Consider the following 72,089-nt stretch of genomic DNA (forward strand, 5'->3'; position numbering starts at 1 on the left):
TGAAGCTTATCAATCTCGCTAATATTTGGACAAGCACAAGCATGTGCTTCCCCTGGCATGGTCCTCGAGATTCTTCAGTCCTGTTGCTTCGGCCGGGTCAAACCTAGTCCTGGCCCTTTTAGACTGAGGGGCTGGAGTCGGGTCCTGATCAGGCTGAAAGGGATTTAGGACCTTTTTTATTCTTTTTATTCTAATTAAAAGTAAATTTCAAATTTTGTAAAGCCTCATTCATATATCTTTTTCACTCTGTTTGAGTTTTTTTTACTAAATTATCTTGCACAACAGTTTTAGGTTTGTGAAGGCATCATAATTAAACAAGAGATGTGATGGTCGTAGAGGGTTCAAGCCCTCTTGGTTTGGGGTTCAAGGGATCACACTTTTGGTTGAAGTGTGAAGGTAAGTTAATTTTTGGACCATCACGACACTTACAAAACCGCTTTGGCACTTAGTCAGAGATCATGACACTTCACAAAACCACTTTGGCACTTAGTCAGCCATTACGACACTTCTTCAACCATGATTGGGCTATCTAATATGGTGGAACTGTGAAGGCACGTTAATATTTGGACCATCACAGTATAAAAATAAACTACAGATTTACATATTTATGAACCTGAAAAACATGTAAATCCTTTTGGATCGTAGTTCATAATTACCGAAAAACAAGAATAAAACAGTAGATGTAAACATACCTTCCATGATCCAACAATAAAAGAAAACAGCTTCTTGTTCTGATATCTGAAGGGGGTGGATCGACCTTCACCTCCTTTCTCCTCCAAGCTTGATGGGAAGCTTTATTATGGAGAGAGAGCAAGAGCTGGGACCGTTCTCTTATATCATTTCTTTATTATGTTTCTTTTTTTTATCCTAACCCATCATAGTTAGTTATTTTTAAGAGAGAGTGGGGGAGATGATTATCACTAATCTTTATTTTAATATTGGATAATCGACTCACTTAAATTGTGAATAATACAACCTTTATATATTTATCATTAGATCACGAATTGGGGATATTTTCTAACATTCTCCCACTTGGGCCAACAATAATTATAATTAAAAATACATCCACAATTTAAGCAAATGTAAAATACTCTCTAAAAAATAAGACTTTGACAAGTGAAACTACTAATACCAAATCATGAAGGATAATTGTATTCTATAAATGACACATTGCCTTTCCATGATTATAGTATTAGCGCCAACACTCTATAATCTCCAACATTTAACCTTTATGGTCGACAAAAAACTTTGTGATATGGTAAAATCCATATCCCACCTAAAAACGGTCTAGAACTTTATATCATGTTATCCTTATGTATACATATAAAATAGGAACTTTGATGCATCCGATATGCATTAATCAAACTGAATGAGTGTCATATTGTATGCTTGCACTATAAGTCCCACTGACCAAGTGCATCCTACATGTTAGTTAAATCCATATGAGCAACATGCTTTACAAACCATATGGGATTCAAACCCTTGGTCAAGGTAACAACGATCACCAGTTTTGTACTAATGTGCTCAATGGACGCTACAAGTTCCCTTACCTTCTCCCTTATAACAAGATAGTTAATTTCTATATGTTTGGATAAGTCCAAGCACTAAATGTTTTGAGAGAAGAAAACTGCAACATAATCATCATAGAAAGTTCTCAGTGACTTGTAAATAAAATCTACAGCTTGAAGCACCGAGATAAAATTTTGCAACACAAAGTTTGCTTGGTAGCCTTATAGCAAGCTACAAATTTTGCTACCCTAATCGATGAGTTTATCATGAAATGGCTCCACCGGCCATCCTAAAGATACAACCTGATGTGGACTTCTTATCATCTGAATAGGCAGCAAAATCTACAACCTAATATTCAATAACATCAAGATGATTAGATTTACTTTATGTGAACATAATGTACTTTATCCCTTACATATACGTCATTATTTTTTTAGCCTCTTTCCAATGTACTAGCCCTTGGTTACTCTGATAGTTAGCCAATATACTGACAACAAAAGCTATATTTGGACAGGTGCAGTCCTGAGCATACAATAAACTTCCCACAACTAATATATAAGGAATATTTTCATATTATTCCTCTATAAGTTATTTTTGGGATATTGTAATTTTTGACTTTATCACCCTTAATAATAGGTGCTATACTTGAAGAACAACTATGCCTATTATACTTTTTGAGCCCCTCTCAATATATGACTTTTGTGATAGTCCCAGAATCCCTTGAGATCTGTCTCGATGAATTTCTATGCTAATCACACATGAAGCTACACCTAAGTCCTTCATATCAAAGATAAAAATATTTATTTCTTGCAATGTATGAATGTCATCTACATATAGAACCAAAATAGTGAATCTGCTCCAACTGAACTTGATATAAATCCCTTTGTTCACAAAATTCTCCATAAATCCAGAAGACTTAAAAGTAACAACTTATAGACCTTAAATCTAATTTCTTTAAAATTTTTTTTATAAAATCTGGCTTTTGCAGATCATCCCCATATATGCAAATGTCTTAAACTAGACTTCTTGCTAGTCCATAACACCAAATCAAGTTTTTAGTTCAGCTTTTTACTAAGAACATGATTCACTATATAAATGATATTCTTCAAGGCTCCACGTAGAGAAATAGATAAATTTGACTTACAAACTATGCTCCTTACTTGACTAATCTCTGCAGCCTTTCTTTTGGGATGTGCCCTAGCCTTCCATGCCACAACATAAAAATTCTCATTCATATTTTCATGTTTCACATTACACATATGAAGGGATATAAGATGTTCAACAAAAACAGAATCCAAATTCAATTTATATAGACCATCACATAATATTCCAAAACTCACAATACATTTATTATAAAATATGAAATAATTTTCATTGCCAAAATTAAATTAAAACTATAAATATGTAATTGTCATACTTGCCCAACAGTTGGCACATTAAGAGTATCTCTTAGGTTTACAACAAAACTACCATGTAGAATAACCTAACTACTCATATCGCCTTTATTTATTCTTCAATTCCATTGGCCATCACAAGCCTTCATTCTCCATCAATGAGTCTCTGATTGTTAATGGATACTTTTATTTTCCAACCACGTCTTATATTTGAAGCAATCTTTCTTCAAATGCCTCTTCTTTATGCAAAAGAAGTATTTTCTATTCTTTCAGTCATTTTGTTTCTGAATTTGAGGAGTATTCCCTTTTGATTGATAATTTGCATGTGTCCAATAATCTTTAGTTTCTGATGCTCTAAAGGTTCATTTTCTACCTAAGATAGTCTCTCCTAAATGGGTAACTTTTAGCTTATTTTGATTTAATATTTCTTCTTCTTGAACACACATAATTTGAACCTCATTCAAATTCCACGTTTCTTTCTGAGCATTATAAGCAAGCTTGAATTGATCATACTAGGCAGGCAAAGAGTGGATAATGAATTGCACCAAAAAACCCTTTGAGATATCTATGTCTATAGACTTCAATTGATTTGTAATATTAATCATTTGCATAATATGGTCCTGGATAGAGTTGTGACCATCATACCTAGTGGTCAGTAACTTTGTCATAAGGGCATTCGCTAGGGATTTAGTGGGAAATACAAATTGTTCTTGTAGCTTGCTCACGAAACTCTCAGCATTATCTTCATCAGGAATAGCACCTCGTATAGTCTTACTGATAGACCCCTTCATAATCATGAGGCTCATCCTGTTAGACCTTTTCCATTTTGCATATTTGGTTTTCTGTTCATTAATGCTCTCGTTGTTGGGCTCAGGGCTTGAGAGGTTCATCTTCACGCAAGGCTAAATCAAGATCCAAAATGCCTAGAGTGATCTCAATCTTTTGCTTCCAATTAGAGAAATTAAATCCATTGAGAGTTTCAATTCCGACTAAGTATCCAGTAAGTGAAGAGGGATTTAGAGTTGCCATGATTTTAAAACAATTATGCTCACAAAGTTATATTTACCCATAAAATTGAGTAATTACGTTTTATTATTTTAAAATGAAGTACCTTTAATAAACCGATACATCATCACAACCCCTTTTTTGGACTGAGATTATGACACATTAATGGTCTCTTGTTAGTGAACAATTAATCCTTATGTCCACTATAGGGCTGGATGATCACAAACATTATAGATAACAAAGACGTTACTCCTTTGGGTTTAACGCCGTCTAAGTCTGTAGTGTTCATACCAACCACCCTATTCTGCCAAGTCATACAAATAAAAAAACACCTTTGGGTTTGATTTTTATCTGTGATGGCTCAACACCAATTTGTGGGCTCTTTGATGATTCACACAATTATTTTTTTAATTCAAAATATATATGATTCACCCCCAACTCCTATTGCCTGAGAACAAAATCCACCATTGTCCATTGGGGTCATCACCATGCTGTGAAATGGTAGAAAGACAGGGACCCATCCGGACAAGGCATGACCCCTATGAAAGATCTCACTTTATGAAAGATCTCACTTTCTCTCCATCATGCCATGGAATGGTGATGACCTAAATGGAATACGGTTTTCCATGATCTGTTGGATTATACTTTTCATTTCCTATGATTATTAAACCTCACACCAATCCAAGCAATCAATGCCTTTGCAGTTGTTATCCCTCTCCGTGGTTACCATTCACCCGCAAGTACTAGCGTGGTTATGGTTCAAATCCCCCCTAGGTGACAATTTTATTTTTATTTAATAAAAAGCCAAAATAGGGAAAGCGTCGAAACTTTAGAGAGAGAAAAAAGAGGGGAAATCCGTTTCAAGAAAGGAGAGACAAAACTTTAGATTTGGAAATCTAAAACGTAGGGGGTCGTGCACGGTATTAGAAAGTAAGGAATGGGTTTTGACCAGGGCCGGCAATAGACGGTCAGGATCTCTTATGCCATTAAAAATTGTATGAGAAAATTTGTTTTTGGTCTTCTTGAACAAGCTGACCAGAGCTCTGATACCACATTAAAAAATAACGTATAGATTTACTGATTTAGGGACCTAAAAACATGTAAATCTTTTGGATTGTTGTTCATGTTTACTGAAAAACAAAAATAAAACAGTAGATGTAAACATACATTTCATGATACAACAATAAAAGAAAACAACTTCTTGTTCTGATGTATAAAAGGGGTGGATTGGCCTTCACGTATTTTCTCCTCCAAGCTTGATGGGAAGCTTCATTATGGAGAGAGAGCAAGAGCTGGGACCGTCCCTTTATATCATTCACTTATTATGTTTCTTTCCTTTATCTTATATTATTTCTTTATTATGTTTCTTTCCTTTATCTTTTATCAATTTCTTATTATGTTTATTTCATTTATCTTATATCATTTTTTTATCATATTTCTTTTCTGTATCCTAACCCGTGGTTATCTTTAACAGATAGTGGGGGAGATGATTATCACTGATCCTTATCTTAATATTGAAGAATTGACTCACTTAAATTATGGATAATATTACCGTTATATTATAATTATCGTTAGATCACAAATTCGGGATATTTTCTAACACACGATACTTACAAAACCGTTATAGCACTTCGTTGGCCATTACGGTAGTTCAACCGTGATTGGGCTATCTAACCATCACGGTTCTACTAGAACTGCGATATAAGCATCACAGTGCTAACAAATGCTAGAGATATATGACTGAGAGAAAGATATGGAGTCCTTGCAGTGTTAGAGAGAGAGAGAGAGGGAGAGTGCACAAGAGGTGGAAACAGTTAGTTCTGTCAATGAGAGAGGGAGAGAAAACGCAATGACAGAGTGCGAGAGAGGAAGAAGGGATTGGGGCATTGAAATGGGGGTTTTATGGGATATGTGTTTGAGGTCTGTGAAAGGGGTATCACGGTGGTGCGACTGCCATGGTTTGCATCATGGTTCTTTATTAACCGTTATAATGTAGCCTACCATCACAGTTATATATGTACTATGATGATTCAAATGCTAACTTCACATCATGACTTAAATCCACTATGATCGAGGCTTGAACCCTCTATAAACCATCTCCGATTTGAGTGGATTGTGAGAGCAATAGTGAAAATGGGTGTGAATGATGTTGAAAAATTTAAAGTTTATTTTTAATAACCTAAAAATAAAGAGATCTTTTATATGGGTCCAGTTGTGGAGTTGGGCCCCTAACGAGCCGTGGTGGCCTGGACTTTGCTCATATTTTGTCCCAACCCTGTGGCTCAATTATTGAAGGGGGTATTTAGGCGGGTTGTTTTCGTTTCGTCAAACAAGATAAAGAACATAAGAGAGCAAGCGATAGTATAGCAAAAACCGAGAGTAAACAATAGTTTAGCAAAGACAGGAAAGAAGAGCAAATAATGGAAAATACTATAAAAAAGGAAAAGTATAGAAGGAGACTATATTCTTCTGGTACAAGGTGGTCACAATTAATTTTGACCATTGGATAGAAAATTGGGTGGTTGCATTTATTCCCTTGACCACGCTCAAACTCTAAAAGAATTTTTTTCAAACTTTGTGACACACTCAAACTATCAGATTTCATATCAGGTAGTTGTAAGTAATTATGACTACCTTATATCAAAGGTAAATAATCTCGTTGTATACAATCTCGATAGAAAAAGTCAAAATCACGAGGAGCTAGATATATATATATATATATATATATATATATATATATATATATATATATATGTGGGAAAAGATGGGATTAGCCAACTATGAGCCTAACGGCCTATATTGAATCTAAGCTGATCTGACGATCACGGATGTCAGGTAATGTTTGAATTTTAGTTTTTTTTTCTACACATCCAAATCACTTGAAATTTTAGGTGTGTGTTCTTCTCATCAAGGCGCACCTAATAAAAATATAAAAAAATTATTTATAAAAAACAAAATAACTAAAATACCCCCTGAAACTTTTTGGGGGTATTTTGATCAATTTATTTCATGCAAAATATTTTTTTGATATTTTTTGAAGATTCATCTATTTTTTATGAATATACGCCTAAAATTTCAAGTGATTTAGATTTATAAAAAAAAAAAAAAAAATTAAAAAACTACCGTACATCCATGATCGTCAGATTAGCCCAGATTCAATCTGAGCCGTTGGGCTTATATGTTCATATGAGCTAGTGGTCTAATCCCATCTTTTCCTTGCGTATATATATATATATATATATATATATATATATATATATATATATATATATATATATATATAGCGAGAGAGAGAGAGAGAGAGAGAGAGAGAGAGAGAGAGAGAGAGAGAGAGAAATGATCCTATAGGACCCTTCCCCACCCATGTGTGTAGGACCCTGTAGGATCACCATTAAATTTGACACAAATCCATATAAAAGTTAAGTCTCACACCTATGTAATAACTTTTATAGTGATTCTTTGGGGTCCATCACTGATGAGTGGGGGAGGTCCTATAGGATCATTACTTTTTTATATATATATGGGATAATCTAAACTACATAACCTTTCAAATTACAAAGGTATGAGATAATCTAAGCTACATACCCCTTCAAATTACAAAGGTTCAAGATAGAGAGAGTTATGAATAATGGATTTATTAATTTTATAGTTTATTTTTTAAATAAAGTTATTTTTGTAGGCCAATTTTGTAAATATTACTACAAGAGAAATAATACTTTTGTCATCTCCATAAGGGATAAAGTTGAAATTTTAACTAAAGGACAATGACACTCTACAAATAAAGATTCAGGACACTAACTTTTAAAATGCCATTGTGTTTTTGTGAAAATTTCAAATTTGTCATTGTTTGATAGTAAAGTTACCTCTTTAAATAATTTTTTAATAAAAAAGCAATGATTGTTTTGAGGCACTTTTGTATTTTGAGGGGTCAAATCCTATATATATATATATATATATATATGGGAAAAGATGAGATTAGCCCACTAGCTCATATGAACATATGAGCCCAACGACCAAGATTGATTATAAGCCGATCTGATGATCACATATGTCCGATAGTGCTTGAAATTTTTTTTTTTATAAATCCATATCACTTGAAATTTTAAGTGTGTGTTTTTTTATCAAGGCGTACATAGTAAAAATATTAAAAAAATTATTTGTGAAAAAAATGATCAAAATACCTCTTCGAAACGTTTTGAGAGTATTTTGGTCAATTTATTTAATGTAAAATATTTTTTTGATATTTTTTGAAGATTTATTTATTTTTGATGAACGCATGCCTAAAATTTTAAATGATTTGAATTTGTAGAAAAAAAATTAAAATTCAAACATTATCAAATATCGTTAGATCGATCTATATTCAATTTGAATCGTTGGGCTCATATATTCATATGAATTAATAGGTTAACCTCATTCATATATATATATATATATGTTTTTAATTGGAAGTCTTCGTGTTTTTAATTGGAAGTCTTCGTGTATGTGCATAAATGGGGTGATCATTTAATATGGGGGTATGCGGAGGTCAAATGGGGTGATCACTTAATAATGGAATCTAACAATTCAAACACAATCTACAAGATAAATGTTTTTTTTGTTTTCAGAAAAACAAGATAAATCTTTTTCTATTCGTGATTGGGTAATCCCAAGGACACGTACACAGTTTTATATCCTCGGTCCATCTCCAATGTGGATTTTGGAAGCGTTGACCTAATCGATTTGGAATCGTACTTAACCTGACGTAATTTCAAATTAGGGCATACACACTTTTGGCAGTGAAGTAACTTTTTATTTAGGGTTACAATAAATTTTTGTTTAGGAGTATTTAAATAATTAATTAAAAATAAAATAAACTTTTTTAATATAAATAAAATTATTTGTTTATAATATTAGACATTAACATGATGTATGACATTATTTTAAAATATATTAATTATTTTTCAATTATCAATAAAATATCATTATTTTATTATAAAAATATCCAATCTACCATTCTTAATGATAAAAAATATCTTTATATGAAAAATTTTGTATTACAATTCAAGAGTATTACAATTAAAATTTTTCTATGATTTTCATTATTCGATATCTAGGGCTTCAAAACTATCCCCAAAAGTGGTGACCAGGTCAGAGAACTGGAAATTTCTGTAATTTTAGAAGTTCTCCTCTTCATCTATTATTGTGTAATTTCAGTGATCAACCAACAAGATATCTCTGCAAGAAGCTTCATCTTTGATGCATTCTTTTTAAAATTTTCGTGATTAGAGAATCAGAGACCTAGCAAATGCATAGGCTCCCCAATTTCATATACCCTTTCTTCTTCAATTTCCATGGCCAGAGAATCAGAGTTTTCTATCACCAAAAAAAGAAAAAAAGGGTTCACCATTTTTAATGCATTTTTTTGCAATTTCCATGACCAAAAGTAATGGGTGGGGCTAGTAGAGGCAGAGAAGAAGAGGAGGTGGCGTGGCAGAGAGGAACCACCGCTTGTTTAGGGTGGAGCATGTGCTATCTGCTTCTGGTTCAAGGGAGAATGGTCCATTTTGTTTTCATGGATTTTCTCCGAAGTGATCAGTGGAGACAAAGTTGCAGGGCTTATGAGTTAAATATTGGATAATTTTCTTCGTACACTGAGGCAAAAGATTGAAGATGGTATTTTTAGGGAGCTTTTCGCTCTTAAAGATTGGGATCGAAAAACCAAACTCACATCTACGTAAGGTTTTGAAAAATAAAAAAATTGATAGTTTATCTTTTTAAAAAAATTTGTTAATGAAGTTCGAATATATGTAATAATGAAAATATAGTAACATTTTACGAGATCCTCTTAGACCCATATGGAAAAGATCACCATTAAATTTTGTAGGTATCTCTAAAAAAGATAAAGTTATTACATTGGATAAGGCTTTGATTTTTTAAAAAATTTGTGTTAAACTTCGTAGTGATATTTTTGAAGTATGATGTGAGAGGATCTCATAATCATAACTTATAAAAAATTTAAATATTTTTTTTCGTAATAATGAAATTTAAAATAAAAATTTATATAAATTTTTCTATAAAACATATGAAACTTTTAGAATGCCACGTGATGCCCGAAGTCCAATGCTTTTTAAGTGGCCGACAGACAGTGTTATAAAGTCGTATAGTATCTCTTTCCTCATCCTGAGGCCGTGTGAATGAGAGTTTCTTTTAGTTTTTTGAGGATTGAAAAAAGTCACCATGTGAGTGAATCTGTGAATGGAATGGTGGGCTGTGGATTCATGGATCATTTGAGGAATTAAAAGATCAAACAGCTGCCTGGTTGAGTTGAGTGAATCTGCGAAAATGGGGTTCTCAGAGAGTGTACAAGGTACTCAGCTCTTTCCATTTTCTCTTCTTCTTGTTATTGGTTCTTCATTGTAATCTCTGCTGTTTAATGTTCTCTCTCTCTCCATTTGATTTGCATGTCTTTTTACTCCTTGTAATGCATATAGTTGAGGTGTTTGTTTTCTAGTTGTTCTTGTTCTTGATTCTTCACTTTTTTTTTTCGCTTTTTCTCTCTTTTTTCAATCCCTCTCTCTGTCTCACACACAGTCACTCACTCTTCATCAGTTCATTGTGAAATATTCAGTTATAGTGTTTGATATGTACAGTTTTATGGGGCTTTTATCATTTGCAAAATTAAAAATAGATAATATAGAAGAAAAAGAGAGTGAAAAAGGTAGAGTTGTGAACCCTTCTTAGTCGTATATGCTAAAAAATAGAGCACCCACGTTTTCACAACTTTTGTTACTTTCTTACTGGACACTGCCTCTCTCTAAGAATTTCCTTGTGCAACTTGATTCCACCGACTTAACACAGCAATTACCCATTTGGGGACTTTGGCCTTCGATCCTTGGATTGCCTGCTTTTGGATTCCTTCGCTTGCAGTTTCTTTGATTATGGGGTTTAAATGGGCGTTTCTTTTAGGGAAAATATCATATTATTATCTATTTTTAACTTCTATATCTCATCAGATTCAAGAGGAAAATATTTTTTATAAGCAAAATGATTCCATGTTTTTTATATTACAACTCCCTAAACCCTTTTTAAACCCTTTTGACCATGTATTATTGACCTTAACAACTTATAAAATGATTCTATATCTCTCTCTAAAATTCCATTTTTTTTACATTATCATCCCTCTCTCTCGAAACTCCATCTCTCTCTAAAACTCATATTCCATCTCTCTCTCACATCATCGTTTCTCTCTCTCAAAACTTCATCTCTCTCCTTAAAACTCAAACTCTATCTCTCTTTAAAACCCAAACTCCATCTTTCTCTCTAAAACTTCATCTCTCTCACACACATAATAAGGTGTGCTCGCATTCGAGCTCAAGTAAACCCTTTTGGTTGGTAAACTCATCGAGAAGCGGAAGGAGAGATAAACTTTGAATAAGGTGTCATGTTAGTGTTTATTTGGGTAAGAAATTTATGGTCAAAAAAGTCCAAGGGGTTGTAAGATAGAAAATATAGAGACATTTTGCTTACAAATAATATTTTCAATTCTTGGGTTTCATGAGATAGGTAAGTTAAAAATAAGAGATAAAAAGATATTTTTCATTTCTTTTAACTTATTTGACCAAATTACGTTTTGCGTAATTCAAATACTTTATATTGAGCATGCATTTTAATTGATTTTCTATTAATTTAAATATTTTACATTCTATTAATTTTAATATTCTATTAATTTAAATATTTCACATTTTAATTGATATGCATCTTATAATGTTAAGATTCTTCATTCTTGGCCAATTTTCTTGGCCAAATTGCATATCTGGACCAGTTTCCTCGAAAGTCAATATCAAATTTGGCCAAATTGATTGTGTATGGAAAGGACATTTTCGTCTAAAAAAATAAAATTTTCCCTGACGGGTTATTTGTATAAAATGTTCGGGAAAAAAAGTGAGAGAAAAAAGTAGGTTGGGGATAAGTTGCATAGAAAATGTAGTCTTGGTTTGTTTTTTATTTTTATGTTTTTCTCAAATCTTTTTCTATTCAGGGTGATAACAAGGTTAGACCTATAGACTTTTATATTCTCAATGAATCTCCAATGTGGATTTTAGTAGTGTGGACCCATTGGAGTTCCAATCCTACCTAAATTCACATTATTAGATAGGGCATAGGCAACATGCAATAGTTTAGAAGGGGAATAAAATACACATCTAGACTATCCATTTCGTCCAAAAACTATGTGTTCATGGATTCGTAAGATTTGTACTATTTTTTTAGCCTCAAATTTCATAGTTGGTGTTGGAAATTGATTTTAAAGTAATCATGAAGATTTCTGATGCCCTTTTTGGACAAGGATTTGAGGTGAGGCTTTGCTTTATTGTTCATAAAGCCAAGGCCACCGCATCGCTAAAAAATTGAACAAAATGCTCCTTAATACTTCAAAATTATTTTAGTCAAGTTATTTTTTAAAATTATTTTATCATAGATTCTTTCATAAATACAAACTTCCAAAGCTTCAAATTAATCTAATGGGTAAGAAAAAGCTAGTATAAGAAAAGGTCTTACTATTGCATTTTTTTTGTTCACCTGCAATAAAGCGCCCATTGATGATTGCATTCATTTTCTTCACTTGAAAAGTTTATGTGAGGTTGCAACCTTAAGATGTACCTTAAACAATCGAGTAGAAATGAGTATTATGAACTTGAAAACCTTTTAATTGAACATCTCGACTTCAAGATGTATTGAAATAAAGAAAAAGAAAATTCAAGTCTTGAAAATAGTGCATCATGTAATAATTTATATGGATTGTCTATTTTCACGATTTTCAAGTGTTTATAAATATGCTCAAACTACACTGGTTTTCAAATTAGAAATTTTATAATTAGATGTGTTTCTGAAGTCTTATGCGCTCGTCGCATACTAATGAAATTAAATGAGAAGTTCTATAAGATGGCTGTTAGACCAACCCTATTTTACAGGACTAAATGTTCGACGATTAAGAACCAACTATCCATAGAATTAGTGTAGTTGAGATGATGATGTTGAGTTAGATGAGTGGTCAAACATGAAAGGATAGAATTCAGATTGGATACGTTCGAGAGAATATAGGGGTGGCTCCAATAGGAAATACGATGGGAGAAAGTATGCTTAGGTGGTCTGGCTATATGCGACGTCGACTTAGAACAAAATTGGTTAGGACAGGAGATTTGGTTCAAGTATAAGGTTCTAAAAAAGCAAAGGGAATTACCAAAGGATATAGATAAAAGTAATGTGAATTACCAAAAGATATAGATAAAAGTAATGTGAATTAGTAGTATGACTCTTGATAGAGCAAAATGATAGAATGGAGTTTGTATAGCCAATGCTAACTAGTGAAGGTAGGATTCAGACGATGATTATTAGGGTTAAATATTGATTTCCAACCCATCATAAGGTTTTTGATACCAGAACTACTTCTGGTAAAATTTAGACGTGTGCATTAGCTTATACAAACAATCACCCTATTTTATTTACTGGCAATGGAACATGCATTGCACGATTTAACTTGCATACAATTTTCATAGGTAAAAATAATAAACTGCAAAACACAAATGTCAAAAGAGAGGTTTATGATTCTATTTTTTAATTAAATTCTATGTTTTATAAAAAATGTAAAAAGTTTAGCAGATGCCTTGGCCATAACCAATTCATGTATATGCAAATAGTTTTAACACATTGAAGGTTTGGTTGAAAGTTGCTTTTCCTTGCCTTAAATATCCCTCTCTGCTTCGTTATTTCTCTCTTATAAATGTTGAAATCCCGATGAATTAACTTTTGGATTTCCTTTCACTCCTCTCGTCTTGCTCTTTGTTTCTTTATTTCCATCCATTTCTTTGATCTTTCTAAGGTTACCCATATAAGCGACCGTTTTTATTGAAAGTGGAGTTCATAAAAATTTGAGTACAATTCAAATACTTTACATAAAAATAACAACTCCAGGGAAATAAAAAAGGAAAAGTATTATTTCTTTGGTAGCAAGTGAAGCGAGTGTAATAGTCATTTTTTTTTTAAAACTTAAGAGAGTTCTATGAGAGAGAGTACTTTAAGGTAAAATTTAATCTTTAATTGCCTTTGCATGTGTGAAAAAAACAGAAGTAATAAAATCAAATATATTGTGTATGTGCATAGAAAAAGCAACAACCTAATATTGAATAAAGATCGCCCAATTGTCGAGTGGCCAACCATAAAAAAGATGATTTAAAGAAATAGGTATGTAAATGTGTATGCAAGTTGATATTAACCTAGAGCCAAGTGAAAAAGATAATTTGTGGCTTTGCCTATAGGATAACAGAGCTAAACATGCTACATTTTTAAGAAATTGTAGGAATGGAATAAGATGAAAAACCTATACCTAAATTCATGCCTCTCTCTCTTGAAACCTATCTCTATCTCTATCTCTTCCATCTCTTCTTTTTTTTGGTGAGTCACTAGGGAAACGGCCCCTACGAATTGAGTTAAAGACGTAGCATTGCAAATCGTCAAGCGCTGACCAATTAAACTTGGGCTCCTTTCCTAAAATGGTAAGTCAAGTAAGGATTTGAGCCCTTACCTTTTGACGAAAATTGAGTCAGAGACCTCATCATGGGGCTTGACAATACTACCGCCAAAATTTCAAAAGTGGTAAGTCAATGGAGATTTGGGCTCAATAACATTACCACACTATACCCCATCTCTCTCGGACAACACACCGATTTTGCTAATTATTATTTTCCTGTTAAGCCCTGTCCAACTCACCACCACCAACATTACCGGACTATACCCCATCTCTCTCTTTCTCTCTCTCGTGAACCTGCACTCTGGTAGCAGTGTTGCTGAAATTAGGATATATGTAAAGACTATGATTGAGAGTGTGTGGTATATGTGAGGTGATCGTGGTGCAAAAGTAAGGCAATAACAGAGGGAAAAGAAAAAGATTGGAATTGGGTGTGATTTTGCTGCAGTCTTTGATAATGATCCAGTCAAATGACTTGAAACTAGTTGCTTCATGGATTGGCTTCCCATTCTACGTATTTTTAGTTGCTGCAGTCCTTCGCAATCGCGTTTGTTGGTTCGGTGGAGTCTGAATTTGATTGCTTTGCCCTGGGATTTGGAACAAATAACTAAATTTACAGAACTAGGACTGGCCCATCAAATAAGTCTGCGATTTTGTAATGGAAACACTCTTGTTCTCGTATCCCAATTTATGGTCTTGAGATGTGAAAGAATGCTCCTAAGGTGGACTCATAGTTGTAGAAGCCGGATATGGACTTGGTCTCGAGAGCTGGAGGGGGGAGGGAGATGGCAAGAAGTTAATTAGAATCCAATAAATGGAACAAAGAGAGAGCATGGTGGACAGCAAGAAGAGACAGAGAGATCATGATGGACAACATCAAGGGAGAGAAGAGAGACATTTGTTTTTGGAAAAAATCTGTACAATGGATAGGAGGAAGAGTAATAATGGTGGGCTTAAATTTCAAATTTCAAATCACTAGTTTCTAAAAGTTTTTTTTATTTTTGAACTAAAAGTAAAAAATGCTCTTCTACGCAAACTTTAGGTTCCATTAATATGCGGGTAACGAAATAAAAAAATGTTTACAAGGGATTATAACTTGAATCTATGTATTTTGAGGGATTAATTATATATATATATATATATATATATATATGGGGAAAAAGATCCTGTCAGCTTACGAGCTAATAGCTACAATATTAGCCAATTGTCTAAATTGAATCTGAGCTGATCTGACGGTCACTACCTCATTCTGTGTTTAAATTTGTAATTTCTTTCTACATATCTAAATCACTTGAAATTTAGAGCTTTTATTATTAAAAAAATAGAAGAATCTAATAAAAATATAAAAAAATAATTCGTAAAATATAAATTGGCCAAAATACCTCGAAACATTTTAGAAGTATTTTGGTCAATTTATATCTTGTGAATTATATTTTTTATATTTTATTAGGTGCACCTTGATGAGACGAATGAACGTCTAAAATTTCAAGTGATTTGGATTTTAGAAAAAAATGAAAATTCAAATACGAAAAGATATTGTAATTGTTAGATCACTTAGATTGAATCTGGGCCACTGGCTGAGACTGTAGCAGACAGTCCATGGGCTGACAGAATCCACTATATATATATATATATATATATATATATAAATAAGGATAATTTAAGCTTCACAACAAGGTTTATGATGGAGAGAGTTGTGAATGGTGGATTTATTAATTTTGTAGTTTATTTTTTAAAAAAATTTACTTTTTTGGGAAAATTTTGTAAATATTACAACAAAACAAAAGATACTTTTGTCATTTCCATAAGGGGTAAAGTTGAAATTTTAACTAAAGGACAATGACACTATATATAAAGTTTTTGGACACTAACTTTCAAAATGCCATTGTATTTTTGTGAAAATTTCAAATTTGATTTTGCTTGACGGTAAAGTTACCTATTTTAATAATTTTTTAATTAAAAAGTAATGATTGTTTTGATAAATACACCCATCACAACCCCTTCTAATTTGAACCTTTGTATTTTAAGGGGTTGTTAACTCTATATATCACTCAGTATAAAAAAAGTTAAATTAATAGCAGTGAGGAGTAATGTTTTCACTATATATATATCACTCAGTATAAAAATGACCTTCCAATAAATATAAATTTCAAATATTCAATGTGATATATCCCTAAATCATAAGATGATTATCTATTCTATTCGTTATGATAAGTATTGGGTAGGTGATTTCAATTGTCATCTTTCTAGAAAGAAATTGTCTACCCAATACTTGCTAACTATGGTCTACCCATAACCACCCCAAAAATACGCACCATATCCATAGCAGAGAACCATAGAAGTTTCGGGAGAATAGAAAAAGAAATTTCATAAAACAGGAAAAAGATGTTGAATTTTCCAAAAAAAAAAAAAAAATCAGAGTTTATTAATAGGAAGGATTTTTTGAAACAATTTTTTCAAATTTTGAAAAAATCCTATTTTAAACTTCTTCCCGAAAGATCGCGTATTTTTACCGATCAATTGAAAAAGTCGCAGATTAAATCGTTTTTAAAAAAAATGTGATTTTTTTAAAAAGTCGCGATTAAAATTCTAAGTTTTAATTTTAACTTTGGGTCTATGATTTCAATAGACCCAAGGTTTTAAAACGTATCTTGGGTCATGAAAATTCTAAGTTTTATATCTTTTAATCTCATAAGCTAATTTTATTCCTTTTAAACCTATTTTTTTATCACAAACATGCATAAGAAAGATATATCCTGTTTAAACATCTTCTCTTTCTCTTCATGTGATTTTTCTTTAAATCTCTCTTTTTATCTATTTTACCACTCTCTCTCCTTCGTGTCTCTCATTCTCTCACCTCTTAAAGAGACAAAGAGGGTGAATGTTAAAGAGAGAAAAATTTAGGAGGAATATATCAGGTAAAGGGATAAAAGTTTAGAATGAACATGTTTTTTTTTATATTTGTTAAGGCTAAAAAATTAGTTAAAAGTGGATAAAGTTAGACAGGGGGTTATGAGATATATTTTGAATTTTTGGATCTATTGATACATGAAAACAAAAAATAAAGAGTACAACAAAGATATTTTTCCATTTTTTTTTTTTTTTTTTTTTCTTCTATAAAAAGGCATATTTTCGTAGTTAAAAAAAAAAAAAAAGCGCCTTTTTGTCTAGGGGGTTATTTTGGTAAGAAAGTGTTTTTTTGAAAAAAAAATGAGAGAAAAACTAGTTTCGCGTTAAGTTGTTCGGGTTATTTGAAATTTTCTGAGCGTGTTTGCGTCATAGTTGTTCGGCGGAAAGAGAAACTGTGTCTATCTATCGCCGCAAACCATTGTTGACCTCCCCCGTTAAAGAATCCTATCCGCTGATGGGGAAGAGACTAAACCTTATATACCCGCCTGAAGAACGAAGGAACTAGCGATTGGTGAGTACGAACGAACGGCTCTAGTCGAATGCATACGAGTGAATCTGTGAAGTAAACTGGGCTGTTAATTCATGGGTCACTTAAGAAATTAAAAGATCTAACAGCCGGCTGGTTGTGACAATCTGAGAAAATGGGGTTTTCAGAGAGTCTACAAGGTACTCAGCTCTTTGCATTTTCTCTTCTTGTTCTTGTTATTGGTTTTTCATTGCATTCTCTTCTGTTTAATGCTCTATCTCTCTCTTTCCATTTGATTTGCGTGTCTTTTTACTCCTTGTTATGTATATAGTTGACATGTTTGCTTTCTAGTTGTTCTTGTTCTTGATTCTTCACCTTCTTTTTTTTTTTTTTTTTTTCTCTTTTTCCAATCTCTCTCTCTGTCTCACATTCACACTTCATCAGTTCATTGTGAAATATTCACTTATGGGATTGTTTACAAAGAAACCATTTATATTTTGTACATGGAAGTCACTATCATTCTTGTAGTGTTTGACATGTCCAGTTTTATGGAGCTTTTATCACTTGCAAAATTTAAAATAGATAGAGCTTTTATCATTTGAAAAAATGAGTTGTGAAACCTTCTTACTCATACCTGCTCAAACTAGAGCAGCCACAGTACACACCTATTGTTACTTTAGTACTAGACACTCTCTCTCGAGAATTTCCTTCCACAACTTGATTCGACGGACTTAACACAACAATTGCCCACTTGGTGACTTTGGTCTCCGATCCTTGCATTGCTTTATTTCCTGCTTTTGGATTTCTTCTCTTTGCTGTTTCTTTAATTATGGGGTTCAGTGAGCCTATTGAGTCTATGCTTCTTTTGACTAATTTGATCTAATTGCCTTTTGTGTAATTCAAACACTTTATATTGAGCAGGCATATGTTAATTGACATGCTATTAATTTAGATATTTTACACTTTAATTGATATGCATTTTGTAATGTTATCATTTTTCAGTCTTGGCATGTATTTCTAATTTCTCTTTTATTTTTCTTTTTTGCTGGCATTTTTCTTTCATTTTTGCTTCTAATACGTATTTTTTAAAAAAATATATTTGGGTGATAAGTTCAAATTTCATTTTACATTTTTCTTCTCTTCATTGATATTGTTTCTCTTTTCCATTTTGAGACCTTAATCTAGGAACTCGTTTGGCTGTGGCCAAACTATTTCCAAAATATGATTTTCATATTGATATAAAGTAGGAGAGAGTGCTTAATGCTGGGTTTTCTGATGAATTATGATTTTGTAATGTAAAAAATGATGCAATTCTCGTAAAGGTTTGGGTTTTTCCTTAATAAAGGAATTTAGAATGCATGATGCCTGAATAATTGTTGGGGTTTTCTTTTGTATGACATATCCATTTGGCCCTTTGGTTTCTATTCTGGAGCTTTTAGATAATCAATTGATGACTTAATTATTTCTTTGTTCTCTTTGGTATATGCAGAGAGACTTTCATGGATATGTGAGGTGGAACTGGAAACAGGTTCAACATGTGTTCTAAGAGGAGTAATAGATGGTCTAAATATATTCTTCCTTATTCTTTTCTCTCTGGTTTTGATAGTTTCTACCCTAGGGAATCACACAATCCATTTAGAAACACCCAGACCAGGTTTTTTCATTATCATTTCAGTATTATGTGCTGCTGTTGGTGTTGTAAATTATGCTGATGGGTTATGGATTCTTATATGGAAACCTGAGAGCTCCTTATTTTGGAATTGGACTGTTTATTTTGTAAGGGGATTAGTTTGGATATTTTTATCAGTCTCACTCATCATTCAGAGGTTCAAATGGGTGAAAATCCTGAGTTTGGTTTGGTGGGTCTTCTTCTCTCTGCTTGTATCAGCCTTAAACATTCAGCTGTTAGTGAGTGCACATTCATTTCAGATCCTAGACATGGTATCTTGGCCCATAAGCTTGTTGCTTCTTTTCTGTGCTTTAAAACTTACTGGAGTTCTTTTCTCTCATCACACAGACACTAAAAGTTTGTCCCAACCTCTATTGAATGAGGATGGCAGAAAAGCAATAGAATCATGTGACACAAGAAGTTCCTTAAGTTCCCTCACATTTTCTTGGATCAATCCTTTACTACGATTGGGCTACACCAAACCTTTAAGCATTGATGACGTTCCACCTTTAGCATTAGAAGACAAGGCTCTTCTGGCATATGAGGCCTTCTCTAAAGCCTGGGATGTCCGTAGAGAAAGAGGCCATACCAACAATTTGGTCTTCAAAGCCTTGAGTGATTGTTACTCTAAAGAGATGGTGGTCATTGGTATCTATGCATTTTTAAGAACAGTCTCAACTTCAGCTTCCCCGTTGTTACTCTATTCATTTGTGAAATTTATGGGCCATGAGAAGCGTGAAATGTACAAAGGATTCTTATTAGTAGGAGCCTTAGGAATCTCGAAGGTCGTAGAATCTCTCTCTCAAAGGCATTGGTTTTTTCAGTCTAGGAGGACAGGTATGAATATGAGATCAGCTATAATGGCAGCTATCTATAGCAAGCAGCTGAAGCTCTCTAGTTTGGGAAGGAGGAGGCATTCAACAGGGGAGATTGTGAACTATATTGGTGTTGATTCTTATCGGCTTGGGGATTTTCCATGGTGGTTACACACAGCTTGGAGCTCCATTCTTCAACTGATCTTTTCCATAGTGGTTCTCTTTCTAGTTGTTGGCTGGGCTGCTCTTCCTGGCTTGGTTCCAATCATAATTCTCTCTCTGTTAAACATTCCCATTGCTAAGATACTTCAAAACAGCCAGACCCAATTTATGAGTGCCCAAGACGAGAGGCTTCGGGCCACTTCAGAAGTCTTAAACAACATGAAGATCATCAAGTTGCAAGCTTGGGAGGAGAAATTCAAGGGTCTCATTCTTTCTCTGAGAGATTATGAATTCAAATGGTTAACTTCTGTCCAGATGAAGAAGACCTTTGGAGGTTTGTTCTTTTGGATGGCACCTGTATTTGTTTCTTCTGTAATATTTGCAAGCTGTGCCGCTATGGGGACTGCCGCTTTGAATGCTAGCACCATTTTCACTGTTTTGGCTGCACTGAGGGTCATGTGTGAACCTGTAAGGTTGCTCCCTGAGGCCTTCACTGTTATAATTCAGGTGCTGATTTCAATGGACCGGCTTGGTCGTTTCTTGTTGGATGATGTGTTAAAGATGGAGAATATCGAAAGGTGTCCTTTTAAGGGTTCCAATTATGATGTGAAGATAACTGATGGAATTTTCAGTTGGAACCCCTATGAAAACATTCCTACATTAAGAGATGTTAACTTGGAAATAAGTACAGGAAGCAAAGTAGCAGTTTGTGGCCCTGTAGGTTCAGGAAAGTCTGCACTTCTATATGCCATACTTGGAGAGATACCGAATGTCTCTGGATCAGTGAGTTTGTTATTAGTTGTTTGAAAATATTCTATAATCCTTGAAAGTCATGTTCCTCAGGGTAGCACTGTCAAATGATGCTGGATGGTGGTCGTGAGAGAGAGAGACTCATTAGAATAGGGTAGCCCAAGTGGTGGGTCCTGCTCTCTCCATAGCCATCCATCACATCATTGGAAGGTGATGGCCCTTTTCATTGTCCACCGGATTGTATTATACTTCCGCATATATTTATCGTATTTTAATGTTTGGACATTCATAAGCCCATTGGTTTATTTTTGGCAAATGAAGTTTCCGCAATTAATGGTTTGCAATGGCCCATACATGCAAGAAAGCCAAACCAATAGGGTGTGCACACTCATGCATGCGCTCTCATGTGCACATATGTGTTTTTAAGCAGGATAAAATCCAAAGTCAATAAAAAACATGGAACATTATATAGGTAGACGGTGATTACTGTTATCATGCCCAAGCAAAACAAGAAAATATTTACAGTGACACAGAAACTATATTTGAATACTTGATGTATGTATAATAAACATTAACTGTTGTCCTATACTTTTTATCTTGTATAGGTTCAAATCAATGGTTCTGTTGCTTATGTTGCCCAAACAGCTTGGATACAAAGTGGGACAATTCGTGAGAATATACTGTATGGGAAACCAATGGACAAGACCAGTTATGATAAGGCCATAGGAGCTTGTGCTTTGGACAAGGATCTGAGCATTTTTGAACATGGTGACCTCACAATGATTGGAGAGAGGGGACTCAATTTGAGTGGTGGTCAGAAACAAAGACTTCAGCTCGCTAGAGCTGTTTACAATGATGCTGATATCTACCTTCTTGACGACCCTTTTAGTGCTGTTGATGCACACACGGCTGCCATCCTTTTCAATGTAAGCAAAACAATGTGGTCATTCAATTATTCCTTTTTTATCACTATTTTTTTTTTTTTTTTTGGGAGACGAGATGCTTGACCATCTGAGTTTTTGTGTCTTCCATTTTGTTTCCTGTCATATGATTTCTATGGTTTCATAGAGTGACTTGAAGGCTGAAATAAAGCATATTTGCAGGACTGTGTGAAATCGGCCCTGTCAAAGAAAACTGTAGTTCTTGTGACCCATCAGGTTGAATTTCTGGAAGAGGTTGAGAAAATTCTGGTAACTAAGACTTCCAACAAGACTCTAAATATACTAACTATTTGTGGCCTGAGATAATGTTACAAAATTAACTGTTTTTTGTGATTGTCTAAGGTTTTAGAAGGTGGGTGTATCACACAGTCAGGGAGCTATGGAGGGCTTTTGAGGACTGGAATGGTGTTTGAGAAGCTTGTTAATGCTCACCAAGAGGCCATGACAGCATTGGATCAACCTTCAAACCTGGGACATTTGATTGAATCTTGTAAAATGGATGGTGGGTTGAAGCCTGAGAAAGGAAAAGATGAAGGGGAAATTTCACTGAAGGGGCTGTCATCTAACCAGCTGATACAAGATGAAGAGAAGGAGATTGGTGATGCGGGTTTAAAACCATTTGTTGATTATATAAGTATTGGAAGGGGATGGGTTCTTCTTTCTTCCATTATACTAGTTCAATGTGTGTTTCTCCTATTGCAAATATTATCAAATTACTGGTTGGCCGTGGCCATTGTTATTCCTCAGATCAGTAGTAGTGTTTTGATTGGCGTATACTCCGCAATGTCAATGGGCAGTTTAGTTTTTATTTATCTGAGGTCTTTGTTTACGGCCTTTCTTGGTCTAAGAGCTTCAAAATCCTTCTTCTATGGTTTCATGGGTTCGGTGTTCAATGCTCCAATGGCATTCTTTGATTCCACACCTGTAGGCCGGATCTTGACCAGGGTAAAGATTTCCTGAGCTTGTGGTTCCCTGATAAACCATCCCTTTGGTTTTTCAATTTGCAATACCATAATATTTTTTTTAATGAACTTATCAAAAGAAACTCTTTTGAGTGACAGGCATCTTCTGATATGAGCTTGGTGGACTTTGACATCTCATATTCCTTAATTTTTTCTTTGGGTCCGATGTTCGAGCTCTTGTCAATTCTGATCATCATGTGCACGGTGACGTGGCAAGTTCTTATCGTTGCAGTTCCGGTTATGTTAATTACATTCTATATTCAGGTAAAAGCTTTTGCTCTTATTCGTGTGAGTGTGATTCCCATCTGTTGAAATCATGGATGGTAATGGAGAGAGTGTGACCCACCAGAAAGGACATCAGTGAAAGGTGGGTCCTGCCCCATTTCCATTACTGCTCATTATTTTGTTGTATGGTGATGATCCAATGGACTATGGATTTCCACAGGCAATAGACTATGGATCCATAGTCCATTCAATCATGGTTCCATACCACGACATTAATTTATTTAGAAGAAAGTGCAGGGCTTTTTCTTTACATCGGCACAATAGGCCTGGTAAGAAATCTTTGATTTCGCTGATGAAAGTACCAGACAGTAAGATATAAACACCGATGCAACCCAAATATTACAGAACAAGTAAAAGTGACTATTTAAAGCTTGGTTGCATTGCATTATTTTTGTACAAGCTTCCATTGAAATTTGTAAACCTATGACTGTATCCTAGAGATCCTTTCTAATTCAAGTTTGTTGATTATTTTAAAGGGGTACTATCTAGCATCAGCGAGGGAGTTAGTGAGAATTAATGGGACAACAAGGGCCCCCATTTTGAACTGCACTGCCGAGACATCTCTTGGGGTGGTCACCATAAGGGCTTTTGGTATGATTGAAAGGTTCATTCAGCACAATCTTAATCTTATAGACACAGATGCAAGGCTCTTCTTTTATTCAAATGTGGCCATGGAGTGGTTGCTTCTGAGGGTGGAGGCTCTGCAAAATATCATTTTATTCACTGCTACAATTTTCCTTGTTTTTCTCCCTTCAAGTACCGTAACACCTGGTATGCTTTCTAGTAAACCTTTGGACTTCTATCATTGCTTGGCTGCTGCTATTCTAAAGTTATACTGTAATCGAGTAGACTACGGGAAACCCTTAACAGTTGAGGTTGTGATGGTCTACTGAAATGGATGGTGGTGGAGAAAGGTAATGATATCCACCATTGGGCTCATTTCCTGTTACGGAGGGTCCCACACTCTCTCCATTCACATTTTTGTCACTTTGATTGGTGGTGGTGTCCCCATGAGAATGTGGTTTCCCATAGTGGATCCTAGTTTCAATTTTCCTGTTTTTCTCTTTGCTAAAAACATTGCAGCTATGGTGTAGCTAAGTTTCCATTTTCAATTTGCAAATGTGCGTATTATGTCTGTGTTGTTAAAAATCCCACCCTTATACAACTTGGCTTCCTTCCTCAATTTTAACTGATTGTGATAGATCCCAGAAGATTTACATCATCTAATAGTTTATTTGTTGGTGAATGGTTGGTTTGCACAGGATTTGTGGGCTTCTCACTCTCTTATGCACTGAGCATGAGTGCTTGCCAAACATATGTAACTCGGTGGCAATGCACACTTGCCAACTATATCATCTCAGTTGAGCGCATAAAGCAATTCATGACCCTTCTTTCTGAACCACCAGCAATCATTGATGAGAACAGGCCACCGGCTTCTTGGCCTGTTAAAGGGAGGATTGATTTACTGGACTTGAAGGTAGAAGAACCTAGAAATCCAAATGTTAACAACTTAAATGACCCACTTTTCATTGTTTACCATTTCCCGAATTCTTGTATCCTAGTCTAACATAAATCAGAAAAGGTAAAAGGAAGAACGAAAATCTTTTGAATAAGTTCCAATGGTCATTACTGTCATTATATTCTATGGACCCTGCTTCACTGGTTAATTATGTTTTGTTTGTCTCTTTCTTTCCTTTTCTTATTTTTTGGGCTGTCTCTAATCTTTTGTGTTCTTCCTTTGCTTTTTCATTTTCAGATAAGGTATAGGCCAGATTCTCCACTAGTTCTTAAAGGGATTACATGTACATTTGAAGCAGGCAAGAGAGTGGGAGTTGTTGGACGAACGGGTAGTGGAAAAACAACACTGATAAGTGCCTTGTTCCGTCTAGTTGAACCAGCTAGTGGAAAGATCTTCATAGATGGACTGGACATTTGCTCCATTGGTCTTAGGGATCTTCGGACTAATCTTAGTATCATACCCCAAGAGCCTACTCTTTTTAAGGGCACTGTAAGAAGTAACTTGGATCCCCTGGGCCTATACAGTGACCATGAGATATGGGAGGTGAATTGAATCATTTCTTGATTCGTGCTCCTATAGTAACTGCTGAACTTCTTGATTGAAGATAGTTGATTTGACCTTTTCTTTTTTATAGTTCAAACCATACGAGTAAAATAAAATAAGCCATAGTGACATCTATATGTGATTTCTTTGCAGGCCATAGAGAAATGCCAATTGATGAGCACCATACGGAGCCTTCCCAACCTTCTTGATTCTTCTGGTTTGTTAAATACTGTTGGTTATCTCTGATTGATGTGCTAGTTTTAATTTCGGAGTATCCATGCAAAAGATAAAATAAAACATTTGAACCAGAATTGTTGATTATGCACTATGCTTTGGATATTGACAGTTAGTGATGAAGGAGAGAATTGGAGCGTGGGTCAGCGCCAGCTCTTTTGCCTTGGTCGAGTCCTGCTTCGGAGGAACAAAATATTGGTTCTTGATGAAGCAACTGCGTCCATAGACTCCATAACAGATGCTGCCCTCCAAAATGTCATCAGAAAGGAATTCCCTAATTGTACGATCATAACTGTTGCACACAGAGTTCCTACAGTCACAGATAGTGATATGGTGATGGTTCTTTCTGATGGTACTCCCTCTTAGACCCTCCTCAAAATTCTTTTCTTTATAGGAAAATGTTTATATAAGTGCGAGGTTCTTAAGAAGCACCTCAAAATTTTCACTAATAGAGGTTGTTTTGATGCCGAAATATTCTCAAATTGATCATTTTGACCTCAAGATTCCTAAACATGAGATAAAAATGGGTTTCAAGATTTTCAAGTTTTCTTCGATCTACACTGTTTTTGAAGCTTTAAATTTGATAACTAGTGATGAAAATATATTTTGAGACTATAACAAAGATTTCCAGTATTGAAACCACATTTCTTGATACTATTTGAAGGTGAGCTCTAATTTGATTGTTTAGAGCCTCGGCTCTATACAAACCACACCCTTTGTTATATATATATATATATATATATATATATATATATATATATATATATATATATATGAAAGTGGATACAAAGACTAGAGTAAATTTTCAAGCCAAAAAACAAGGCAAAATGGACACCATCAACAAGCCACTTGCTAAAAACCAAGCTAAGTGAATAAGTTACAATCTTTTTACATAACAATTACAACTATTTTTAGCCTTGTATAACTACTATAAATAAACTTAAATGTCAACCCCTTATGGGGCAATTACATATAAAGCAAAACTAGCTTATGAATTACAATTTCATAGCACAAATTATATAAACTATGTCTCAAAGCTTAAATGCATCATGCAACTAATCTAAACAAAATTTTAAAGAATAAAATCAACTAAATAGGGAATTAGAATGCCAAATTAAAATAGGAAAGTCATGTTTCGAACCCTTTGTGCCGGGGCCACGCAATCAAGCCCTATAAGGATTTAATTGTCCCTTCGATTTGTACAAGGTTCAATCTCACTAGAGTGTCTAATCCAAATAGGAATAAATTAGTCACCTTAAAACCACTTCTTAATATTTCAACACACTGGCATTATCATCCAAAACAAAATGCAAAAGGTTTTAATCGAATCGTATAAAGAACAAGAGAGTTATGGCCAAACTACATACGGTGGTTCTTCGAACCACCAAAACAGTCTTGTATAAAAAGATTATGAACCCCTATAGGTAAAAATGTGACGAAAAAGTTCTAAAAATGGAGTGACACTCTGAGACTAAATTATTTGATGGGTTTGAAGCAAAGTAATACTACATGATTATGGATTCTCATGCATATATGTTATAACTCATGAAGGACCACACTATGGATAAGCATGATGAAAAAGATGATCAAATAGGATTCTAAGATCAATGAAACTTTTCTAAATTCAAAACTCCAGCAACTATAGATGCCAAGGATATGATCTTATGAGGAAAAAAAAATTCAATGGAGTTTGATAAATGCACATTTTGGACTTAAGCATATGAAAGAAGGGCCACCATCAAGATCACCCAAAGGCACATGAGAGGCTAATGTACCTAGCCAGCCATCCCCATCCAACTACTAGGATGAAGGGATGAGATTTCACATCATTATCACTCACCCTAATTCTAAGTTATGCTACTTTACCATTTTGTTCTTAACTCATGTTTTTGTTTCAATTGTATCCAATATGGCCTTACAAAAATACCTTTAGTTTTTTTAAAATAATGTATTAGAGTAGATAACCACAAAGGCTAAAGGGCAAAGTAGTAATTGACAAAGCTCACACATGTGGAGATATTCTTTTTTATCAAAGCCAATCACTTTGTAGATTTAAAATTTCAAACCAATCAATTTAAAGATAATGTCCTCTTCACATATGTGTGTGGAGATATTTTTCAACTCAAATTTGAAAATGCATTTTTTTTTTAAATAAATTAATTAATTGAACTTCACACATGCCACGCATGACCCATGTGTGAGTTAATTAAGACATGTGATAAAAAGGGGGCCTTAATTTATAACATTATATAACAAAATATAACAATATATAAGAAGACACCATAACACAACCTCTTATAAAGCAAGCAGCCAAATGCCAATCTAGTCCCCCACCTACGGATCAGTGCCCAACTGGGAGATCCTAGAGTGAGGTGTGGTGCCATGTGGCAGCCTTATGGCCACTCGAACGCCACATGACACTACCAGGTCAGGACCAAAGTGAAATTTTAGCTAAACAATATGAAAACGCTTATTTGTTTTTAGTAAATAAAATTTCGAAAAATTCTCTAAAATTCACAATTTTTGAGCAATTATTAGGATTTTCTCATCATTATAAAAGCGGACAAAAGGTATAGTGAGATCTCATGCTAATAACTATAGGTATCGGAGTACTCCATTGGGCTAGTCCCAAATGATGTTCCGTCTAGTCTCAGATCGACCGAATAGACCTATATTCTACAGTCTAAAGCAGGGCCACATAATTGGTCATATCAAAGTCGTTGAGCCAGAACTTCCGATCATTCGGTTCTCAATGGATTACAGGTGTACGCTTGTGGGACATGATCCAACTCAATTACAAGGGTCATCTCAAAGCACATGTGCATTGACTCTTCCAAACTCGGATAATGCATTTGGAAAAGTGGCTTCCCGTACGAAATGAAAATGCACATGCCATGCAATGGTTTCATGATACGGACTTATGTCCCATAAGTCTTGACCATTCTATACAGGGCGAATACTCATTAAGTGCTCGGGTTATATTTTTCTCATTTGAATTCTCTAAGCCTTGGTCAATTGCAGCTAAACATGAGGCTAACCTATAAAATCCTGACTAGAAGGTGACCCTCACACCTCCTTGAGAAATTGTTTTTTCAACACGTGAACTCTCGATGCCTCATGCGTACTCGGGGTAAAAGAATCTGGGCTCCATTTCGCAAGACGCCAAGATTTCAATATCTCAATCGCTCATATTGAATGAGAAACTATTGGAATTTAGGCCTTGATAGGCCATATTTCCAACAATATATATATATAGGGGTTGAGGTTAGTCCACTAGCGCACAGCTACACATATAAGCCCAATGGCAAGGATTCAATACAGCCGATCTGACGATCACGATCTCATTTTGTTCGTAAATTTTAATTTTTTTGTACAAATGAAAATTAGTTAAAATGTTGGGCGTCTATTATTCTCATCAAGGTACACTTAACAAAAATATTTAAAAAATGATTCGTAAACAATAAATTGATCATAATACCCCTGAAATATTTTTGGGGGTATTTTGGAAATTTTATTTTTTACAAATTAGTTTTTCGATATTTTTATTTGATTCTCCTATTTGTAAAGAATACATGCTCAAAATTTCAAGTGATTTGGATTTTTGAAAAAATTAAAATTCAAATACGAAATGAGGTCCGACCGTCAGATTGACTCATATTCAGATTCAATCTAAGTCGTTGAGCTCATATGTGAATATGAGCTAGTGGGCTAACCTCAATATTTTCCTATATATATATAGAAAAGTTTATATATAGCCTAGGCTCTAAACAATCAAATTAGAACCTACCTCAAAAATTTCATTAGAAGAGGTTGTTTTGATGCCCAAATATCCTCAAATTGATTATCTCGACATCAAGATGCATGTACTTTAGAAAAAAATGGATTTCAAGTTTTGGAAATAATGCATCCTGTAATGCATTTTTTGACAGCCAATTTTAAAGTTATTTAAGTTTTCATAAATCTGCTCGATCTACACTATTTTTGAAGCTTCAATTTTATAATTAAAAATGAAAATATATTTTAAGGCTAGTCAAAGATTTTCAGTATTGAAACCAAATTTCTCGACACTACATGCACACACCCACACACACACACACACACACACATATATATATATATATATATATATAAAACAACCCTTCAAAATACAAAAGTTAATGTTAAAATGAGTTGTGATTGGTGTACTCATCAAAAAATCATTGTTTAAAATTTTAATTTACTATGCAACTTAATGATTAAGTCATGGCAAATTTGAAATTTTTATAAAAGTACAATGGTATTTTGGAACTTAGTGTTTTAAAACTTTATTAATAAAATACTTTTGTCTTTTGATAAAAATTTCAATTTTATTCTTTATAAAACTGACAAAAGTACCATTTATTTTTTTGTGAAATTTACACAAACAACATTACTTGATGAGCACGATATCACAAAAAATAACCTGACATTGTGGTGCCCTATGACTTTAACCACTTGAGGTCAAGACCATTTCAAATCTTGGACACGAGCACTATTCGAGTTTTGGGTTTGGGTCTAGATCCAAATTCGTGTCCAGTAATACTTTCCGGTCCCAATATATGAAATATATTTAAATACAATTAAATACAAATATATTTTAAATTTTGGGTCGGCTCCAGGTCTTGTGACCTCACCCGTTGCCACCTCTATGCCCTAGAGGATTGCTATTCTTTGTAAACTTGAATTGAAGTAACTCTAAGTCTAGGATTCTAGCCCTTACCATTTGAGGGCTGGTGGTACGAACTATTATGACACCTGATAAAAAAGGTGCTAGGACAAAAGCTAAAAATAAAGGAATTTAACATAAAACAGATAAAAACAACGTGGTTTTATCAAAGGGTGCAGTTTGTTCAACGTATCAACCTTAAACAATCAAAGTAAGCGGACCTCCAAACCCTGCTGTAAGATACAGTTACTGATCGAAACCCCTATCGATAACCTGAAAAATCTAATTCCACCCCTAATTATGAAATGTAAAGCTGCAAAAATTGTGCAGATTAAGCGGATCTATGAACAGTTGAAAATTGAAATAAATTGTTACAAAATGCATTATTTTTAGGAATTTAAATCTTTTATTTTCATATTCATATGTCTCAAGGACGAGATGATCGATAAGAGGGTTTTCCACGGTCAAAACAACTTCGGTTTTTAAGATGTCGTATTTTGTTGATGCCTTTTATAAACATTTTTCATTACCGAAAGGCCTTTTGTCAGTTTTAGCATTGTTTGTTGTGATATTGTAGTTGATTTCTTTCACTTATCGTTTGCTTACTTATGCTTTTAATTTCTAACTCTTTAGCTTAAACTGGCATGTATCAAACTTGGTTGACAGGGAAGCTTGTAGAATATGATAAGCCGTGGAGACTTATGGAAACTAGCTCCTCCTTTGCTAAGCTTGTGGCTGAGTACTGGGCCAATAGTAATAGGAGGCCATAATAGTAGAGAGAGAGTGTGTGTTTTCATGTTTCATGTTTGAACTGTAAGGTTTTTGCCTCCTAGATGTGCTGCAGTGATAACACCGTCTTGATAGCCATATATGTACTAATATGCAATGTCTTGTGAAGAGCATACTTTGGAGAATAATGGAATGCTTTTTATTTGGGGGACTGCATAAATTTATAGTGCTTTTTATTTGGGGGACTGCATAAATTTATAGTTGTTCTTGTTTGTTAGTTACAATTACATGGTTAAGGTTAAATGACTTGTAAATATAGAGAAAACACCACAGATCCCCATAGGAACACGTACTATATTTGACCAGATCCCCATAGGAACAAGTACTATATTTGAAATGGATAATCTGATTCTAATCCTTTAACACACTGAATTTTTTTTTTTTTTTTTTTTTTGCGTGAGTCAATGGGGAGAGGGCCTCTATCCTTGACAAGAATTGAGCCTAGGATGTAGCATATCGTTAAGTGCTAACCAATTAAGCCTGGGCTTTTTTCCTAACACATTGAAAACTTTCGATATGCATTTTGCTGTACAATGGCGGCGATTGCCGCGAACCCATCATAGCCAGACTAGGTCCGATTGCCAACATCTCACTATGACCCAAGGAATTAACTCTCTTCATCAACATTGTGCATCATCTTTTAAAACAATCTCTCTCTCTCTCTCTCGGGTTGATATATCTCCTTCACTTTTGAAATGGGTTTGCTTCAAACTACAATCCAATATATTCACGCAAAAACTTAAACCCGAGTATCTTTTCATCTCACAAGCTTTAAGATCGTGTTCTGCAGCTGCGTAAGTGATGCAAAAAACTTAAACCCGAGTATCTTTTCATCTCACAAGCTTTAAGATTGTGTTCTCAAGCTGCATAAGTGATGCAAATGAAAATTAGGTCATCAAAATTTTATTTTATCTAATAAATTAATTTTTTTTTAGGAATTGGGTGTGGCCTGAGTGTTTTTTATATGGTCAGGGAGTGGGTTTTAAAGATAAATTAAGGCTTGATTGGTTTTAATGAGATAAGGATAAGTTAAGCTTGGTTGATTTGAATAAGATAATGGGAGCCCTGATTCGTGGCCTTCACATATGAGAGAGTTGGTTCGGATATATAAAGATATAGTATGTGAGTTTCCTCCATTCATAGGCTTCACATAAGAGAGAGAGAGAGAGAAATAGAGAGCTCCATGATTCATGGGTTTCACATATTAGAGATAGAGGTTCACGTGATGGAAAAAGGATATAGAGGGGAAATGTTGGGGAGAGAAGAAATAAGAAATCTAGGTAGATAGATATTGAGAAAATAGTAGGAGAGAGATAAATATTTTTTTATGTTTTATATTTTATTATTTTAGTTGTATTTAAAAGGGGAAGAGGTTCTCTTGTACATAGAGAATTTGGTGATTCAGTGTAAATAGTTCATCTTGTGAAAACATCTTTGGGGTGGATTCCCTTACAGATCATGAGAGGTGGTATATTTTCTCACTCTTTAGTTCTATTTTTGTTTTAATTATTTCTTCCCTCCATCTTCCTTGCATTAGTAAGTGTTGAATTACAACATATAAATCTAGAACGTATTGGGCTACGGGTCAATCAATTGTTGTTTTAAAACTGAGGTGACTTTGATTGTTTTACAACTTAGCCGAGTGCACTCGAGATTTAGCTGATTTACTCGGCCTCGGTATAACTATTAAATTGAAAATAAAATTCCCTTTTTATCTCTCTCTTCAGCCAAGAACTATCTGTCACTTCCCAAATTCTGTCTCTCTTTCTTTTTTTTACCAAATGATCCTTCTATGAGCACTACATGCCCATGTTCTCTCCTCTAGGCCATGCCCCATGCATGTATTGGATATGATGATATCCAAAATCAACCAATTGCCTTGCACGTGGATGTAGCTCTTTCAGGGTGAAACACATAAATCTTTGTATTCTTGTAGTAGGTGTGTTTTATATTTTATTTATTGTGTTATGCCTTGTACTCTCACGTATTTTGCTTCATATTATGACTCACACTTTCGCTTATTTTGTTTCTAGCTTGATTAGTATATGATATTGGTGGAATCCAACTTTTGGGATTCATGTTTCCGCATCTAAGAGAGTTATTAAATCCTAACAAGTGGTATCAAAGCACCTGACTCAGTATAAAGCTAGTGTTTGTGCATTCAGTTGAAGAAAATCACATGACAACATATGCAAATATTTTTATTTGAGGTGGAGAAATTTGATGTCAATCACTAATTTTCAGGAAAAATGATGAAGAAATTAATTTGACAAAAGATGAAAAATATATAAAACTATATAATGCATGTTGGCATGGTGAACAAGTGATTTTAATGTCAAGGTGGATATTGTTGGATATCATGATATCTAAAATCATTCAAATAAAGAAATCCCATATTATGTGGGATTGAGATAAATATTGATAAGTTTTCTTAATGAAATAGAAATCCAAAAAATTAGGACTCTTGGATATTTGTTGGTTTTTAATGGGATGAAAGAAGAGAGAAATGGATGCTCTATTTAGGTCACCATATGGAAAAGGTGGAGAGAGACATGACCTCCTTTGCATGAGAGGCAAGGCCTCTCCTTAGAAAGAAGAGAGCTTCCTATGTAGAAAAACATTGTGATGGTACTTCTATACCTCTTTTTAGAGAGAAGAGAGCTTCTTATGTGGAAAAACACTGTGATGGTGCTCTTGTAAATTGAGAGGATGATTTCTTATAAAAAGATAGTTCCTATAGAGATTTGATTGAGAGGTTGGTTTTTTATAAGAAAACGGTTCCTACAGAGATTTTTAGTGGTTTTCCTTTTTAGTTAGAGATAAACATTGTGATGATGCCTCCCGTAGATTGAGAGGTTGGTTTCTCTTGACCATGTACCACATTTTCTCTCTAAAAGGATCTCAGCAATTTGTGTTGTTCTTTTTTCATCTTTCCATTCAGTCAGCCTTCCCTTCTAGTATCTCTATGTTCCCAATGTGCAATCTCTTCTCTCTCCCCCCCCCCCCAAGGCTATTTGCTTCCTCTCTTTTCTTTTCTTTTCTTCTCTCTTTTTTTTTTTTTTTCATTGCTTTTGGAGACTTTTATTGTTGCTTTTAATTTTTTATTTTCAAGGCATTTTCATGCAAGTTAAGTACTTAAACCAATGTTTGAAAAATCAAACCGGTCTAAAAAACCGACCAAGGGCCAAGTCTGAGTAACCAGTAAAACGATGCCTAACCGAGCAGGTCTTAGTCGGTCTAAAGAGTGTTAAAAAAATAAATAAAATTAAAAAAAGTTCAAAAAAATATGAAAAATATATTTAAAGCATGAATAATTAAAGCACATTCAAATGAAGTAGAAACTTAGAGAAAAAAATGGATTTTAAAAAAATCAATTTGTGTCTAGGAGTATTTGTAAAAGTTTTTAAAAATATATGGGAAAATGTAAAACTAAATATTCATGGCCAAAACACTTTCTAATCTTTGCCAAAATAATTAAAAAAATATTAAAAAATACGGTAGGAACAAATCCCATATTTGTTTAGGATTTTATATGTATATTTTATTATTTCTTAAAAATACCCAATCGAACCATCAAAGCAGGCTAAAACCGGATCGGCCAGTGCCTGGTTATGGTTTGACTGGCGGGCTCTGAGTTGGACCGGCCGAGTTTGCGAGTAATGTGCTCCTTTAAGAGCAAGTTGTACACTTGATCCATCCAAAAAGGACATGCTTAATAGTATTTTATGTATCTAAAATCTATACCTACTTTTAAATGAGATTTTTAAAAGGAACAAAAGTTTAAATTTTAATAGAACCATTTGGTGGGTAGAATATATCCAAGGGAACATGCGACATGTACATTATATTATTATCATTAGTTGGTTCCATTGTACCATTAGTTATCTTATAAAATTTGGTAACTTTCTATAATAAGGAATATATCAAACCTAAGTTCCAATGCGTGTGAACTAGTTTATGAATGCCATGTAATTTTTTTAAAAAATTGCATGCTTAAATTTATGCTCATAAAGAAAAGTATTCTTAATATGATTTAAATTTTAAATCTTAAAAATATAAAAGGAATAATGACTCATTTTAATTTTATTACGTAAAATTGAAATTTGGTGCTATAACTATTTTAATTACTATACAAAATAAGTAATAAATCAATATAGAAATGATAGTAAAATGCCATTTTTTTTAAATACTATTTGATAAAAAAAAAAAAAAAAAATATATATATATATATATATATATATATATATATATATATATATGAAAGATACTCCAAAACGCCGATAGGCAAAAATGAACAATAATTTCGCCTACCTTCATCACCATCCAAACTTCATCACACGATCATAGTTGTCTGATAGTATTTTAATTTTCATTTAATTTTTACTAATCGAAATGATCTGAAATTTGGAGTATGTATGTATCTTAGTAAGATATACATCTTTGTGAAAATTTGGTTAATTTAAATTTTACGAATTATTTTTTTCATTATTTTATTAGGTGCGCATCACTAAGATGTATACACGCTCCAAATTTCAAGTAATTTGGATATGTAGAAAATAAATGAAAATTGAAACACTACCGGACAACTGTGATCATGTGAGAAGTTTGGAGGGTGATGAGGGAGCGAAATCACTGTCTATTTTCTCCTACAAACATTGAGAAGAGTTTGCATATATATATATATATATATATATATATATATATATATATATATATATATATATATATATATATATATATATATATATATATATATATATATATATATATATATAATTAATACAAATTATGAATTAATGATGTTATTAAATTATAAATTATATTTTATAGTTATAATTTAATTCATTTTAATAAGCAATATTTTAAGAATTTGATATTTTTGAATCTATGCTCATAAAATAAAGTATTCTTAAATTAGTTTATATTTTAAAAATGTAGCCTTAATATGATGTTTATAGATTTTACAACGAGTATTTTAAAAAGGAAAAGTGTAGAATGAGACCATTTCTCTTTGATACAAGATGGTCACATTAATCTTGATCATTTGGATGTGAATTGGGTCGTTATAATTATTCCACTGACCAAACTCAAACTTCCAAATAAAGTTTTTCGATCTTTGTGACACATCCAAGCTATCAAATTTCACATCAAATGATTGAAAAGAATTGTGACCACTTCGCATCAAAGATAAACGGTTTCATTTCATACAATCTTAAAAAGGGAAAGTATAAAGTGAAATCATTTATCTTTGATACAAGGTGGTCACATTAATCTTGATCATTGAATGTAAAATTGGGTGGTTGCAATTATTCTATTGACCAAACTCAAACTTCAAAAAAAAAAATTCAAACATTGTGACGCGTCCAAGCTATCAAATTTTACATCAAATGGTTGTAAGAAATTGTCACCACATTGTATCAGAGGTAAATGGTCTTATTGTATACAATCCATTTGAGAAATAATATGACTGTAAAATTTATTTAAAGAAAAATATCTCTATATCTCTATTTTTAAGTTTCATTTCACAATAAACCTAAGGTTTTAAAAGGTAATTTGAGGTATAAAATTGGTAGATTTTATTTCTTCTAATCTTCGGAGTTAATTTAAATCCATTTTTTTGGGCCAACCAAATTTAGAAAAACATATCTTTTTTAAAAGTCATCCTCCCCAACTTATAGAGAGATAAAATAATTTCATTGATGTGAGAGCAAAAAGAAGTGTTTGGAAAAACTCAAGAGGAGAGAGACACAAGAAAAGGGTGGAAAATAGAAATTTGGCGTACATATATGAAGATAGAGAAATGATTGAGATTAAAAATAATATGTATTTTTCACATTTGTTAGATTAAAAAATAAGTTTAAAATAATTAAGAGTTAGAAGGTATTTTTTTAAACTTTAAATTTATCAAAAAATGAAAGTTAAAAATAAGAAATATAAAAATATTTTTTTATTTAATTTGATTAAATTATTTATTTTACAATTGTTTTCAATATGATGCACATACTAATACTCTTTAAAATTTATGAAATATTTTAATTAAAATAAATAAGTATGATACTGTCGTACTTTCCAAGGTATTTGATCGTTTGAAAAGCCAAATAAGTAACTTTTGTACTTCATACATTTATTAGCTGATGTGATCCATTAGAAAAAAAAAGTGCCTAACTGTCATCATTACTGAGAGCTCTTTTCCGATTTTGGGCTGCATAAAATTTTGATTTGCCATCTCCATCAAGGGTCACGTGTGCGGTCGTGTTATAAATCCTTACATAATTTTTTCTACGACTTTCAACCATATTGTTTGGGGTTTATCTTTATTTATTTTTCTTCGCTTTTTTGAATAACTTATAACTTTTAACCGGTGATGGGTTGCTGCACATGGCCACCCCACGTAAATTTATTTTTTATTATTTATAAATTTATATCTAAGTTTTTTGAAATGTTTTTATTTGAAATTCTATCTCTTCTTATCTTATCACTCATCCATTTCAATGGCCTCATGTAAGCTTCACTTATCTTGTGTGTATATTATTTTTGAACCACAAATATTCCGCCTCATAAAGTAAAGCCGATCTCTAAGTTACACTTATCTTGTGGGTATATTATTTCTAAACTGCCTAATATTCCTCCTCATAAAGTACAGCTGGTCTAACAACTGTGCTATAGAGTTTTCCATTTAATTTTATTGGTATGCGGTGATCAAATAAAACTCATGTAGCCCATCTTTATTTTACTTACTTAACTCTAATTCTATTTGTGATATCTTCATCAATCTCTCTATTTTTCTGGATTATCGACACACGATATCGAAAGTGCACTCATATCACTATTACTTGAACATCAATCTAACCACCTCATCCTCATTACTCCTATTATTGTTAAATTTGAATTTCATGTACTGCAAAAAGTAGATATTTTAATTATAAATATATAAAATATAATTAACTAGGTAAAAAAAATTTACTTAAAAATATTTTATGCATAAAACATTTAACGATCTACTTTTTTGAACACGAGCATTTTATGAAGAAAAATTTAAAATTTAAGCCTTTCATAGAATTCTTTACTCCAGGATCATGTATCTAAGGGAACATGCGATCTTGTTTTGAGCGCGAGTATTGTACAAAGAAAAAGTTGACATTTTAGCCTTTTGAAGAATTCTTTTGTGAAGGATCACAGGCCTAAGGGACACCACACACAATAATTTTTAATGTTATATTATAGGAAAATTGCATAAAACACCCAAAAAAATAAGCACTTTATCCTCCCTAATTTTTCTTAGTATATTTTTTTCAAAAATCAAGTTTATAGCAAATACCGCCAATGCAAAAAGTTCATTTTTTTTAGCGAAAATAACCTTTTCTATATACAACAAATCATTTTCAGATCCCATGAAAGGAAATGCCATATCGCGGTTGTTTATTGCTGGACCCATCCATTATGCCGAACCGAAACTGTACACCATCGGGTCGCCTATTCCATACACAATTTTCAATTTTGCTGGACCGTAGCTCACAAATACTGGACCACCCATTAATCTAGAAACAAATGCTGGACCGCCTCTTCTAAACTTCGGATCGCCATGATGAAGTGTCGGACTGTCATGGTGAAGTGTCGGACCGTTCCAAATCAGTGACTTAAGCACCAGACCGCCTCTTACAAACGCTGGACCGCCATGGTGAAGTGTCGGACCGGCATGGTCAACGTATGAAGTAAGGGATGTTGGTATGTGTGTGGGGCCATGGGGCCTTTAAACTCGCAATATTTCTCTTGCTTATAATTTAATGCTTATCACTAAAAAATAGAGGTTTTTTAGAGAGAGAAAGTGCCGTTATTTAACGACTAGAAAGTAACCACCCACTTCGCTGGATTATAAGCCATGTTTTCTCAGAGATTTCATGAGGAAGCCGAGCGTTGGAGAACTCCTCCATCCCTATTTAAGAAGGGTTTCTTACAGAGTTCTCACAGTTCCGGTAAAAGTCTGATCTTTGCGATCGATAGTCTAAAGACACTGCCCCTAATCTTAGGAGTGGGTCCTTCTCTTCCCTCAAGGATTTTCAACATTGGTATCAGAGCCAGGTTGTGGAAGTGTGGTCGGCTCATAACCTACAGGTCCCATTTTTGTTTTTGCTATTTTATATATATATTTTTTTCCTGAGTTTAATTTACAGTAACTTTGATATTGTGCTTTGTCATTCACATATATCTTGCTATAATTTTTTTTTCTAACCTTAAATTTAATAATCTGAATTTATTTATTTATTATAAATTTCTCTCTTAATTTATTGCTCCTCATTTGCGATTCAGTGTTTGTTTTTACTGGTATTGTTGGTTCGAGAATATTTTCTTTCCGTAAATTCTTTTGCCATATTTTCTCTCTTTAGATTGCGTTTGGCTTATGTGATCATAGCGTACTCGGATGAGTCCTCTGTTTAATCTTTTGTAGAGAAAAGTTAAAGAGATAAAGTTGCTAGAAGAATCATCAAAAGAGTAGGAAGAGAGAAACTAAGCTTAAGGTTGTTGCAGAAGAGTTATCTGTTATTTTCTCTCATATCAAGTTGCTGATATAGTACATGATTGAGCCATGGTCAAGTAACAGAAAATAAGGCAAATAATTCTTCTCTCTATTTTTTAATAAAATTAATAATAATAATAGTAATAGTAATTTGTAAAGACTGTAAAAAAAAAAAAAAATTCTTCTACTTTATACAAGGTCGCTGAGCATCTAAATTTACGTATTGTTATATACTTTTTTTTTTTACTGACCATGGACTGCTGAAAAGCATGGCTGGCATCTTCTTTCTTCCATCTTTTTGTTGCTGAAAATTAGTGCATATTATTATTATTATTGAATCTTATTATGCATGCGCCAATTCTATTGGAGTAAAGGCTTACATATCAATTGCATATGTTTATTTATTTATTTATTTTTTGTGACCTATAATTTAGGAATTTTCGACATATTTATTTGAATAACAATTGTCACTGCATTGCATAATTATCCTATACTTTAGTCTCTTTAAGTTAGAAAATTTCATGATCTTGATTTTGTGAATTTTCCTTTTTTTTTTTTTTGTGATTATGCAATACTATATTTTTTGTTGAAAAATATCAAATATCATTGTAGACTCTCTATCTTGTGCTAAGACATTTTCACATATTTATGAAAAATATTCTTATGCAAGATTTGACATAAAAGTAGTTGTTGCCTTACTTTATTAATTGTTTGTTGCATCACAGCAGTGCGAACATAAACTGTTTGAGAAAATTTTTCTTTGAAGTTGCAACTCACTGAGAGTCGGCAAACTTATTGATTTAGCTAGCAGACAACCTTTTCTTAAGCACAATTAATTTTGTTTTTGAACTTTTAGGTATTATCTAAAAATTTAAAATGGCATCTAGGCTAGTCATGTCAGAATTATCCAAACTTGAAAAACTCAATGGGACCAATTTTTCTATGTGGAAAAGAAAAATTGGATATATTCTTTTTCAATATATTGTAGATTATGTCCTAGAAACAGAACCACTAGTTTTAGAGCCTAATGCCAATGGTCAAGCCAGAATGAGACTTGAAAAATGGTTAGAAGATGATAAAGTAGCTACGACTACTATGTTGAGCTTTAGGGAAGATGATTTAATTAGAGTCTTTAAAGATTACACCACAACTCAAAGTATGATAGGCACCCTATCTGAAAAGTATGTGACCACTTTCTGATAATCATGTACAATTGTTGTTAGAAAAATACAATTCTTACAGAATGAAAGAAACGGACTCAGTGATCGAGCATGTCAATAAAATGACAGTGCTTGCAAATGAACTTGCTACAGCTGGGAACCCAGTTTTCGATCGCATGCAAGTATCTATTGTTCTTCACAGTCTCCGTCCATCTTGGGAGTCTGTTGTAATTGTATTGAACCATTCTGCACAAGGGATAACCATGTTAAATCTTCCCATGCATCTTAGTATTGAAGCTGAGACAAGAATGAGGAAGAAGTCAAATGAACGCCACTTTGCCCAAAGTTCATCTTCTCAGATCCTCAAGAAACCTTTCAATTATCAAAAAAATACTAGGTATAAGAGAATGAGGAGAAATTTTAAAAATAAAAAAAATAAAGTTGATAAAATCTGTTTTTATTGTAAGGAAATTGGGCATATCAAGTTTAATTGTCCTAAGCTGAAAAATAAAAATATGAAACAAAATAACAACCTTGAAATAATCAAAATAAGAGAAATGACTTGATCTGCGTAGTTCTTGAAACAATAGTTGCCGATCATGACCTGAGAAATTGGTGGGTCAACTCAACCTCCACTCGACATGTCTCGAGGACCAAGGATGGATTCACAGAATTGAAAGAGATTGCAGCCGGTAACCAGCGGATTTATATGGGAAATGACACCTACTGCGATATACTAGGTGTTGGTACTTTCAAGCTGTGTTTACCAAGATGAACAAATCTCTTATTGACTGATACATTATATGCGCTTAATATGACGTGCAATTTGATTTCTATTTCAAGGCTAGACGACAAGGGTTATGAAATAGGGTTCAGGTTTGGTCGGGTTACCATTGGGAAGTATTCTAAAGCTTCGGTGTATAATACTCAAGTTGACAATTTGTACCGACGGAATATTAATGAAAGTTCATCAGTTTTTGGGTATATTGATGCTTCTTTTGAAGCTTTTATGTGTATGGATGATCCATATTTATGGTACTTAAGATTATGACATATAAATAAAGACAAAATGAATCAAATGGTTAAAAGATGCTTGCTTCCCAATTTATGAGAAATTGTATTCAAAACATGTGAGTCATATATTTTTGGTCAATTAACTAAGAATCATTTTCCTAAAGGGAAAAGGTCTAGTGAACTACTTAGTATTGTTCACTTTGATATATGTGGCCCATTAAATGTGAAAACATATAGAGGTATGGAATATTTCATAACATTTATAGACGATTATTCACGTTATGGATATATATACCTAATTAGTAAGAAATCAGATGCATTAGAAACATTTAAAGAATATAAAGTTGAGGTAGAAAATCAGTTAGGTAGACATATTAAAATTCTTCAAACAGATAGGAAAGGTGAATATTGTTCCGCCTTATTTTCTGAATTTTGTAAGGAGCATGGTATAATTCACCAAACAACTATGCCATATACACCACAACAAAATGGTGTAGCTGAAAGGAGAAATAGAACTCTAATGGATATGGTTAGGTCCATGATGAGCCATTCAAATTTATCACCTCATTTTGGGGTAAGGCTCTCAACACTGTAATATATTTCATGAATCATGTTCCAACTAAATCTATAGACTTGACCCCATATGAATTATGGACAGGTAGGAAACCTGACCTTATTATCTTGAAAGTTTGGGGTTCTTGGGCACATGTGTTTATACCACCACAAAATAGAAATAAATTACAAAGTAAAACTATAAAATGCTCGTTTATAGGCTATTCAGAAAAATCTAAAGTGTATAAATTCTATAACCATGATACTAGATCATTAGTAGAGAGTTGTGATGCTCATTTCTTAAAAAATATAGATGATGAAAAAATTTTAAATAAGCCAATTGACTTACATGAAATTGATAAAGATAAGGGTCTGGAAGACCCTGTTTCTTAGACTCCCTCTACATTTGGTGAGAATGATTCAATTGAATCAAGTATACCAGATAGGCCTAAAAAAACTAAAGCCCCACCTATGACTTTAGAAGAATTTTATGTATTTATGAATGAAGATAATTACTCTTCAATGAGTGAGGATACAATAGATGAACCTCGTAGCTATAGTGAAGCTATTAGCTCACATGACTCAGCTGAGTGGACTCAAGCTATGGATGATAAACTTGATTATATTAAAAGAAATCAAGTCTGGGAGTTGGTTGACCTCCCTAAAGATAGAAAAGCCATCGGTTGCAAATGGATCATAAAGAAAAAGCTTAATGCAAATGAATCCATTGATAAATATAAAGCTAGGTTGGTAGCTAAAGGATTTACCCAACGGGAAGGTATAGATTATATAGAAACTTATTCTTTAGTAGCAAAATTATCATCTATTAGGATCATCCTTGCATTAGTTACATATTATGATCTAGAATTATTTCAGATGGATGTCAAAACAGTTTTCTTAAATGGAGAATTAAAAAAATATATATACACGAAACAACTAGAAGGATATGTAATTAAAGGCTAAGAAGACAAAATATATAAACTTAGGAAATCTTTATATGGTCTAAAACAATCTTTTAAACAATGATACTTTACTTTTCATAATGTAATCAATGAAATTGGTTATATAGCCAACAGGTTAGACCATTGTGTATATATCTAGAATAGTGGGAGCAATTTTGTTATATTGTCACTATATGTGGATGATATTTTGATAGCCGGTAATGATATTGGCATGATTATCTATACCAAATCATGGCTAAGTTCCCATTTTGAGATGAAAGATATGGGAAAAGCCTCATATGTATTGGGCATTAAGATAACAAGAGATAGAAAATTCAATACTTCTATGTTTATCTTAAAAAAATTATTTAGAAAATGTTTTAAAGATATTTAAGATGGAAAATTACAAGCGTATAGATACACCTGTTTGCATAGGCTTAAAATCATCAAAGAAAATGTATCCATTAAATGATGGTGACAAAGCTAAAATGGAAAAAATTCCATATGCTCTAGCTGTAGGATGCATAAATTATCCCATGTTGTGTACAAGACCTTATTTGAGTCATGCATATGGTCTTGTAAGTAGATTCAGAGTAATTTTGGGATGGCTCATTAGTAAGCTGTAAAAAAGATACTCAGATATATTCAGAAAACTAAAAATTACAAGTTGTGGTTCCAAGCTGACAACTTAGAGGTTTCTGGATACTCTGATGCAGATGTTGTAGGAGACCCAGATGATAGAAAATCAACCTCAAGAGTTGTATTCCTCTTTGATGGTGGATGTATTTCTTGGTCTAATAAGAAACAAGGTTGTGTAGCTCGGTATACTATGAAAGCCGAATATATTGCTTGTAGCATTGCTACAACTTATGCCGTCTGGATTAAACGCTTCATAAATTATTGGAAGCTGGATATAGCCGACGGACCTGGTAAAATTTTTTGTGTAATCAGGCTGCTATTTCATCAATTAGAAATAGAGCTTATGGTTCCAAGGGTAAGCACATTGAAATTGATTATCATTATATTTATGATATTATTGGAAAGAATGAAATAACTGTAAGTTATTTGCCATCTTCAGATATGATTGCTGACCCTTTAACAAAGGGAGTGAGTGCAAAAATATTATCAAAACATGAAGTTTTGATGGGACTTGAAACTATTTAAGGCAGGAACTCCCAAATGAGATATTTTTTGATGTTTTGGTCATGAGAGGAAAAACTGCATTAGCGTGAAAAACTATGATATGACTTTGGATATTTTTTGTTATGAGATGTATAATCGCACTTGCTTGAAAGTCTTATGACAAAAATATGCACATAAATGTTAAATTCATTAAGTGGTAAAGATTTTATGATATTTCAATATATCTGACACTCATGGCCAAGTGGGAGATGTTAGTATGTGTGTGGCCATGGGGCCTTTTAAACGTACAATATTTTTCTCTCTTATAATTTAATGCTTATCACTAAAAAAGAGAGGCTTCTTAGAGAGAAAGTGTCATTATTTAACGGCTAGAAAGTAACCACCCACTTCTCAGGATTATAGAGCCACGTTTTTTTAGAAATTTGAGGAGGAAGCCGAACGTTAGAGAACGGCCTCCTCCATCTCTCTTTAAGAAGGGTTTCATGGCCATAAAAAAGTACACAAAAATTTACAGAGTTTTTACCGTTATAGTAATAGCCTGATCTTTGCGATCGATAGTCTAAAGACACTGCCTTTAATCCTAAGAGGGGGTCTATTCTTCCCCCCAAGGATTTTCATCAACGGAGGGGTATTTTAGTTTTTTTTTGTTAGGGATAAGGTTTGGTAAATTGCTTAGAAGCTCCATTTTTTAGGATTTTATACAATTTTCCCTTATATTATTACGGATATGTTTCAAAGTCTAGGGGACCACGCTGAATCATTTTAATGTCGGGTTGCTTTCGTGAGGGGGTCAGTATTAATATGAAAAGGGTGTGGTTTACGATACACTTTCAAATAGTACATCCTAACTGGTCTGAAAATTTATTTTAATATATAATTATAAAATTTGATGATTAAACAGCATCGAAACAATCCTTTCTAATGAATTTTCAAGGCGCGCCTTAACCTCATTGTCGATTCATGGATCAGTTGAGGATTTAAAAGATCAAACAGCCTGCTCGAGTTGACACAATCTGAGAAAATGGGATTCTCAAAGAGTCTACAAGGTAGTTGGCTCTTTCCGTTTTCTCTTCTTCTTCTCCGTGGTTATTCATTGCTTTCCATGGTTCTGAAACTCTGCCGAGAGGGGCCTCGGTCAGTAACTCGAGTTTAAGACGAGTTGGTTGTACAACAATTTTATAAACTATATTTATATTTATATGTAGCATTTAAGACTCTGGTTAGTGTTTACGTGTAAGATTTCTCAGATTTCTTATGGTCAGGGTTCGGGCCATCACGAATCTAACCCTTTGATTTGCATGTCTCTTTACTCCTGGTTGTACATATACGTGACTTGTTTGTTTTCTAGTTGTTCTTGTTCTTGGTTCTTCTCCTTTCTTCCTCTCCCTCTCTCACACATCCACACACTCCTCATCAGTTCATTGTGAAATATTCACTCATAGTGTTTGACATGTACAGCTTTATGGAGCTTTTATCATTTGCAAAATTGAAAATAGATAATAGAGAAGACAAAGAGAGTAAAAATATGAATTGTGAAACCTTCTTTCTCTCTCAAGAATTTCCTTCTACAACTTGAATCCACGGACTCAACACAACAATTACCTACTTGGTGACTTTGGCCTTCAATCCTTGGATTGCTTTATTTCCTGCTTTTGGATTTCTTCTCTTGCAGTTTCTTTGATCATGGGGTTCAGTGAGTATTTGAGTCTATGTCTCTTTTAACTTATTTGATCAAATTGCCTTTTGTGTAATTCAAGTACTTTATATCCAGGATGCATTTTATTGATATGCGATTAATTTTGATATTTTACATTTTAATTGATATACATTTTACAATGTTATGATTCTTCATTCTTGGCATGTAATTCTATTTTCTCTTTTCCTTTTTTTTGCTGTTATCTTTCTTCATCCTCTTTTTTTGCTGTTAAAATAATTGGTTGGTATGTTTGAATTTCATTTTACACTTCTCTTGTTTTAATTGAAATTCTTTTTCTCTTCCATTTTTAGACCTTAATCGAGGAACTGTTTTGGCTGAGGCTAGATTTTGGGACAAAATTTATTTCCAGAATACGATTTTCAGATTGATATAAAGTTGGACAGAGTGCTGAATGCTGGATTTTCTGCTGAATTATGAGTTTGTAATATAAAAAATGAGGCAATTCTAGTAAAAAACAATGTAAAGTATTTATTGGGGCATGGCTTGTGAGGGTGGTGGAGCCACAACATTATGTCTCGGTTCCATTCCTACCTCGTATGCAGATAAATTATCCAAAAAAATGATAAGAATTCAATGTAAACATATTGGATTGATTTCCAATATCAGCGGAAAATTGCAGAATTCCAAAAGCTATCATGGGTTTGAACTTTCATTTTAGAGAACTTTCCATGGTTTATTTTGAACTTTCATTTTAGAGAACTTTCCGTGGTTTATTTTATTTTTAGTTTCATACTAGCACTCTAATGATACACTATAAAGGAATTTAGATTGGGAAGGGATGATGCCTGGCAATATAATTGTGGGATTTTTATTTCCTTTTGTCTGACATATCCACTTGGATCTTTAGTTTCTATTCTGGAGCGTTTAGATATTCAATTGATGACTTAACTATTTCTTTGTTCTCTTTGGTATATGCAGAGAGACTTTCATGGATATGTGGGGTGGAACTGAAATCAGGTTCAACATGTGTTCTAAGTGGTGTAATAGATGGTTTAAATATATTCTTCCTCATTCTTTTCTTTCTGGTTTTGATAGTTTCTAGCCTCAGGAATCACACAATCCATTTAGAAACACACAGATCAGGGTTATTCATTATCATTTCAGTATTTTGTGCTACTGTTGGTGTTGTATGTTTTGCTGATGGCTTATGGATTCTTCTATGGAAACCTGAGAGCTCCTTGTTTTGGAGTTGGACTCTTTATTTTGTGAGGGGATTAGTTTGGATAGCTTTATCAGTCTCTCTTATCATTCGGAAGTTCAAATGGGTGAAAATCCTGAGTTTGGTTTGGTGGGTCTTCTTCTCTCTCCTTGTATCTGCCTTAAACATTAAGCTCTTAGTGAGTGCACATTCACTTAAGATCCTAGACTTGGTATCTTGGCCCATAAGCTTGTTGCTTCTTTTCTGTGCATTAAAACTTCTTGGAGTTCTTTTCTCTCATCACACAGAAACAAAAGATTTGTCCCAATCTCTATTGAATAAACATGGCAGAAAAGCAATAGAACCATGTAACACAAGAAGGTTCTTAAGTTCCCTCACATTTTCTTGGGTCAATCCTTTACTACGATTGGGCTACACCAAACCTTTAAACATTGATGACGTTCCACCTTTAGCAATAGAAGACAAGGCTCTTCTGGCCTATGAGGCCTTCTCTAAGGCCTGGGAAGTCCGTAGAGAAAGAGGGGATACCGACAATTTGGTCTTCAAAGCTTTGAGTGATTGTTACTCTAAAGAGATGGTGTTCACTGGTATCTATGCATTTCTTAGAGCAGTCTCAACTTCGGTTTGTCCATTGTTACTATATTCATTTGTGAAATTTATGGGCCATGAGAAGCGCGAATTGTACAAAGGATTCTTATTAGTAGGAACATTAGGAATCTTGAAGGTCGTAGAATCTCTCTCTCAAAGGCATTGGTATTTTGGGTCTAGGAGGACAGGTATGAAGATGAGATCAGCTATAATGGCAGCTATCTATAGTAAGCAGCTTAAGCTCTCTAGTTTGGGAAGGAGGAGACATTCAACAGGGGAAATTGTGAACTATATTGGTGTTGATTGTTATCGGCTTGGGGAATTTCCATGGTGGTTACACACAGCTTGGAGCTCCCTTCTTCAGCTGATCTTTGCCGTACTAGTTCTCTTTCTAATTGTTGGCTGGAGTGCTCTTCCTGGCTTGGTTCCAATCATAATTCTCTCTTTGTTAAACATTCCCATTGCTAAGATACTTCAAAACTGCCAGACCCAATTTATGAACGCCCAAGACGAGAGGCTTCGGGCCACTTCAGAGGTCCTAAACAACATGAAGATCATCAAGTTGCAGGCTTGGGAGGAGAAATTCAAGGGTCGCATTCTCTCTATGAGAGAGAATGAATTCAAATGGTTAACTTCTGCCCAGATGAAGAAGACCTTTGGAATTCTGTTCTTTTGGATGGCACCTGTGTTTGTTTCTTCTGTGATATTTGCAAGCTGTGCCATTATGGGGACTGCTGCTTTGAATGCTAGCACAATTTTCACTGTTTTGGCTGCACTGAGGGTTATGTGCGAACCTGTAAGGTTGCTCCCTGAGGCCTTCACTGTTATAATTCAGGTGATGATTTCAATGCATCGGATTGGCCGTTTCTTGTTGGAGGATGAGTTAAAGATGGAGAATATCAGAAGGTGTCATTTTAATGGTTCTGATTACGATGTGAAGATAACTGATGGAATTTTCAGTTGGAACCCCTATGAAAACATTCCTACACTAAGGGATGTTAACTTGGAAATAACAAGAGGGAGCAAAGTAGCAGTTTGTGGCCCTGTTGGTTCAGGAAAATCTGCACTTCTATATGCCATGCTTGGCGAGATACCGAATGTCTCTGGATCAGTGAGTTTGTTATTAGTAGTTTGGAACTATGCTATAATCCTCAAAAGCCATGTTCCTCAGGGTTAGCACAGCCAAATGATGATGGATGGTTGTCGTGAGAGAGTAAGACTGATTGGAATCAGGCGACCCAAATGGTGGGTCCTGCTCTCTCCATAGCCATCCATCACTTCACTAGAAGGTGATGGCCCTTTTCATTGTCCACCGGATTGTAATATACTTTCCTCCCCATTTTTTATTTATCGTATGTTAATATTTGGACATTCATAAGCCCATTAGATTAATTTTGGCAAACAATTGTTTTTGCAATTAATGACTTGTAATGGCCCATGCATGCAAGAAGGCCAAACCAATAGTGTGTACGCACACATGCATGCGCTTTCATGTGCACATATGTGTTTAAGCTGGATGAAATTCAAAGTCAATGAAAAACATGGAGCAGTAGATAGGTAGACAGATTACTGTTATCATGCACAAGCAAAACAAATAAAATATTTTCAGTGATCCAAAAACTATAGTTGAGTATTGGATGCATGTACGATAACAATTAATTGTTGGCCCACACTTTTTATCTGTGTAGGCTCAAATCAATGGTTCTGTTGCTTATGTTGCCCAAACAGCTTGGATACAGAGCGGGACAATTCGTGATAATATACTCTATGGGAAACCAATGGACAAGACCAGTTATTATAAGGCCATAGGAGCTTGTGCTTTGGACAAGGATCTGAACAATTTTGAACATGGTGATCTCACAATAATTGGAGAGAGGGGACTCAATTTGAGTGGTGGTCAGAAACAAAGACTTCAGCTTGCTAGAGCTGTCTACAATGATGCTGATGTCTACCTTCTTGACGACCCTTTTAGTGCTGTTGATGCACACACGGCTGCCATCCTTTTTAATGTAAGGAAACAATGTGCTCATTCAATTTCTTTTTATCCCTATTCTTTATATTTCACTAATTTTGTTTTTTTTTTGGTATGTTGTAGAGAGTAGGAGTGAGAGGATTAGAGTAGGGATTACAAGATGGTGGTGATTGTATTGTGTTTTCCTTAGTCTTCGAATGAACTTTGAATAGGCAATGTATGTACAACATAGTTTTAGTCATTTTACCTTTATAAGTAACATTACAAGTTTACAACTGAGGCTCCTTACACATTGCAACCTAAAGAATATAAGAAATAAAGTATGGGTGCAGTTTGTATAGAGCCGAGGCTCTAAACAGCCAAAATAGAGCGCACTTTCAAATAGTGTCTAGAAATGTGGTTTCAATACTGGAAATCTTTGTGATTGCCTTAAAAATATATTTTCATCACTAATTATAAAATTTAAATCTTCAATAATGTAGATCGAGCATATCTAAGAAATCTTGAAAATCTTAAAAATTGACTGTCCAAAAATACATTACAAGATGCACTATTTCCAAAAATTGAAATCTTTTTTTTCTCATGTCCATGCATCTTGATGTTGAGATGATAAATTTGAGGATATTTGGGCATCAAAAGAACCTCTTCTAGTGAAAATTTTGAGGTGCGCCCTAATTTGATTGTTTAGAGCCTCACATTTATATAAACTTTTTCCATAAAGTATACACAAACACCTACATGGTAAATGAATGATATTACAAATTTTTCTACCCTCCAATATTAGGAACACTAAAATAGCAACCAAGAATTATGAAAATTAAATTGATAAGTTGGCTAGACTGAAGCATTAATATGCAACCATTTTGGGAGATGCGTAGGAGATAGGAGATGCTTGACCTTCTTAGTTTTTCTCTCTTGCATTCTGTTTCCAGTCATATGCTTTCTATGGTGACTTGAAGGCTAAAATAATGCATATTTGCAGGACTGTGTGAAATCGGCCCTGTCAAAGAAAACTGTTGTTCTTGTGACTCATCAGGTTGAATTTCTGGCGGCGGTTGACGAAATTCTGGTAATCAAGACTTCCAACAAGACTCTAAATATACTAAGTATTTGTGGACTGAGATAATGTTACAAAACTAACTTTTGTTTGTGACTGCTTAAGGTTTTAGAAGGTGGGCGTATCACACAATCAGGGAGCTATGGAGGGCTGTTGAGGACTGGCATGATGTTTGAGAAGCTTGTTAATGCTCACCAAGAAGCCATGACAGCATTGGATCAACCTCCAAACCTGGGACATTTGATTGAATCTTGTAAAATTAATAGTGGGTTGCAGCCCGAGAAAGGAAAAGATGAAGGGGAAATTTCACTGAAGGGGCTGTCTTCTAACCAGCTGATACAAGATGAAGAGAAGGAGATTGGTGATGTGGGTTTGAAACCGTTTGTTGATTATATAAGTATTGCAAGGGGATGGGTTCTTCTTTCTTCAGTTATACTAGTTCAATGTGTGTTTCTTCTATTGCAAACATTATCAACTTACTGGTTGGCAGTGGCCGTTCTTATTCCTCAGATCAGCAGTAGAGTTTTTATTGGAGTATACTCTGCAATGTCAATGAGCAGTTTAGTTTTTATTTACCTGAGGTCCTTCTTTACGGCCCTTCTTGGTCTAAGGGCTTCGAAATCCTTCTTCTCTGGTTTCATGGATTCAATATTCAATGCTCCAATGTCATTTTTCGATTCCACACCTGTAGGCCGGATCTTGACCAGGGTAAAGATTCCCTATGCTTGTGGTTCCCTGATAAAGAATGCCCTTTGATTTTTCAATTTGTAATGCCATAAAATTTTTTTTAATGAACTTATCAACGGAAACTCTGAGTTGCAGGCATCCTCTGATATGAGCTTGGTAGACTTTGACATCCCATATTCCATCAATTTTTCTTTGGTTCCAATGCTCGAGATTGTCTCAATTCTGATCGTCATGTGCACTGTGACATGGCAAGTTCTTGTCATGGCAGTTCCCGTTATGTTAATTACGTTCTATATTCAGGTAAAAGCTTTTGTTGTTTATTTGTGTGAGTGTGATCACCATCTGTTGAAATCATGGATGGTAATGGCGAGAGTGTGATCCACCAGACAGGACTTCAGCGAAAGGTGGGTCCTGCCTCTCTCCATTACTGTTCATTAATTCGTTGTATGGTGATGATCCAATGGACTATGGTCTTCCCATGAACGATAGACTATGGTTCCATAGTCCATTTGATCCTGGTCTACTTCCATTTATTTATGCAGGAGTTTGCATGATCCATACCACATCATTGATTTATTGAGAAGAAAATACAGGGCTTTTTCTAAGACATCTTTGATTTCATTGTCGGCTAATAAAAGTACCAGACAGTAAGATACAAACACTGATGCAACCCAATTATTATAGAACAAGTGATAGTAATTATTTAAATCTTGGTTGCATTGGCTTCTTTTTGTTCAATCTTCTGTTCAAATATGTAAACCTATTACTGTATCCGAGAGATCCTTTCTAATCCAAGTTTGTTGATTATGTTCAAGGGGTACTATCTAGCGTCAGTGAGGGAATTAGTGAGAATTAATGGGACAACAAGGGCCCCCATTTTGAACTGCACTGCCGAGACATCGCTTGGGGTAGTCACCATTAGGGCTTTTGCTATGCTAGAAAGGTTCATTCAGCACAATCTTAATCTTATAGACACAGACGCAAGGCTCTTCTTTTATTCAAATGTGGCCATGGAGTGGTTGCTTCTGAGGGTGGAGGCTCTGCAAAATATCATTTTATTCACTGCTACAATTTTCCTTGTTTTTCTCCATCCAAGTACCATAAGTCCTGGTATGTTTTCCAGTAAACCTTTGGATTTCTATCATTGCTTGACTGCTGCTATTGTGAAGTGATACTGTAATGCAGTAGACCCGGGGAAACCTTGAACAACTGGGGTTGTGATGGTCTACTGAAATGGTGGATGGTGGTGGAGAAAGTGAGTGGTATCCACCATTGGGCTCATTTCATGTTATGGATGGTCCCACACTCTCTCCCTTCACAGTTTGATGGTGATGACGCCCATAGAATGTAGTATCTTAGTGTCCATTTTCCTGTTTTTCTCTTTACTATGGAGTAGCTAAGTTTCCATTTTCAACTTGCAAATGTGGGTATTCTGTCTGTGTTGTTAAAAATCTTAGACAACCTTATATACCTTTGCTTCCTTCCTCAATTTTATCTGGTTGTGATAGATCCCAGAAGATTTACTTCATCTAATAGTTTATTTGTTGGTGAATGGCTGGTTTGCACAGGATTTGTGGGCTTGTCACTCTCTTATGCCCTGAGCATGAGTGCTTGCCAAATATTTACAACTCGGTGGCAATGCACACTTGCCAACTATATCATCTCGGTTGAACGCATAAAGCAATTCATGACCCTTCTTTCCGAACCACCTGCAATCATTAATGAGAACAGGCCACCAGCTTCTTGGCCTGTCAAAGGGAGGATTGATTTACTGGACTTGAAGGTAATGAAAGTCACTGAAGAACCTAGAAACCCAAATATTAACAACTAAAAAGATCCAATTTCCATTGTTTTACCCTTAGACAACCATAAATCAAAAAAGGCAAAGAGGAAAAATGAAAACCTTTCTAAGAAGTTCCAATGGTCATTATTGTCATCATAAACTCTATGGAACCTTCTTTCCTTTTTTTTTTTTAGTTTCTAATCTATTAGTGTTCTTCCTTTGCTTTTTCACTTTCAGATAAAGTATAGACCAAATTCTCCACTAGTTCTCAAAGGGATCACGTGCACATTTGAAGAAGGCAAGAGAGTGGGAGTTGTTGGAAGAACGGGTAGTGGAAAAACAACATTGATAAGTGCCTTGTTCCGTCTGGTTGAACCAGCTAGTGGAAAGATCCTCATAGATGGACTGGACATTTGCTCAATTGGTCTTAGGGATGTTCGGACTAATCTTAGTATCATACCCCAAGAGCCTACTCTTTTCAAGGGTACTGTAAGAAGTAACTTGGATCCTCTGGGCCTATACAGTGACCATGAGATATGGGAGGTGAATTGAATCATTTCTTGATTCGTGCCCCTATAATAACTGTTGAACTTCTTGGTTCAAGATGGTTGATTTGACCTTTTCTCGTTTATAAATCAAACTATATGGGTAAAATAAGATAAGCCATAGTGACGTCTATATGTGATTCTTTGCAGGCCATAGAGAAGTGCGAATTGATGAGCACCATCCGGAGCCTTCCCGACCTTCTTGATTCTTCTGGTTTGTTTAATGTTGTTGGTTATCTCTGTTTGATGTGCTAGTTTGAATTTCAGAACATTTGAACTTTTATTCATGCAAAGATAAGAAAAAGAAAAACATTTCAACCAGAATTGTTGATTCTGCACTATGCTTTGGATATTGACAGTTAGCGATGAAGGAGAGAATTGGAGCGCAGGTCAGCGCCAGCTTTTTTGCCTTGGTCGAGTCTTGCTTAGGAGGAACAAAATATTGGTTCTTGATGAAGCAACTGCATCCATAGACACCACAACAGATGCTCTCCTCCAAAAGGTCATCAGAAAGGAATTCCCAAATTGTACCATCATAACTGTCGCACACAGAGTTCCAACAGTTACAGATAGTGATATGGTGATGGTTCTTTATAACGGTACTCTTTCCTCGACCATCCTCAGTAGCGTTTTTCTTGTATATATAAGATACACAAAATTATCTTAGGAATGGGCTCAAGATTGGGTGGTCAGGGGGGCGGAGCGCCACAACGTGACACCTTGAATTATTTCTATCAATGGTAGTGGTTATATATATATATATATATATATATATATATATATATATATATATATATATGGAAAATGCTTCTGTGAGCCAATGGGCTCACAAGAAAAATGAGCCCAATGGCCCAGATTAAATCTGAGCCGATCTAACAATCACGGATGCCCGATAGTATTTGAATTTTAATTTTTTTTCTACAAATCCAAATTACTTAAAATTTTAGACTTGTGTTGATAAAAAATTGGTGAATATTCGAAAAATATTAAAAAAATATTTTACATGAAAAAAGACTAAAATGCTCCCATAAATTTTTGGGGGTATTTTAGCCATTTTTAATTTTGTGGATTATTTTTTTTATATTTTTATTAGGTGCGGCTTGATGAGAAGAATATTCACCTAAAATTTCAAATGATTTGGATTTGTAGAAAAAAAAATTAAAATTCAAATACTCTCAGTCGTTAGATTGGATTCAATCTGGGCCATTGGGATTATACTATTCTGTGAAAAGTATATAATTAGACCATTTACCTTTGGTACAAAGTGGTCACTATTAATCTTAACCATTGGATGTAAAATTGGGTGGCTGCATTTATTTCAATGACCAAGCTCAAATTTCAAAAGAATTCTTCTTGAACTTTGTGATACATTCAAGCTATCAGATTTCACATCAGATGGTTGTAAGTAATTGTGACCTTCTTATACTAAAGGTAAATGGTCTCATTATATATATATATATATATATATATATATATATATATATATATATATATATATATATATCCTTACATCGTAGATAACGTTGTTAGCATTTTCAGCCAAGGGTAGGGGTTTCCTCTGGTCTACTAAAAAAAAGAAAAAAACAATAAAAATCTTATATCTTACATGACATTGTTAGCATTTTAATTCCTTTGGCTTCATCTTGTGTTGATTGAGGAGGTGTTTGTTGGGAATTATAGTCTACATGATCGTATAGTTACCTTGTCATTGGCTTGACTTTATTTATTCTTCATGGCTCCATATGCTAAACCCACAATAGAAGTGCACCTTGTGTGTATAGGATGGTACATAATCACCACTGCCTGTTCTCATCAACGGATGGTGAACATGAGCCGAGTTGGCTTATGGGTTGTGGCAAAATTTAAAGCAGAGCAAAACAAGTCATGTTCACTGCCAGTCAAAGAGGACCCATGGGGGATATTCAGTCTGTATCCTACACTATACACAACACCTATGTGATATGCCCTGTTACTTCATTTGCAATTCTCCTCATACATGTTGCCTTACTGGATTGCTTAGTTGCCTGTCCTATTCTTTACAGACTTGAATCGAAGTAACTCTAGGCTTGTAGCCCTTACCATTTGAGTGTTATTGGTACGAACTATTCATGATATCTAATGAAGGCGCAAAGACTAAAGCTAAAAGTATAGAAGGATGTAACATAAAACAGTTAAAAACAACAAGGTTTTATCTACGTTTGTGTAAGGCATCAACCTTAAACAATCAAAGTAAGTGGACCTCCAAACGCTGCCGTAGGATGCAGTTACTGTGTTGGAAACCCCCACAATAACCCGAAAATCTATTTCCACCTCTAATCCTGAACTATAAAACTCCAATAATTGTGTAGATTGAGTAGATCTATGAACAACTGAGAATCCAGATAAATTGTTAGAAGATGCATCATTTTTAGGAATTGCATTCCTTTATTTTCATATTCATACAGCTGGAGGTCGTGATGATCAATCAGGGGGTTTTCCAATGTCAAAACAACATTTTCCAATGGGTTTTCAAGGCATACCTTACTTTTACGGAATAAGGTTGATGCATTGTATAAACTTTTTTCGTTATCGAAAGGCCTCTTGTTATTTAGCATTGTTTGTTTTCATTTTTCAGATGATTTTCTGCGCTTCTCTTTTGCTTGACTCTTGCTTTTAATGTCTCAACTCTTTTACTTTTATTTAAGCTAAACTGATATGTATCGACTTGGTTGACAGGGGAGCTTGTAGAATATGATAAGCCGTGGAAACTTATGGAAACTAACTCCTCCTTTGCTAGGCTAGTGGCTGAGTACTGGGCCCACAGTAATAGGAGGGCATAATAAATCCTTTGACGTTTGGTGTAGAGAGAGAGATGCATGTCTGTCTGAATCGTAAGGGGAGAGAGAGAGAGAGAGGTGCATGTCTGTCTGAATTGTAAGGTTTTTTCCTCCTAGATATACTGCATTGGTGACACCATTGCTTGATAGCCATATATGTATTTATGTGCAATGTCTTGTGAAAGGCATACTTTGGAGGATAATGCAATTCTTATACCGAGATCGTTGAAGGATCTATTTATTATTATGGGCACGCTTTCTACACTTCCCCTAATGTACAGTAATTATATACTTTCCTTTATCTAGCCATGAGATCTGAATGAACTGTTGAGATGCATCCAATTACAATGTCACGCGTCTACATCTTTTTATTTTTCATGTTTTTCTACAAAAAAATTTGACACCAAATTTTGGGCATCTACTCAACTTTTAAATTTTCACATGTAAAAAAAAAATACAAAATAATATTTTTCAAAAAATAAAATGACCAAAATACTTCTGAAAGTTTTAGAGGTATTTTGGTTATTTTAATTTATTGGAAATATTGTTTTTATATTTTTTTTAGGTGCGTCCTATTGAGATGATGACACGTACCAAATTCAATAATTATAGAGATTCAAGGGGTAGCCTCGATTTTGGTTCGAATATGGGTCCAAAAACTAGACCTGATGGGTTGGATCTTGGTTCAAATCTTGGACGCGAATACTATTTGAATTTGGGTTCGGGTTTAGGTTCGGTAATATTTATCGGGCCAATGTATGAAATATATTTAAATATAATTAAATGCGTAGGTATTTTAATTTTTGCATCAGGTCCGAACCCCAACTCGAGCTGTTGCCACCCTTATGTTCTCCCCTCTGCCACTCTCCCCTCTTCCACTCTCCCTCGGCCACTTAGATCAGCCATTTGCTATCCGGCCCTTTGCCATCTGATCATCTGCCTTTCGTGCAGCCAGAGAGAGAGAAGCCCCCACAGATAGGGGTGCGGTTTGTATAGAGCCTAAGCTCTTAGAGCATACTTTCAAATAGTGTCGAGAAATGTGGATTCAATATTGAAAATCTTTATGATAGCCTTAAAATATATTTTCATCTTTATTTATAAAGTTTAAACCTTCAAATATAGTATAGATCAATAGATCTATGAAAACTTGAACATCTTGAAAATTGATAGTTCAAAAATGCATTACAAAATACAATACTATTTCTAAAAGTTGAAATCTATTTTTTTCTCATATCCATGGATCTTGTGGAGATGATCAATTTGAGGATATTTGAGCATCAAAATAACCTCTTCAAGTGAGATTTTTGAGATAGGCTTTAATTTGATTGTTTAGAACCTCGGCTCCATATCAACTTTTCCCCGTCGATATACTCTCTCAATCTCTCAATAAGCTTTTTATGCGGAGTCTGCCCCATCTGATAAACCTACAGCCACTCACCCAAACACTGTGGTCCACAGGGACCACACTTCCTTTTTACACTTTTGCATTAGTTACTTCGAGCAACTATTCATTTATTTTTGGGTATTGGCCTAAGTTGGGAGAGAGTATTCATTTTAAAAGAAAAGTGGTCCCCCTTTAGAAGCTCTTTCTCCCACTTTTATATTCCTTTGCCCCATCTTTCCCGCTCGTTTTTTTTTAATGTATCTCTCTCTTTCTCTCTCTAATTTTTGCCCTTTCTCTCACTGTAAGAACTCTCTTTCGCTGGAGACTTGATTCTATTTGTGTTTTGTTGGAAATGCTTTGCATTTCAGTGAAATCCCGTATTTTGTTTTTGCCAGAAATTGCTATTTTTTGCCTTAAAATTCAATTTCATGGCCGGAAATTTCTATGTTTTGCCAAAAAATATCTGGTCGTAGTTTGTTATTCTTAGGCAAAAACTGTTTCACTGGTTCTTCTTTATTCTGGCCGGAGTCAGCATTCATTTTCTATAAAATTTGGTTTTCTTCATCACAATCTGCTCTGTTTCTCCTAAATTTAATTGATTAATAAATTTCTTAGAAGGAAATTTTCGGATATTAAATACTGGATTTTGCTCTTCTTAGATGGGAATCAAGTTTTCTCGTCGGAGCCTATTCGGTACTGCACCGATAATCAACTTTCTCGTCGGAAAACCGCTTTCTCACTTGCTCTACGCAAACCATCCGCCGCTTAGGAGGCCACTACTGTCACCATACAGTGTTCTTCTTTGAGCAATCTCTCTGATTTGCTCCTAAAGCAATCTGAATCGTTGCCTCGTGCTTTATTGTCCTCGAATCTAATGATTTCTTTTTCAGATATTTTTTCCCTGCGATCCAGTCTCGTGATCCAGGATCCTACAACTTGTACATGGCTTCCGGAAAAGGAGAGATCTTGGCCATAAAATTTGATGGGAAAACAACCCTGAATTACAGTTTCATTTTTAGTTCTTTCTGTTCAAGGAAAATGATTGTAGGGGTATATTGAGGGATATTAGAAGGCTAAGAGGCTTTCGAATTGTGAAATGTGGGAATATTTAAAAAAGTTGGATCAACAATCAAATCTTACAAGACAATTTCGAGTCGAGTATGATATATTTACTTATAGACTGGGTAGAAAAGCATCCAGGAATATTATGTTGGTTTCATAAACTTGTGTATAGAAAATTTGAAACTTCTAGTATCAGCAGTGTTTGCTACATCAAAGTTTAAATGAGATAAATGATGATTGTAGTTCCCTTTCAACGTCGCATTCCTCAATCCGCAACATAGAAGCTAGAGATTGATTGTAGTACGCTTTCAAATTGTAGGGATCTCGAGAACCCCTTAGCTTGCGGAATCGAGAATCCTAAATGTCGAGATCCCACCCAAGATCGTGTACATAAATACAACTATAAATCGAGTGCAAAAAATAAAGCAAACATAAAAAAACGCATCGGTAAAACACCATCAATGATCTTCCCTTCTAAACCTACTCTCCCGACCGAGCAACACCATAAATCATCCTCTTTCCCACTGTAACGCCGCTATTGAAAGGATAACCTCGAGAGCAATATAGAGATTTATTCTCTTTAGATATGGAAGTTAACCAACTTAAAACTCATGGGACAAACGCCTCTCTCTCGGAAGCCATATCCTTCTCTTTTGGGAAACCATCTCCATACTGAAGATTCATTCCCATAATCCCCAAAGGGATGACCATCAAAGGATGGGTATTATATCATCCTTCATTCTCTTATAAATATATCGCTTTCTTAATTTTCAAGAAAGTCAATTTTCTATTTCTTAGAATACCCTAATCTTTTAAAGAAAATATGGGTATGGTGATTTAACTATCACCAAATTCAACAATCTCCACCTTGATAGTAAAATCACAATACTTACCTTGATAACCTTCATTGAATAAATTTCTCGATTTCTTCATACTTGCATCCATTGTAGATATTCGCAAACACTTTGACTTCAAATTTCTCTACCTCAAACCATGGATATTTCTTGATTTCTTCTCACTTGCCTCCATTGTAGAAGTTTCACAAACATTTTGTCTCTATATTTCTCCACCTCAAACCATGTATCTATCAAACTCCACCATGCATTATTTTTTTAATGCAAGCCATAGCCATGTATAGACCTGCTCTGATACCAATTGTAGGGATCTCGAGAACCCCTTAGCTTGTGGAACAAGGAATCCCAAATACCGATATCCCACCCAAGATCATATACATGATTGACTAAATGCGAAGTAGATGAATACAACTACACATCGAGTGCAAGAAATAAAACAAACATTAAAAACACACCACAACAGTTCACTCTATAGGGCTACATCCACGGTCACGGCAACTAGAAATCCATTATTACAATGAAGATTACAGTTTTAAGTTACAATAGATAATACCTATCTCTAAACATCGATAAAACACCATCACCGAGAGCAATATAAAGATTTTTTCTCTCTAGAAGTGGAAGTTAACCAACTTAAAACTCATGGAAATACCGTCTCTCTCTCAGAGGCCATATCTCTCTCTCATGGAGACCATCTCCATATTGAAGATTCATTCCCAACAGGGTGACCATCAAAAGATGTGTATTATGTAATCCTTCAGTCTCTTATAAAGATATCATTTTCTTACTTCTCAAGGAAATCAATTTTCTATCTCTTATAGGACCCTAATCTTTAGAAGAAAATATGTATATGGTGATTTAGCTATCACCAAACCCAACAATCTCCACCTTGAGAGCAAAATCACAATACTTGCTTTGACAACCTTCATTGAATAAATTTCTTGATATTTTCGTTCTTGCATCTATTGTGGAATTTTCACAAACACTTTGTCTCCAGATTTATCCACGTCAAACCATGTATCCATCAAACTCCACCATTCATTATTTGTTTAGTGCAAGCCTGAACCCTGTACACACCTTCTCTGATATCAATTTTAGGGATCTCTAGAACCCCTTAGCTTGCGAAATCGGGAATCCCAAATATCAATATCCCACCCAAGATCGTGTACATGATTGCCTAAATGCGAAGTAGATGAATACAATTATAAATCAAGTGCGATAAATAAAGCAAACATAAAAAACACATCACAGCAGTTCATTCCATATGGCCACGGCAATTAGAAATCCACTATCACAATGAAGATTGCAGTTTTGAGTTACAAGAGATAACACATATCTCTAAACATCGGTAAAACACCATCATCGATCTACCCTTCTAAACCTGCTTACCTGACCGAACAATATCATAGATCAACCTCTTTCCCACTGAAATGCCACTACCAGAAAGATAACCTCGAGAGAAATATAGAGATTTTCTCTTTCTAGAAGTGGAAGTTAACCAACTCAAAACTCATGGGTATACCGCCTCTCTCTCGGAGGCCATATCTCTATCTCTTGGAGACCCATCTTCATATTGAATATTTAATCCCATAATCCCCAAAGGGGTGGCTATCAAAGGATGGGTATTATATCCTCTTTCACTTTCTTATAAAGATATTACTTTCTTACTTTCCAAGAAAGTCAATTTTTTATTTCTTATAATACCCTAATCTTTAGAAGAAAATATGGGTATGGTGATTTAGCTAACATTAAACCCAATAATCTCAACCTTGATAGAAAAATCACAATACTTGCCTTGATATCCTTCGTTGAATAAATGTCTTTATTTCTTAATACTTGCATCCATTGTAGAATTTTCACAAACACTTTGATTTCATATTTCTCCACCTCAAACTATGATATTTCTTGATTTCTTCTCACTTGCCTCCATTGTAGAAGTTTCACAAACACTTTGTCTCTATATTTCTCCACCTCAAACCATGTATCTATAAAACTCCACCATGCAATATTTTTTTAATGCAAGCCTTGGCCATATACACACTTGCTCTGATCCCAATTGTAGGGATCTCGAGAACCCCTTAGCTTGTGGAACGAAGATCATATACATGATTGATTAAATGCGAAGTAGATGAATACTACTATACATCGAGTGTAAGAAATAAAGCAAACATAAAAAAAACACCACAACAGTTCACTCCATAGGGCTACATCCACGGTCACGGCAACTAGAAATCCACTATTACAATGAAGATTACAGTTTTAAGTTACAAAAGTTAATACCTATCTGTAAACATCGGTAAAACACCATCACCGATCTTCTCTTTTAAACTCGCTCTCCTAACTGAGCAACACCGTAGATCAACCTCATTCTTACCGAAATGCCACAACCAGAAAGATAACCTTGAGAGCAATATAAAGATTTTCTCTCTCTAGAAGTGGAAGTTAACCAACTCAAAACTCATGGGAATACCGCATCTCTCTCAGAGGCTATATCTTTCTCTCATGGAGACCATCTCCATATTGAAGATTCATTCTCAAAAGGGTGACCATTATAGGATGGATATTATATAATCCTTCACTCTCTTATAAAGATATCATTTTCTTACTTATCAAGGAAATCAATTTTCTATCTCTTATAGAACCCTAATCTTTAGAAGAAAATATGTGTATGGTGATTTAACTATCACCAAACCCAACAATTTCTACCTTGAGAGCAAAATCACAATACTTGCTTTGACAACCTTCATTGAATAAATTTCTTGATATCTTCGTTCTTGCATCCATTGTGGAATTTTTACAAACACTTTGTCTCTAGATTTATCCCCGTCAAACCATGTATCCATCAAACTCCACCATTCATTATTTTTTTAATGCAAGCCTTAACCTTGTACACACCTTCTCTGATACCGATTTTAAGGATCTCTAGAACCCCTTAGCTTGCGAAATCGGAAATCCCAAATATCAATATCCCACCCAAGATCGTGTACATGATTGCTTAAATGCGAAGTAGATGAATACAATTATAAATTAAGTGCGATAAATAAAGCAAACATAAAAAACACATCACAGCAGTTCATTTCACATGGCCACGACAACTAGAAATCCACTATCACAATGAAGATTACAGTTTTGAGTTACAAGAGATAACACATATCTCTAAACATCGGTAAAACACTATCACCGATCTACCCTTCAAAACTCGCTCTCCTAACCGTGCAACATCATAGATCAACCTCTTTCCCACTGAAATGCCACTACCAGAAAGATAACCTCGAGAGAAATATAGAGATTTTCTCTTTCTAAAAGTGGAAGTTAACCAAGTCAAAACTCATGGGAATACCGCCTCTCTCTCGGATGCCATATCTCTGTCTCTTGGAGACCCATATTCATATTGAATATTTAATCCCATAAACCCCAAAGAGGTGACTATCAAAGGATGGGTATTATGTCCTCTTTCACTTTCTTTTAAAGATATTACTTTCTTAGTTTCGAAGAAAGTTAATTTTCTATTTCTTATAATACCCTAATCTTTAGAAGAAAATATGGGTATGATGATTTAGCTATCACCAAACCCAACAATCTCCACCTTGATAGAAAAATCACAATACTTGCCTTGATATCTTTCGTTGAATAAATTTCTTTACTTCTTCATACTTGCATCCATTGTGGAATTTTCACATACACTTTGTCTTCATATTTCTCCACCTCAAACCATGGATATTTCTTGATTTCTTCTCACTTGCCTCCATTGTGGAGGTTTCACAAACACTTTGTCTCTATATTTCTCCACCTCAAACCATGTATCTATCAAACTCCACCATGTAATATTTTTTTAATGCAAGCCTTAATTATGTACACACCTGCTTTGAGACCAATTGTGGGGATCTCGAGAACCCCTTAGCTTGTGGAACGAAGATCATATACATGATTGACTAAATGCGAAGTAGATGAATACAACTATATATCGAGTGTGAGAAATAAAGCAAACATAAAAAAAACACCACAACAGTTCACTCCATAGGGCTACATCCACGGTCACGGCAACTAGAAATCCACTATTATATTGAAGATTACAAGAGATAATACCTATCTCTAAACATCGGTAAAACACCATCACCGATCTTCTCTTCTAAACTCGCTCTCCTAACTGAGCAACACCGTAGATCAACCTCATTCTTACCGAAATGCCACAACCAGAAAGATAACCTTGAGAGCAATATAAAGATTTTCTCTCTCTAGAAGTGGAAGTTAACCAACTCAAAACTCATGGGAATACCGCATCTCTTTCAGAGGCTATATCTTTCTCTCATGGAGACCATCTCCATATTGAAGATTCATTCTCAAAAGGGTGACCATTATAGGATGGATATTATATAATCCTTCACTCTCTTATAAAGATATCATTTTCTTACTTATCAAGGAAATCAATTTTCTATCTCTTATAGAACCCTAATCTTTAGAAGAAAATATGTGTATGGTGATTTAACTATCACCAAACCCAACAATTTCCACCTTGAGAGCAAAATCACAATACTTGCTTTGACAACCTTCATTGAATAAATTTCTTGATATCTTCGTTCTTGCATCCATTGTGGAATTTTTACAATCACTTTGTCTCCAGATTTATCCCCGTCAAACCATGTATCCATCAAACTCCACCATTTATTATTTTTTTAATGCAAGCCTTAACCTTGTACACACCTTCTCTGATACCGATTTTAAGGATCTCTAGAACCCCTTAGCTTGCGAAATCGGGAATCCCAAATATCAATATCCCACCCAAGATCGTGTACATGATTGCTTAAATGCGAAGTAGATGAATACAATTATAAATTAAGTGCGATAAATAAAGCAAACATAAAAAACACATCACAGCAGTTCATTTCACATGGCCACGACAACTAGAAATCCACTATCACAATGAAGATTACAGTTTTGAGTTACAAGAGATAACACATATCTCTAAACATCGGTAAAACACTATCACCGATCTACCCTTCAAAACTCGCTCTCCTAACCGTGCAACATCATAGATCAACCTCTTTCCCACTGAAATGCCACTACCAGAAAGATAACCTCGACAGAAATATAGAGATTTTCTCTTTCTAAAAGTGGAAGTTAACCAAGTCAAAACTCATGGGAATACCGCCTCTCTCTCGGATGCCATATCTCTGTCCCTTGGAGACCCATATTCATATTGAATATTTAATCCCATAAACCCCAAAGAGGTGACTATCAAAGGATGGGTATTATGTCATCTTTCACTTTTTTATAAAGATATTACTTTCTTAGTTTCGAAGAAAGTCAATTTTCTATTTCTTATAATACCCTAATCTTTAGAAGAAAATATGGGTATGATGATTTAGCTATCACCAAACCCAACAATCTCCACCTTGATAGAAAAATCACAATACTTGCCTTGATATCTTTCGTTGAATAAATTTCTTTACTTCTTCATACTTGCATCCATTGTGGAATTTTCACATACACTTTGTCTTCATATTTCTCCACCTCAAACCATGGATATTTCTTGATTTCTTCTCACTTGCCTCCATTGTGGAGGTTTCACAAACACTTTGTCTCTATATTTCTCCACCTCAAACCATGTATCTATTAAACTCCACCATGTAATATTTTTTTAATGCAAGCCTTAATTATGTACACACCTGCTTTGAGACCAATTGTGGGGATCTCGAGAACCCCTTAGCTTGTGGAACGAAGATCATATACATGAATGACTAAATGCGAAGTAGATGAATACAACTATATATCGAGTGTGAGAAATAAAGCAAACATAAAAAAAACACCACAACAGTTCACTCCATAGGGCTACATCCACGGTCACGGCAACTAGAAATCCACTATTATATTGAAGATTACAAGAGATAATACCTATCTCTAAACATCGGTAAAACACCATCACCGATCTTCTCTTCTAAACTCACTCTCCTAACTGAACAACACCGTAGATCAACCTCATTCTTACCGAAATGCCTCAACCAGAAAGATAACCTTGAGAGCAATATAAAGATTTTCTCTCTCTAGAAGTGGAAGTTAACCAACTCAAAACTCATGGGAATACCGTATCTCTCTCAGAGGCTATATCTTTCTCTCATGGAGACCATCTCCATATTGAAGATTCATTCTCAAAAGGGTGACCATTATAGGATAGATATTATATAATCCTTCACTCTCTTATAAAGATATCATTTTCTTACTTATCAAGGAAATCAATTTTCTAGCTCTTATAGAACCCTAATCTTCAGAAGAAAATATGTGTATGGTGATTTAACTATCACCAAACCCAACAATTTCCACCTTGAGAGCAAAATCACAATACTTGCTTTGACAACCTTCATTGAATAAATTTCTTGATATCTTCGTTCTTGCATCCATTGTGGAATTTTTACAAACACTTTGTCTCCAGATTTGTCCCCGTCAAACCATGTATCCATCAAACTCCACCATTCATTATTTTTTTAATGCAAGCCTTAACCTTGTACACACCTTCTCTGATACCGATTTTAAGGATCTCTAGAACCCCTTAGCTTGCGAAATCGGGAATCCCAAATATCAATATCCCACCCAAGATCGTGTACATGATTGCTTAAATGCGAAGTAGATGAATACAATTATAAATTAAGTGCGATAAATAAAGCAAACATAAAAAACACATCACAGCAGTTCATTTCACATGGCCACGACAACTAGAAATCCACTATCACAATGAAGATTACAGTTTTGAGTTACAAGAGATAATACATATATCTAAACATCGGTAAAACACTATCACCGATCTACCCTTCAAAACTCGCTCTCCTAACCGTGCAACATCATAGATCAACCTCTTTCCCACTGAAATGCCACTACCAGAAAGATAACCTCGAGAGAAATATAAAGATTTTCTCTTTCTAAAAGTGGAAGTTAACCAAGTCAAAACTCATGGGAATACCGCCTCTCTCTCGGATGCCATATCTCTGTCTCTTGGAGACCCATATTCATATTGAATATTTAATCCCATAAACCCCAAAGAGGTGACTATCAAAGGATGGGTATTATGTCCTCTTTCACTTTCTTATAAAGATATTACTTTCTTAGTTTCGAAGAAAGTCAATTTTCTATTTCTTATAATACCCTAATCTTTAGAAGAAAATATGGGTATGATGATTTAGCTATCACCAAACCCAACAATCTCCACCTTGATAGAAAAATCACAATACTTGCCTTGATATCTTTCGTTGAATAAATTTCTTTACTTCTTCATACTTGCATCCATTGTGGAATTTTCACATACACTTTGTCTTCATATTTCTCCACCTCAAACCATGGATATTTCTTGATTTCTTCTCACTTGCCTCCATTGTGGAGGTTTCACAAACACTTTGTCTCTATATTTCTCCACCTCAAACCATGTATCTATCAAACTCCACCATGTAATATTTTTTTAATGCAAGCCTTAATTATGTACACACCTGCTTTGAGACCAATTGTGGGGATCTCGAGAACCCCTTAGCTTGTGGAACGAAGATCATATACATGATTGATTAAATGCGAAGTAGATGAATACAACTATATATCGAGTGTGAGAAATAAAGCAAACATAAAAAAAACACCACAACAGTTCACTCCATAGGGCTACATCCACGGTCACGGCAATTAGAAATCCACTATTATATTGAAGATTACAAGAGATAATACCTATCTCGAAACACCGGTAAAACAACATCACCGATCTTCTCTTCTAAACTCGCTCTCCTAACGGAGCAACACCGTAGAACAACCTCATTCCTACCGAAATGCCACATCCAGAAAGATAACCTCGAGAGCAATATAAAGATTTTTTCTCTCTAGAAGTGGAAATTAACCAACTCAAAAGTGATGGGAATACCGCCTCTCACTCGGAGGCCATATCTCTCTCTCTTGGAGACCATCTCCATATTGAAGATTCATTCCTGAAAGGGTGACCATCAAAGGATGGGTATTATGTAATCCTTCACTCTCTTATAAAAATATCATTTTTTAACTTTTAAAGAAAATCAATTTTCTATCTCTTATAATACCCTAATCTTTAGAAGAAAATATGGGTATGGTGATTTAGCTATCACAAAACCCAACAATCTCCACCTTGAGAGCAAAATCACAATACCTGCTTTAACAACCTTCATTGAATAAATTTCTTGATATTTTCGTTCTTGTATCCATTGTGGAATTTTTACAAACACTTTGTCTCCAGATTTATCCCCGTCAAACCATGTATTCATCAAACTCCACCATTCATTATTTTTTTAATGCAAGCCTTAACCCTGTACACACTTTCTCTGATACCGATTTTAGGGATCTCTAGAACCCCTTAGCTTGCGGAATCGGGAATCCCAAATATCAATATGCCACCCAAGATCGTATACATGATTGCCTAAATGCGAAGTAGATGAATATAATTATAAATCAAGTGCGATAAATAAAGCAAACATAAAAAACACATCACAACAGTTCATTCCACATGGCCACGGCAACTAGAAATCCACTATCACAATAAAGATTACAGTTTTGAGTTACAAGAGATAATACATATCTCTAAACATCGGTAAAACACTATCACCGATCTATCTTTCTAAACCCGCTCTCCTGACCGTGCAACATCATAGATCAACCTCTTTCCCACTGAAATGCCACTACCAGAAAGATAACCTCGAGAGAAATATAGAGATTTTCTCTTTCTAAAAGTGGAAGTTAACCAAGTCAAAACTCATGGGAATACCGCCTCTCTCTCGGATGCCATATCTCTGTCTCTTGGAGACCCATATTCATATTGAATATTTAATCCCATAAACCCCAAAGAGGTGACTATCAAAGGATGGGTATTATGTCCTCTTTCACTTTCTTATAAACATATTACTTTCTTAGTTTCGAAGAAAGTCAATTTTCTATTTCTTATAATACCCTAATCTTTAGAAGAAAATATGGGTATGATGATTTAGCTATCACCAAACCCAACAATCTCCACCTTGATAGAAAAATCACAATACTTGCCTTGATATCTTTCGTTGAATAAATTTCTTTACTTCTTCATACTTGCATCCATTGTGGAATTTTCACATACACTTTGTCTTCATATTTCTCCACCTCAAACCATGGATATTTCTTGATTTCTTCTCACTTGCCTCCATTGTGGAGGTTTCACAAATACTTTGTCTCTATATTTCTCCACCTCAAACCATGTATCTATCAAACTCCACCATGTAATATTTTTTTAATGCAAGCCTTAATTATGTACACACCTGCTTTGAGACCAATTGTGGGGATCTCGAGAACCCCTTAGCTTGTGGAACGAAGATCATATACATGATTGACTAAATGCGAAGCAGATGAATACAACTATATATCGAGTGTGAGAAATAAAGCAAACATAAAAAAAACACAACAACAGTTCACTCCATAGGGCTACATCCACGGTCACGGCAATTAGAAATCCACTATTATATTGAAGATTACAAGAGATAATACCTATCTCGAAACACCGGTAAAACAACATCACCGATCTTCTCTTCTAAACTCGCTCTCCTAACGGAGCAACACCGTAGAACAACCTCATTCCTACCGAAATGCCACATCCAGAAAGATAACCTCGAGAGCAATGTAAATATTTTTTCTCTCTAGAAGTGGAAGTTAACCAACTCAAAAGTGATGGGAATACCGCCTCTCACTCGGAGGCCATATCTCTCTCTCTTGGAGACCATCTCCATATTGAAGATTCATTCTCAAAAGGGTGACCATTATAGGATGGATATTATATAATCCTTCACTCTCTTATAAAGATATCATTTTCTTACTTATCAAGGAAATCAATTTTCTATCTCTTATAGAACCCTAATCTTTAGAAGAAAATATGTGTATGGTGATTTAACTATCACCAAACCCAACAATTTCCACCTTGAGAGCAAAATCATAATACTTGCTTTGACAACCTTCATTGAATAAATTTCTTGATATTTTCGTTCTTGTATCCATTGTGGAATTTTTACAAACACTTTGTCTCCAGATTTATCCCCGTCAAACCATGTATCCATCAAACTCCACCATTCATTATTTTTTTAATGCAAGCCTTAACCCTGTACACACCTTCTCTGATACCGATTTTAGGGATCTCTAGAACCCCTTAGCTTGCGGAATCGGGAATCTCAAATATCAATATGCCACCCAAGATCGTATACATGATTGCCTAAATGCGAAGTAGATGAATACAATTATAAATCAAGTGCGATAAATAAAGCAAACATAAAAAACACATCACAACAGTTCATTCCACATGGCCACGGCAACTAGAAATCCACTATCACAATAAAGATTACAGTTTTGAGTTACAAGAGATAACACATATCTCTAAACATCGGTAAAACACTATCACCGATCTACCCTTCAAAACTCGCTCTCCTAACCGTGCAACATCATAGATCAACCTCTTTCCCACTGAAATGTCACTACCAGAAAGATAACCTCGAGAGAAATATAGAGATTTTCTCTTTCTAAAAGTGGAAGTTAACCAAGTCAAAACTCATGGGAATACCGCCTCTCTCTCGGATGCCATATCTCTGTCTCTTGGAGACCCATATTCATATTGAATATTTAATCCCATAAACCCCAAAGAGGTGACTATCAAAGGATGGGTATTATGTCCTCTGTCACTGTTTTATAAAGATATTACTTTCTTAGTTTCGAAGAAAGTCAATTTTCTATTTCTTATAATACCCAAATCTTCAGAAGAAAATATGGGTATGATGATTTAGCTATCACCAAACCCAACAATCTCCACCTTGATAGAAAAATCACAATACTTGCCTTGATATCTTTCGTTGAATAAATTTCTTTACTTCTTCATACTTGCATCCATTGTGGAATTTTCACATACACTTTGTCTTCATATTTCTCCACCTCAAACCATGTATATTTCTTGATTTCTTCTCACTTGCCTCCATTGTGGAGGTTTCACAAACACTTTGTCTCTATATTTCTCCACCTCAAACCATGTATCTATCAAACTCCACCATGTAATATTTTTTTAATGCAAGCCTTAATTATGTACACACCTGCTTTGAGACCAATTGTGGGGATCTCGAGAACCCCTTAGCTTGTGGAACGAAGATCATATACATGATTGACTAAATGCGAAGTAGATGAATACAACTATATATCGAGTGTGAGAAATAAAGCAAACATAAAAAAAACACACAACAGTTCACTCCATAGGGCTACATCCACGGTCACGGCAACTAGAAATCCACTATTATATTGAAGATTACAAAAGATAATACCTATCTCGAAACATCGGTAAAACACCATCACCGATCTTCTCTTCTAAACTCGCTCTCCTAACGGAGCAACACCGTAGATCAACCTCATTCCTGCCGAAATGCCACATCCGGAAAGATAACTTCGAGAGCAATATAAAGATTTTTTCTCTCTAGAAGTGAAAATTAACCAACTCAAAAGTGATGGGAATACCGCCTCTCACTCGGAGGCCATATCTCTCTCGCTTGGAGACCATCTCCATATTGAAGATTCATTCCTGAAAGGGTGACCATCAAAGGATGGGTATTATGTAATCCTTCACTCTCTTATAAAAATATCATTTTTTAACTTCTAAAGAAAATCAATTTTCTATCTCTTATAATACCCTAATCTTTAGAAAAAAATATGGGTATGGTGATTTAGCTATCACAAAACCCAACAATCTCCACCTTGAGAGCAAAATCACAATACTTGCTTTAACAACCTTCATTGAATAAATTTCTTGATATTTTCGTTCTTGTACCCATTGTGGAATTTTTACAAACACTTTGTCTCCAGATTTATCTACGTCAAACCATGTATCCATCAAACTCCACCATTCATTTTTTTTTAATGCAAGCCTTAACCCTGTACACACCTTCTCTAATACCGATTTTAGGGATCTCTAGAACCCCTTAGCTTGCGGAATCGGGAATCCCAAATATCAATATGCCACC

General features: G+C 34.6%; 2 protein-coding genes across 11 annotated transcripts; both read left to right on the top strand.

The window, feature by feature from the left end:
- The first annotated feature begins 10,045 nt into the window (after positions 1-10,045).
- LOC18443562 (ABC transporter C family member 8) lies at positions 10,046-31,298 on the top strand. Of its 4 annotated transcripts, none has more exons than XM_088867275.1 (13): positions 10,046-10,254; positions 17,692-17,985; positions 19,275-21,214; positions 21,787-22,107; positions 22,285-22,371; positions 22,465-23,067; positions 23,184-23,348; positions 23,846-24,140; positions 24,632-24,846; positions 25,126-25,431; positions 25,585-25,648; positions 25,778-26,017; positions 31,016-31,298. In XM_088867275.1, exons 2-13 carry the CDS (start codon positions 17,961-17,963, stop codon positions 31,117-31,119), a joined length of 4,365 nt encoding a protein of 1,454 aa, XP_088723401.1. In that variant the 5' UTR covers positions 10,046-10,254; positions 17,692-17,960; the 3' UTR covers positions 31,120-31,298. The 4 variants fall into 4 exon arrangements, with proteins under 4 accessions (XP_088723401.1, XP_088723403.1, XP_006853810.2 ...); XM_088867277.1 differs by having other exon boundaries at positions 25,778-25,998; XM_006853748.4 differs by lacking the exon at positions 17,692-17,985.
- Positions 31,299-45,200: 13,902 nt separating this feature from the next.
- Positions 45,201-57,051, top strand: LOC18443563 (ABC transporter C family member 8). 7 transcript variants are annotated; one of them, XR_016055821.1, is made up of 13 exons: positions 45,290-45,509; positions 47,099-49,038; positions 49,616-49,936; positions 50,882-50,968; positions 51,062-51,664; positions 51,779-51,943; positions 52,186-52,290; positions 52,459-52,753; positions 53,212-53,426; positions 53,664-53,969; positions 54,122-54,185; positions 54,331-54,570; positions 56,687-57,051. XR_016055821.1 is itself a non-coding variant. In XM_088867281.1 (12 exons), exons 3-12 carry the CDS (start codon positions 49,706-49,708, stop codon positions 56,788-56,790), a joined length of 2,310 nt encoding a protein of 769 aa, XP_088723407.1. In that variant the 5' UTR covers positions 45,201-45,509; positions 47,099-47,137; positions 49,616-49,705; the 3' UTR covers positions 56,791-57,051. The 7 variants fall into 7 exon arrangements, 6 of the variants coding, with proteins under 6 accessions (XP_088723407.1, XP_088723406.1, XP_006853811.2 ...); XM_088867281.1 differs by lacking the exon at positions 52,186-52,290 and having other exon boundaries at positions 45,201-45,509; positions 47,099-47,137; XM_088867280.1 differs by lacking the exon at positions 52,186-52,290 and having other exon boundaries at positions 47,099-49,216.
- The last annotated feature ends 15,038 nt before the right edge of the window (positions 57,052-72,089 follow it).

The sequence above is a fragment of the Amborella trichopoda genome, chromosome 5, assembly GCF_054954075.1.
Source record: "Amborella trichopoda isolate Santa Cruz 75 chromosome 5, AtrichopodaSantaCruz75HAP2 v2.0, whole genome shotgun sequence".
Taxonomy (NCBI): Eukaryota; Viridiplantae; Streptophyta; class Magnoliopsida; order Amborellales; family Amborellaceae; genus Amborella; species Amborella trichopoda.

Coding starts and splice junctions, on each gene's coding strand:
- LOC18443562 (XM_088867275.1), top strand. CDS start 17,961: ATGGGGTTTTCAGAGAGTCTACAAG. Junction 22,108..22,284: donor CGGCTGCCATCCTTTTCAAT/GTAAGCAAAACA, acceptor GCATATTTGCAG/GACTGTGTGAAATCGGCCCT. Junction 24,141..24,631: donor TTCAAGTACCGTAACACCTG/GTATGCTTTCTA, acceptor TGGTTTGCACAG/GATTTGTGGGCTTCTCACTC.
- LOC18443563 (XM_006853749.4), top strand. CDS start 45,485: ATGGGATTCTCAAAGAGTCTACAAG. Junction 53,427..53,663: donor TTGATTTACTGGACTTGAAG/GTAATGAAAGTC, acceptor TTTCACTTTCAG/ATAAAGTATAGACCAAATTC. Junction 53,970..54,121: donor GTGACCATGAGATATGGGAG/GTGAATTGAATC, acceptor GATTCTTTGCAG/GCCATAGAGAAGTGCGAATT.